At 40.4% G+C, this 61256-nt stretch overlaps 1 protein-coding gene across 10 annotated transcripts; it reads left to right on the forward strand.

The window, feature by feature from the left end:
- The first annotated feature begins 48265 nt into the window (after nt 1–48265).
- On the forward strand, nt 48266–58521 carry LOC133655905 (uncharacterized). Of its 10 annotated transcripts, XM_062056521.1 has the most exons (14): nt 48266–48517; nt 48658–48684; nt 48939–49016; nt 50249–50326; nt 50416–50490; nt 50596–50622; nt 50741–50931; nt 51134–51251; nt 51405–51496; nt 51612–51689; nt 51779–51853; nt 51953–52093; nt 52297–52367; nt 57509–58521. In XM_062056521.1, the coding sequence occupies exons 5-14, from the start codon at nt 50435–50437 to the stop codon at nt 57845–57847; spliced, it is 1188 nt and encodes a 395-aa protein (XP_061912505.1). In that variant the 5' UTR covers nt 48266–48517; nt 48658–48684; nt 48939–49016; nt 50249–50326; nt 50416–50434; the 3' UTR covers nt 57848–58521. The 10 variants fall into 10 exon arrangements, with proteins under 10 accessions (XP_061912505.1, XP_061912504.1, XP_061912506.1 ...); XM_062056520.1 differs by having other exon boundaries at nt 48266–48684; XM_062056522.1 differs by lacking the exon at nt 48939–49016 and having other exon boundaries at nt 48266–48684; nt 57509–57631; nt 58349–58521.
- Nucleotides 58522–61256: the final 2735 nt, after the last annotated feature.

Here is a 61256-nt window from a genome sequence, read left to right on the forward strand (position 1 = left end):
TATATATATATATATATATATATATATATATATATATATATATATATATATATATATATATATATATATATATATATATATATATATATATGTATATATATATATATATATATATATATATATAAATATATATATATATATATATATTTGTTTTTTTTAAACAAACAATTTTGAAAATTAGATTGCGAATCTGAATAAATAAGGATTTCTCTTTGGATGTGAATCTATTTTTTTTTTAAGCAGACCTAAGGAAAACATTTATGATGTTTCCTGGGTCAGTGTAATTTTTTGGTCATTGAATTTTTGCTTTTTGTATGTAATTTGTATTACAAAAAAATATTGGTTTATCTGAATTCATTTTTAAATAAAACATTTTAATTAAAAAACAAAAATGATTAGTTTATCAGAATTACAGTTTGAAATACAAAAAACAAAAGTTTTTTTTTTCTTGTTGAAAAGCAAAAACTATATCTAAAAAACATATTTTTCTTAATTTTATAATTTAAATGAAATCAGCAGAAACAAAAAAAAAACCCTGACCAAAAACACATTTTTGTAGGTCTCTCAAAGTTAACTGATAAACTCATGAGATTAATAACAAAACACTGTTGCATTAATCATTCATAAACGCTGGTTAATTGTGCAATTTATTTTGACTTTGGATGTTGCCTGATAGGTGGAGCAAGTACATTTTTCGTAAGTGATCAGGCAAAAGAATACTTCCGTGCAAAGATGAGTGAGGAGTCTCTGACTGGTGTGCTCTGTTACACATTGCACTTCAAAATCAAACCACGTCAGACTTTCAGCAAATAAATGACGTACAGTATATTCAAGTTAAAAAATAACAAAGAGTTTGTGTATGACATTCTGACAAAAAATGCATTTGTGTCAGAATATTGTGGTCTTTTGTTTAGGTTGGTTTGAATTACCGTATTTTTCGGACTATAAGTCACAGTTTTTTTCATAGTTTGGCCGTGGGTGCGACGTATACTACGGAGCGACTTATGTGTGAAATTATTAACACATTACCGTAAAATATTAAATAATATTATTTATCTCATTCGTGTGAGCGACGAAGCAAATGGCAGCCATCGTCACACACACTTTAGCAATAGTCACTCACACGTCAGCAATCGTCACTCACACGTCAACCAATAAGAATTTGGCGGGGGAGGGTCATGGCAGAAGTGCATTGTGGGTCATAGGATGCTAACTGCTATATGCTATACGCTACTGCCGCAGCTAATAAAATGGATCACATCAATGTTGGCGGTAACTTATAAAAACTGAGAAGGACTGAACAAAAATGGCACCGAAAATGAAATCATATACTGCAGATTACAAGCTGGACGTAGTGAAATATGCAGCAGAGAACGGCAATCGAAAAGCATAAAGAAAGGACATACCAGAGGCGACACCGAGGAAGAAGATTTCCTGGGATTTAGCGATCAGGAGTGACAGATTGTTTGGTAAAGGTATAGCATGTTCTATATGTTATAGTTATTTAAATGACTCTTACCATAATATGTTACATTAACATACCAGGCACGTTCTCAGTTGGTTATTTATGCGTCATATAACGTACACTTATTCAGCCTGTTGTTCACTATTCTTTATTTATTTTAAATTGCCTTTCAAATGTCTATTGTTGGTGTTGGATTTTATCAAATAAATTTCCCCCAAAAATGCGACTTATACTCCAGTGCGACATACATATGTTTTTTTCCTTCTTTATTGTGCATTTTCGGCCGGTGCAACGTTTACTCCGGAGCGATTTATAGTCCGAAAAATACGGTATGTAAGCAAGTAATTTAATTAATCCAAATTCAAAAGTGTGATTAATCTGATTCAAAAATGATATCATTTGACAGCACTAGTTTTAAACTGTACCGCAAATTCCGGACTATTTTTTTCCTATGCTTTGAACCCTGCGGCTTATAAAAGGGAGCGGCTAATTTATAGATTTTTCTTCGCTGACGGCAATAATTAAAAATAAATAAATAAATAGCAAAAACACTGACAGGGTGTTTTATTGTTTGTGCTATGGTGCCATCTTTTGGAGGAATTTGCTCACTTTAGGTCAGACATGGGCAAACTACGGCCCGCGGGGCCGTATACGGCCCGTTGAACGTTTTAATCTGGCTCGCGGAACTTGTCCAAATTATTGAAAATGTATATTTATTTTCTTAATTTTATTTTTTAAATTTTTTTACAAAAAACTCTCATCAATGTTAAGGCTTCTGACTCCCGTATACGTTTTCAGCGCTTGACTATCATTAAGGAGGAGCCACCCATAAAATTCTATTATTAAATTACATTTCATATTATTATCGTCGGTAAACCTTGTTCGTTTCACCATATCCCTGTAATACCGTGTTACCCCACTACATGGCGCTCATTGACCTTTTTGGCCTGTGGGATATTACTCCCTTCTTCTCTTTAGCTTTAGTCCTGTGAGCCCCTCTGTAAAAATGAGCTTATCAAAGCAAAGAAAAGTGGACAGTGAGTGCCGAGTATTTAATGCAGTGGACGACAAAATATTTTTTTACTGAAGTCCGATCAAAGGCTGTGTGTACAATGAGCCTTGCTGCCTACTCATGATATGTTACATGTTTGTAGGCCAAATCCTCTCACGTAATGGCTTTTACATGTAATTTATATTATTTCACACAAACACTCCATCCATCTGTTCCTGGCCCGGCCCCCCTGTCAAATCTTAGAACCCAATGTGGCACTCCTGGCAAAAAGTTTGCCCACCCCTGCTTTAGGTGCTGCAGGATTTTTTATTATTTTTTTCTACCGTAGTGCTCTTTTGTCTTCTAGCCGCCCATAGCGTTTCTACTCGTCTGGATTCTTCATTCATCACTCCAAGCAGCGTCCTTTGCATTAGCTAGTGTGCTAACACGTTTACGAGTGTCAGCCACTGTTTGGAAACAATTAAGTATATAAATAAATACTTACAGAATCTTACTGTGTAAATAACCGATGCCGCAACCGATGCTGCAACATATATATCTGCGGGTAATATATGGAAAAAATATTAAAAAATGTATTGGGTGTGGCTCATGTCCTGGTGCGCTCTATAGTCCAGAAAATACGGTACACACAATTTATATATATATATATATATATATATATATATATATATATATATATATATATATATATATATATATATATATATATATATATATATATATATATATATATAGATCGAATTTAAAAAGTAAAAAGTAAATAATGGGGGTATAAATGGAAACAAAACAGAAAATATTACAATAAGAATCAAAATAAAAAGCAACAATAATAATAAAAATATAACAGTAAAAATAAGAATATAACAATAGAAACTAGGCAGTAGTGACAATGTTATGAAAATGTATTGCACTGTTATTGCACTGTTAATTGCACTGTATATATAATATATATAATTCTAAAAAAACAATATTTTCTTTTTTTGAAATTCGCACTCATGAATGACCAAAACAAACGCTAACCTTCCTGGGCTCCATTTAAATGTGCGCTACAGATAATGTACTTTATATTGTACATACAGTATAATATTTCACTACAGTATAATGTATCACTACATTTGAAGTGAATTGAATTATATTTTTTATATAGCGCTTTTCCCTAGTGACTCAAAGCGCTTTACATAGTGAAACCCAATATCTAAGTTACATTTAAACCAGTGTGGGTGGCACTGGGAGCAGGTGGGTAAAGTGTCTTGCCCAAGGACACAACGGAAGTGACTGGGATGGCGGAAGCGGGAATCGAACCTGGAACCATCAAGTTGCTGGCACGGCCACTCTACCAACCGAGCTATACCGCCCCATTTATGATAAGTCAACCGAAGCTGCTTTTTCAGGCTTCTGATTGGCCAACATGCACATGACAACCGACTGATGTGTTTTTAGGTGTCCGTTTTCAGTTAAAAGCAGTCCTGTGCGGATGGATTTGTACCACTGGTATAGATATGCTCCATGGTGGAAAAATAAGTGGAATCTGATAACCTCAGATTGGAATCAGGCCTCAATCACATTGATAAAAATCACATAGAAATGAGATATACTCCATTCGTGCGAGACGCATGTCATGGAAATGCTGATCTCGCAAACGGTATCGCTGCTTTCGCCAAGAAATTTAAAAAAAACATGAAAAATCAATGACAATACGACAGCGCTGATGATTTAACAAGGAACAGGTGGGAAGACGTGATTGCGGCCGATGAGTTGATTTGTTGGGGGGGGGGTTTGGCCGGGGGGAGCGCAACATCGCGCGAAAGCGGCGAGAGGACAATGCTGACTGATGCTGGACAGGATCTGGTCAGAAAAACACAGAGTAAAGGTTTAAATAGACTACAGCTGCGTCCCAATCAGTAGACAGGACAATGCATCACAATGCTAAGTGGCTTCTTGCTAGAATTACCACCATTTTGACTGAGGGTTAGATGCTGAAATACCATTACTAAAATATTATACAATAAACTCCAATTTACAAAAATGTTTTCTATTTTTTAAGAACTGGTTCAGGTACCATTTAAGCACCGGCACAATTTTTAAAGTACAGATTTGGTACAAGTATCGGTTAAAATGTTTTGTACTTTCCGGGATATAGACACACCACATTTTGGAAAAAAAATATATTAGCTGCTCCTAACCATAAGCCGCAAATATATAGCAGTACGAAATATTTTGTAAATGTTTATTTATATACCTTTTTTGTTTCCAAACATGGCATGTAACATGGCAGTAAAACGGCTGATAAAACAAAACAGAAGTCATCGTCATGGACCCACAAGCTGTGAAAGCTAGTTCTCCAATCAGCTAAACAGACTCAAAAACTACACTGTGACGTTTTGGTGAATTCAAGAAACTAAAAAAGTACAAAAAGAATGCCATTACAAGTTATAATTAATACTTACAAAAGATGGCGCCATAGCACAAACAATAAGACACCTTTTCAGTGTCTCTGTTAGTGTAATATAATAGCGTAATACAAAACGCTTTGGCCGTTACTGAAGAAAAATCCACAAATTAGCCGCACTATTGTAGAAGCCGCAGGGTTGAAAGCGTTTCAGGGATTTTGTGCATTCAAAGTCAACATTTTCTGAACCAAATTGTTGCACGCAGAAGATTGAGAAGGAAGAGGACAAGTTTTTTGGCTCTGGCAGTTTTACGGGATAATTGGCTTCAATGCCTGTTTGAAGAGTGTGTCTGTGGCAAGCAGTCGGAGACAAGAGTGGTGAAACTTTCACGTGAGTTCTTAAAACATATTATTTTCACCTGTTTTCTGCTCCGTCTATTTTGTGGAATAAACTATGACGCCTATCACTTTTTGGTGACGTTCTGTTTAGATGAATGCGACGTGTGCTTTTTTTCATACAAAAGGCGCACCATATTATAAGGCGCATTAAAAGGGTCATTTTATGATTTTTTTCTAATTGGAAAACACTTCCTTGTGGTCTACAAAACATGTAATGGTGGTTCTTTGGTCAAAATGTTGCATTGATTATGTTTTACAGATAAACTTCAAGCCACTTTCAGACAGTCGCTTCGTGGGCGGTCTTATTTACGTGTCTCACCTTCGACAGCGTCTTCGCCCCGTCATCTTTGTTGTAGCGGTGTAGCGTACAAGGACGGGAGTGGAAGAAGTGTCAAAAGATGGAGTTAACTGTTTTAATGACATTCAGACTTTACTTAAATCAATAACGGAGCAGCATCTCCTCATCCGTGGCTCACTAGTACAACAACCGTGAAAAACCGTCTGACCGGAACTCTCTAATAACTAAAGTTACTTGGGTGAATTATGTAAAACCACAATACCGGTAGTTTTTAGCGCTTCCATAGCAAGATATAAGTTAGAACTTTACTCTATGTTATATTAGAAATGGCAACTGCCGAGGATAATTTCCCCATAACAAGAATATAGTAAAAAAGAAGAAGCTTATTGACTACGGTGTCGGCACAGGCTACAGTGGCGGAAGGGCGCACATTAGAGTGTCCGCCCTGAGATCGGTAGGTTGTGAGTTCAAACCCCGGCCGAGTCATACCAAAGACTATAAAAATGGGACCCATTACCTCCCTGCTTGGCACTCAGCATCAAGGGTTGGAATTGGGGGTTAAATCACCAAAAATGATTCCCGGGCACGGCACCGCTGCTGCCCACTGCTCCCCTCACCTCCCAGGAGGTGAACAAGGGGATGGGTCAAATGCAGAGGACAAATTTCACCACACCTAGTGTGTGTGTGACAATCATTGGTACTTTAACTTAACATTTTCAGGACTTATGCAGATCTCAAACACACATCAGCAAGTACCAGAAGGTAAGAAAAGTTGGTTTTGCATAATATTGTGAAACAAAACACCAGATAATATGTCTGCTAATGGGTGCCATTTTGCGGTCCTTATACACACACCATAGTAATACTGGTATCTCTGACTACGGTAGCCGTAATTGGCCAACAATCCATCAAGCGGTGCGGCTTCAAAGTCACACTAAAAATGTTGACAGAATTTTGAGTGCCGTGTGTAATGTTCTTTATTTTCAATGGAACATTTCAAGTTTTGGTGTTGTTTACTGGCGTCATATTGCAGTCTACACGTATCTCTTATGTCTGACTACCATCTACTGGTCACACTTACGTTAGAATAATTATGTATACGTTATCACACAACTGTTATGCTTAAAGGCCGTTGCTATAGTTATTATCAATTGTGCTGAAATTGTACTTTTCTATCTGTGCAAAGGCACAACTTGTAATCTTGCTTTGCGAGTTGCCTCGTGTCAGCAGTTTGTTTCCAGACCCTGCCTGCTGACAGCCAAGGACGGACATCGAGTACCTCAACGCAGACAAAACTGAGACAGGGCGAAATCATGAGTGTCAGCACATTGCCATTCTGAATAATCATGTATTGTGTCTACTGGGGCTGCTTGCATTACCCCTCCCTTCAGAAGCAGCCTCAGTGATGTTAACTAGGGACCTCCCGAATAAATAGAGGAGCACGTGGGACTGTACCTTAGAGCGTAGCGTGAAACTGTAACTGAGTGTACAACCCAATATGTCTCTCCTCATGAGAAAAATTGAACTCTGTCTCTGCCTGATTCCTTCTTCTTATCTTGTGTAATAGATAGTTCAGTGTTTGAACCTGACACTTATCATTACAACATGTACCAAATAAAATTGCTTCGAGGTCGGTAAGCACAACCAGAATTATTCCGTACATTGGGCGCACTGGGTTATAAGGCGCACTGTCGATTTTTGAAAAAATGAAAGGATTTTAAGTGCGCCTTATAGTCCGAAAAAGATGGTACTTTGTTGTCAAGACCTAGACAGCTGCTATTTTTACTTACACTAGGCCAGTGGTTCTCAAACTTTTTTTGTCATCCCCCACTTTGGACAAGGGGGAGTTTTCAAGCCCCACCTGCCCCCATCGCCCCAACAGAACGCTAATGCCAAGCTTAACATTTTCAAATTTATCGAACATCAAGTAACATCAAGTTTTATACATTCAAACTCAATAACATAAAATAAAATCAAGTTCAATAATAAATAAAATAACTGTGCAGCTGTGGTATAACTTGCATCAAGTTCAATATCAAATAAAATAACTTGCATCAATTCAATAATAAATAAAACAAAAGTGTTATAACTTGCATCAAGTTCAATAATAAATCAAAAAAAGTGTTATAACTTGCATCAAGTTCAATAATAAATCAAAAAAAGTGTTATAACTTGCATCAAGTTCAATAATAAATCAAATAAAAGTGTTATAACTTCCATCAAGTTCAATAATAAATCAAATAACTTGCATCAAGTTAAATAATAAATAAAACAAAAGTGTTATAACTTGCATCAAGTTATAAATATAAATGATAAATGGGTTATACTTGTATAGCGCTTTTCTACCTTCAAGGTACTCAAAGCGCTTTGACAGTATTTCCACATTTACCCATTCACACACACATTCACACACTGATGGCGGGAGCTGCCATGCAAGGCGCTAACCAGCAGCCATCAGAGGCAAAGGGTGAAGTGTCTTGCCCAAGGACACAACGGACGTGACTAGGAAGGTAGAAGGTGGGAATTGAACCCCAGTAACCAGCAACACTCCGATTGCTGGCACAGCCACTCTACCAACTTCGCCACGCCGTCCAAGTTCAATAATAAATGAAACAAAAGTGTTATAACTTGCATCAAGTTCAATAATAAATCAAAAAAAGTGTTATAACTTGCATCAAGTTCAATAATAAATCAAATAAAAGTGTTATAACTTGCATCAAGTTCAATAATAAATAAAACAAAAGTGTTATAACTTGCATCAAGTTCAATAATAAATCAAAAAAAGTGTTATAACTTGCATCAAGTTCAATAATAAATCAAATAAAAGTGTTATAACGTGCATCAAGTTCAATAATAAATCAAATAACTTGCATCAAGTTCAATAATAAATGAAAATAAAAGTGCCACTTTGCAATCTTTGCCAAAAAAAGGAGGACAGGGCAAGTGAACATGAGTTTTACAGTACTCCAGCATTAGTGGCTGCAATGAGCCTGTTTTGCACTGCACAGCTTTTCAAATCGGGTTTGCAGGCTTGACACTGCCACTGTTAAAACCTCATTGAATTCGGGGCTGAGCTGCCTTGACGCGAGTGTTTCCCGGTGAATGACACATTGTGTCCAATGCGCATTTGGCGCAACCCTCTTTATTAGAGCCTGCAGCCCGTTTCTTGACTTTGCCATGCGCGCCATCAGAGCAAAAGCCCACACAGTTTTCCCATTTAAGGTCGTGTTCTTTGAGGAAACTGTCCATTATCTTGAACAGCTCATCAGCAGTGGCTCTATTTTTTATGTATTTGCAAAACAGCAAATCCTCGCACAGTGACTCGCCATTCACAAAGCTTCCGCTTAGCCCCGCCCCCATTAGTTACTGTTGCTGTCTGTCAAACTTTCGCTCCTACCTAGAAATGTAAAGCATACAGGAAAAATAAGTAATTTACATTTATCTATATAGCGGATTTCACAGACAGAATCACAAAGTGATTTCCAGTGTGTATAGAAAATGAAAGCATAGTAAAAAAAAAAATCAAACAATATAATAATAATTTAAAAAAAAAATCAAAGTGAAATTTCCTCCCGTTCCTCGCGCCCCACCTGTCATGTCTCTATTCCCCACCAGTGGGGCGCGCCCCACACTTTGAGAAACGCTGCACTAGGCAGAAAAAATAAATAACACAGAAGTGGGCCAAAGATACGGCAAACTAAAATAAATGCATAGGTGTGGGGAACCGGAAACTGAGTTGTAGGGTGTCAGTGACAGATAGGTAATGGTAATGGACCCTTATTAGGTCATTTTGGTTCCATTTGTACATTCTCAATTTCATTAACATCAATATTATACATGTGGGCCTATAGATAGAAATGCCATTAAATGGGGGACTGTAGCTTAATGCATGTCAAACTGGGGGTTCTTGAAATTAAAATGGATGATGATAATCATTGCTAGAGCCGTAATAAATATTCTCTAATGGGGGTCCCTGGCGTATCTTTTCAAATGGGAGCTAATGAGTGTTAATTTAATAATTAATGTTGATGTTGCAAGCTACTTTTTTCGTGTAGCTTGTAACAATTCTCTGGGGATATCTTCTCCTGGAGCTTAGCTCCATTTAATTCAGAGTAACTAGTAGCTTAGCTTACAATATTTTCCAAGTAGCTTACTCATCACTGCGTAGTGCATGTTATGTTAGCATGTAGGACGGACCAACCCAGATGAGTGTAATTTGCATATATAATTTTAATTATTCTGATATCAAAGAAAAATGGGTTTGGTCGGATTTTGGATGGAAAAAAAATGTGTGAAGACTGAAGCCAAAATTGATCCTTAAAATCATGAGCATCTTACAGAGTAGAAAGACTGAGTCAGAACTTGTGGAAAAACAGAGATAGATGAGGTGACTCCGCGCTAAAAATAAAGGAGAGAGAAAGAAGGTACCTCGCAAGTATTCTATTTTTGCGTCCTCGTCTACTGATGTTTGAGGGAATGCTGAAAGAGAATGAGGAAACACAGGCGATGGTGCCTATGGAAGATGATATAAAAGAGCAGGTAAGTCCAAAAATGGATTCTTTTATATAAATGTTCTGCTTCTAATGTTAACCATATTAGTTTTGAAGTATTCATGGACCAGGGTGACAAGAACATGCACTTAAGTGATGAGAGAAGACATGAGAGATTGTAAGTGAGTGAGGAGAAGACTTTTGAGTCTTGACATGGACGTTTTAAGCCTGCATTTAGCGTACACTAGGATTGCAACAATTGTATTTATTTTACTACTAACCGTGGTTAAATACGTCACGGTTAATTTATTGCCAAGGCGTGACTTATTATTCCGTGACGTGACTTCTTCCCGGAAGTGGAAAACAGTGGTGGTCAACAAACCCAAGATGGCTGTTGTGCAGAAAGAAGCGTGCAAACTATCTGAGTATGCAAGGGGCCTAGATCTTTCTGCAAAAATCAGGTATGAGGAAAAAAATAAAACTTTGCAATGGAATAGATCCCTATACTTTATCAAAAAAATATTTTCCAAGTGATATCAAGGATAATCTGTCGGTCACGTACCCAGACATGTTAAACTATCTTGTGCTCCAGACATCATTCTACACGACAAAACAGATTAAATTAGGAAAAGCATGAATGCCTACAACTTATTTTTGTGTGGCTGGGTCAAGGAAATTGATATCAAGACTCTCCCGGGTAAATTTGCATCGTTTTTGCTCGGGTAAGGTTGCATTTCATGATTTAACGTCGCGTCTACGGCCATGTTTGTTGTTGCTTTTGCATGCGCCGTTTACCAGTATGCTTGTTTTTCACTTCTCTATCAAAATCTAACTATGGATGTTAACATTGTGTACGTGCTGAAAGCTTCATTTATGAGTGTTGCCTTTGGTAAAAGCTTAACTCTTTTAGGTTTTGCTCACACTTGATTTCTTTTATCTGGACTCGGCGTGTTGGTTCTTTACGAAACACTCGTAGCAAAAATGTGTTTAAGAAGTAAGTACAAATAATATCAAGATAATACCTAAATGGGAAACACTAAACGTTGAAAGTGTATCAAACATATCACTGTAAACTCATATATTCTTCGATTCTGCACCCTTGGACTGGAAAACGTGCTCCTTTTCTTGTCCGTCGTTTTGTAAAGTCTAGCACTCTTCCGCCCTTTTTGATTACCTCCCGAGAGACTCTGAAGAAAATTATAATTTTTTCACGGTTTGAACGGTTCCAACAGCCTAAAACAACGCAAGCCTAGGGCATTTTCCTTCGAGAGAGGCTAAATGGTGACTCGTACCCATTGAAAACAGATACTGGCTTGACCACCATGCATATTTAATGAGCTGGGCGTGACGTCATGTGAATCCAATTAATTATCCATTACGTTGAAGTAAAACATTTAGAACAGGGGTGTCGAAACTTTTTCCACTGAGGGCCGCACACGGAAAAATTAAAGCATGTGGGGGCCATTTTGATATTTTTCATTTTCAAACCATAACAAAATATATGGATTTTTTATTTATTTTACCTTTAGGGGTCCCGGGGACCATAAAGGGTCTCAGTCATTAAAATGTTAAAAATAAGTCAGATTATTATTTTTTTTAAATTATTTAACGCTTACAGTAAATCTCTATATCAACTTAAAGTTGATATAAAGTAATACAAATTAAAAAAAAATGTTTTATGGCTTTCTGTCAAAAACAACTTAGTTTTTTTTATAGTAAAACTGAAATATGCAGTATTTGGTAATTAGAGCCCTAAAATACCAATAATGCAGGACACCATTGATTTTAGTTATTTCATATTTTTGAGTAATCACAGTGAAAAGATAAATAAAAAATCACTAAATATATTTGGGATCCAAAAGGTGCCCCACTCATAAAGTGATACATTTTTATTAGGTTGTTCTTTTACTTTCAACACTTAAGTTACGAGATCAACTGTCGATTTTATGCTGGAACAATTATTTTGTTTGTTTTATGCGCTTTTGTCAAAAAAAAACTTTGAAGTTTTTATATGGCTACTACACAATATATGCAATATTTACCACATAAAACATTTTAAAGTGAAATATTTGAAGTAATTGGAGCCTTGAAAATAATTAATTATAACATGGATTTTTTGTCATTATTATTATTTTTTGAGCAATGGCAAAAAAAGAAAAATAAAGAAAGACAAAAGAAAAAAAAAACAGCCTGCATGGCAGCTTTTGTGTCAACATTGCAACTTTTTCTCATTAGATTGCACCTCATTCCACTTTTTTAATGTTCTTTTTTATTTTTACAATTGTATTTCCAGAATGTGTGGCGGGCCGGTAAACAATTAGTTGCGGGCCGCAAATGGCCCCCGTGCCGCACTTTGGACACCACTGATGTAGAAAGTACGCAATTAACCTGCTCAGTGACCTTGTGGTCAGAGTGTCCGCCCTGAGATCGGTAGGTCGTGAGTTCAAACCCCGGCTGAGTCATACCAAAGACTATAAAAATTGACCACCACTCATATTTAATGAGCCTGTCTTGAGCCGGACGTGACATCATGTGAATCCAAGCAATATGGCATCCATTACGGCAGTGGTCCCCAACCTTTTCGTAGCTGCGGACCGGTCAACGCTTGAAAATTTGTCCCACGGACCGGGGGGGGGGTTATGGTATTTTTAAATATTTTTTGTCATAAAGAAATACAATCATGTGTGCTTACGGACTGTATCCCTGCAGACTGTATTCATCTATATCAGGGGTCACCAACGCGGTGCCCGCGGGCACCAGGTAGCCCGTAAGGACCAGATGAGTAGCCCGCCGGCCTGTTCTAAAAATAGCTCAAATAGCAGCACTTACCAGTGAGCTGCCTCTATTTTTTAAATTTTATTTATTTACTAGCAAGCTGGTCTCGCTTTGCCCGACATTTTTAATTCTAAGAGAGACAAAACTCAAATAGAATTTGAAAATCCAAGAAAATATTTTAAAGACTTGGTCTTCACTTGTTTAAATAAATGCATTATTTTTTTTACTTTGCTTCTTATAACTTTCAGAAAGACAATTTTAGAGAAAAAATACAACCTTAAAAATGATTTTAGGATTTTTAAACACATATACCTTTTTACCTTTTAAATTCCTTCCTCTTCTTTCCTGACAATTTAAATCGATGTTCAAGTACATGTATTTATTTATATTTTATATTTATATTTTTAATATATTTATTTATATTTATTTATTTATTTTTTATTTATTTGTTTTATTGTAAAGAATAATAAATACATTTTTATTGAATTCTTCATTTTAGCTTCTGTTTTTTCGACGAAGAATATTTGTAAAATATTTCTTCAAAGTTATTATGATTAAAATTCAAAAAAATTATTCTGGCAAATCTAGAAAATCTGTAGAATCAAATTTAAATCTTATTTCAAAGTATTTCGAATTTCTTTTAAAATTTTTGTTCTGGAAAATCTAGAAGAAATAATGATTTGTCTTTGTTAGAAATATAGCTTGGTCCAATTTGTTAAATATTCTAACAAAGTGTAGATTGGATTTTAACCTATTTAAAACATGTCATCAAAATTCTAAAATTAATCTTAATCAGGAAAAATGACTAATGATGTTCCATAAATTCTTTTTTTAAGTTTTTCTCTTCTTTTTTTCGGTTGAATTTTGAATTTTAAAGAGTCGAAATTGAAGATAAACTATGTTTCATAATTTAATTGTAATTTTTTCCGTGTTTTCTCCTCTTTTAAACCGTTCAATTAAGTGTAAATATCATTAATTATTAATAATAACATAGAGTTAAAGGTAAATTGAGCAAATTGACTATTTCTGGCAATTTATTTAAGTGTGTATCAAACTGGTAGCCCTTCGCATTAATCAGTACCCAAGAAGTAGTTCTTGCTTTCAAAAAGGTTGGTGACCCCTGATCTATATTGATACATACTGTTATGTACTGTATATATTGTGTTTTTTATGTTGATTTAATACAAATAAAAAATAAAAAATATATTTTATTTTATTTTTTTTACATTTCTTGTGCAATTGGTTCACGGACCGGTACCGGGCCACGGACCGGTACCGGGCCGCGGCCCGGTGGTTGGGGACCACTGCATTACGGGACCCATTACCTCCCTGCTTGGCACTCAGCATCAAGGATTGGAATTGGGGGTTGAATCACCAAAATGAGTCCTGAGCATGGCCACCGCTGTTGCTCACTGCTCCCCTCACCTCCCAGGGGGTGGAACAAGGGGATGGGTCAAATGCAGAGGGTAATTTCACCACACCTAGTGTGTGTGTGATTATCAGTGGTACTTTAACTTTAACTTTAGTGCTTCTGGGAGACACACATTCTAGCTAGACAGGTTGTGTTGGCAAACACAGCTCATTAGCATTAAAACTAAAGACACACAAAATGGTCCAGTGAGCTTTAATAAAAGCACTTTCAATTGTTTGAATATAATATTGGAACTTTTTACACTGCAAAAAGTCAGTGTTCAAAAACAAGAAAAAAATAAATAAATTAGGCGTATTTTATTTGAACTAAGCAAAATGATCTGCCAATAGAACAAGAAAATTTGGCTGGTCAAAACTTTCCAAAACAAGTAAAATTAGCTAACCTCAATGAACCCAAAAATACCTTAAAATAAGTATATTCTCACTAATAACAAGTGCACTTTTCTTGATATAAAAAAGAGACCTTTTTGCTCAATATGTTGGAAAATATTCTTAAATTACGTAAATGCTAGTGCCATTATCTTGACACAATGATATGCGCTCGGCATCATGATTTTTTTTTTCATGCTTGAAGTAAGAAATGATTACTTCAAAAAAAGTAGTTTTATACTAGTGAGTGTTGATGACACAGCTTTGCATCAGTTGATATTCTCGTTTCAAGCATGTTTTACTCAATATAGGTCATAAAATCTCAGCTACAAGCTGTAATATCTTACTGAGATAATTTAGGACCAAAACCCTTAAAACAAGTAAAACACTCCAACATAAAATCTGCTTGGTGAGAAGAATAATCTTATCAGACAGAAAATAAGCAAATATAACCCTTATTTGAGATATTTAATCTTAGATTTCAGTTTTTGCATTGCAGTCCCTAAAGTTTCTTTCCAACAGTTTGTCAGTGCTAAAAGTGATTCAAAGTTATCTCTGCTCTTCATTCCATGTGAATTTCTCATTTTCAATAACCACAGAGCAAACTTCGACCTCCAAAAATAGATGTCTGATCCGGTTGTTCCATTCCCGTGTGATCATTGGAGCTAAAAGCCCACAATGGACGCTAACAACGCTGCCTGACCTGCAGAACAGAGAGTTCAACCAGAGCGACGCAACAACATTTAGGCAGGACAACATCAGCTCCAAATCCCTACAAGACTTTAGTGGGTCTCGGCCGTAGGGGTCACAGCGGTTCATTGTGGAGTCGGAGAGGAAAGGAAGAAAAACAAACAACGGAGGGCAAAGTGGCGGCTTAAACCTCATCAAACGAGCAAATACAGTTTAAAACAGTTTTATGAAGACAAGAACGAGGAAAACTCAAAAGAAAGAAGGAACTTTTACCACTGATCTTTAAACCACTGCGTTAAACAACACTGGGTGTCTACGCTTAGTTATTCTTGGCCATAATGACTTTAGCAGCGTTAAGACGCCTTTCAGTTTTCAAACAAAGATGGCGGCTCATTGCAAATGAAAAGTCCAATCAAAGACATCGCAATGAGCTATAAGTAGTCACACAAAGATGCCATCCATGGACTGCAAATCATTTATAAGGACTTCTAGGATTTTAAACAAATAGAAATGTAGAAAAACTGTAAAAACTGACTTTTAATTGAAAATACTTTTTAAAAAATTAACATGCTCGATATTGGGTTCTCTTACCGATATCCAAAGAGTACTACTGTACAGCATTTTACAATCTGAAACGTGGTAATAATTCCAGACCGCAGGCGTACTGAGCTACTCTGCGGAATTTGATGAGGTCAGCACTATTTTGCTGCTAAAGGTCACATGACCAAACATGCTGGGCATTATCCATTCATTTGGGCGAAATCCATCATTATCGGCAGAAACAAACGATATCTCATTTTTATGCCAACGTCGGTTGGCCAATATCATCGGACTGCCCGATACAAGTTTTAAAAAAGAAATCTACAGACTGCAAGGGCCCGCTTTCACCTACATTTAGTAGGTCCACTGTAGAAACAAAAAGTAATACATTTTTAGAAAACCTTACAAAAGACAAACATTTATTTCCAAAATATGTTGTATGATTTCCTACTAAATTCTCCAAATAGCCTGATTCTCCACTTCACTTAAAAAAAACAAAAACAAAAAAAAACAAGACATTTTTTTAATTAACATTTGTTAACACATAAGCATTATACAAAGAGCATAATTATAATATGTTATTTATTGTTAAGCTCTGCTTCTTCCTACCTTTTTTCAGACTTGTTAGATTGTGAACTGTAATCATGCAGTTGTACTTCCAGACACAGGAAAAAATTAAGTTTCACATTTTTTGCCTGAATTGTTTTGAGTGAAAAAATTTGGCACAATACTTTTTTGGGGTTCAGATTTTTATTTTTTTTCTTACGCATTATTTGCAGGGAAGAACGGCATCTACTGCTAACTGAAACAAGTATTTCCTGTTTTATATTCAATTTCTAACAGTTATTTTAAGATTGGACATGAAAAAAAAAACTATTTTCTTGAATTTGTTCCTGCGTGCGTCTGTCCGTCTGTTTGTTCAAAACTCAAAAAGTTATGGGTGGATTTTCATGAAACTTTCAGGAACATATGGAACAATTCATACAATTTTGGGCATGATCTGTATCATTTCTAGTCCGTTACCTTACATTTGGGCTTTTGTGTGTGTGTGTGTGTGTGTGTGTGTGTGTGTGTGTGTGTGTGTGTGTGTGTGTGTGTGTGTGTGTGTGTGTGTGTGTGTGTGTGTGTGTGTGTGTGTGTGTGTGTGTGTGTGTGTGTGTGTGTGTGTGTGTGTGTTAGCGGCCCCGTAGAGACAAACAGAGTGACAAAAAGCTTCACTCTGTTTCTTTCATTCTGCTATAAGTAGCTCAAAAAGTTAGGGGGTAATTTTCAAAAAACTTTTAGGAATTGTCTAAAATGGGATAAGGAAGAAGTTATTAAAGTTTTCGGCAGATCTGGATCATTTCTTCTATGTTACCATACGTTTAAGTAACAAGCTTCAACTTCTGTGTGTGTATGCTTGCGACCCCGCCTCCACCCACAGAGACCAAGACAGACTGTCAGAAACGGCATAAGAAAAAAGTGATTACATTGATTAAGATAACATTCAGGACCGTTTTATGATTTAGAGGTAAGGCCTGCCGCAAGTTTGTGCTCTCTGCGTGTTTTTCTAGCAATTATTTGTATCTTTATTGTTGCTTTTAGTTATATTAAAATTGTTATTTGTATTGCTACTATTATTAAAATGTCCGTACAAATGATATTTCCCTGCTTACTAGTGTTGTCCCGATACCAATATTTTAGTACTGATACCAAAATGTATTTCGATACTTTTCGATACTTTTCTAAATATAGGGGACCACAAAAAATTGCATTATTGGCTTTATTTTAACAAAAAATCTTAGGGTACATTAAACATACGTTTCTTATTGCAATCGAAGAACAATTTTGTCCTTAAATAAAAGGCAACTTGTCTTTTAGTAGCAAGTAAGCAAACAAAGGCTCCTAATTTGTCTGCTGACGTATGCAATAACATGTTATTTCTCATTCTATTTTGTCAAAATTATGAGGGACAAGATGAAAAAATGTATTATTAATTCACTTGTTCATTTACTGTTTATATCTAGTTACTTTCTCTTTTAAAATGTTCTATCTACACTTCTGTTAAAATGTAATAATCACTTATTCTTCTGTTGTTTGGATACTTTACATTAGTTTTGGATGATACCACAAATTTAGGTAACGAGCCGATACCAAGTAGTTACAGGATCATACATTGGTCATATTCAAAGTCCTCATGTGTCCAGGGACATATTTCAGGAGTTTATAAACAGAATATAATTTAAAAAAAAAAAAAAAGATTTTGTGACAATAACAAATATCGATGTAATCATAGTAGTATTGACTAGATACGCTCCAGTACTTGGTATCATTACAGTGGATGTCAGGTGTAGATCCACCCATGGCATTTGTTTACATTCAGGGTGCTAGCTTTTGTTAGCGGTTAGCTATTGTATCCTCCTACGGTGTGTAGTGAAGCATGTTTAGCTATTCCTCGTCCTGCAGGGATGATACTTGTAAGAAACTCACTTTATTTGTCACCATGGAGGCAAGGATTAGTAATTTAGAAGTAGTTAAAACACTGTCAATAGTGGATGGATGTTCGCCGCTAGCTAGCTAGCCATGACTTACCTATTCCTGAGGGAGTTTCAGTGTAATAGCTTCACCTTGATCGTTAGTTTTTAGACCAAAATGCGTCCGTTCTCCCTTTTCTGTCTACACACCCTGTCTGCATGTAAGTACTCCGTGATTGTACACTGCCGAACATGCTCCTCTGCTCATAAAACCGGCAATGTCATGACGTGACGACGCGCCGTCATGCCCGAGAACCGCTACTTTTTAAATCGAGTATAGTACCGTTTTTGATTTATTAGTACCGCGATGCTATACTAGTACAACATTATGGCATACACGAGAACACATTTTAATAAGGCAGTGTTTATGCATGCTTCTAATGACTGCAAGCTTTATGAGTTAGGTGGTTATGTGAAATAGTCAAGCAACGACTTGTTTGACACAAGTGTTAGTATATTCCAAATGAAAAAAAATAAAATAAATGTACACCTCCGGCTGGCGGCTACAAAATTATGTTTACATTTTACATTGTGGACAGCTGATAAATTGCAGGTGACACTGCTGGTGTGGGGGTATGCTCGAATGGATTTGTAGAAGAGGAGCATAGGGGGGAAAAAGGTTAATTTTCAAGAATAGAGATTAGCTTTTGCCATGAATGTCCCTTTCATTCCATGTGGCAAACATATATAAAAATGCTGTGATTATTTTTTCTTGTGCTTGTATTGGCGTGTTGGTATCCCATACAAGGCCCCAGCCAAACGCAACTGCTTCCTGTAAGTGCAACCACACCCTGGCTGCCTGGTACACACACACACACACACACACACACACACACACACACACACACACACACACACACACACACACACACACACACACACACACACATCATTTAGCAATTACAGTCTGATTTTTTTCCCCCCGTTTTTATTTTGATGGGCAATTACATTGTCAGGTGTCATTTAGCGCTCACGGGACACACTGTACAGTGCAGGCGGCTTATTCTAAATATATAATATACACACACATCCATCGACACACACACACACCACACACACACACACACACACATACACCCCCGCACACACTCACACGATACTTTTATAATTGCGTGGTCCAGTTAGTGACGATCAGTAGGAGGTTAATTACATGAACACTCATACTTTATTTTTTATGACTAAAGGCCTTTATGAGGTTTGAGTATATTCTTTGAGCCGTGTGACGTTGGAACCAAATGAGGTCCATGGCAATGTACACTTTGATGTGATGTGGTCTGAACACACAAGCTAGTGACGACTTCTCATGGCACAAACTCACTGACCCTACTTTTACTTGAACGCCTTGATAGACGCAGCAGCGTTAAATCCTTGAGTCACTCTAAAATTAGCCACGTCTGGCACGGAAAAAGTACAAAATGTACAACTACGCAATCATACCTTCCACCAAAATGGCCGACATGCTGCGTGTGTAAGTATTCATTTTACACTGAAAAGGGGTTTTGGTTTTTCTCAAAATTCTATACATTTTCGCATTACTTTGTGTACAGGAGTGAAAAAAATAAACATTTCCGCTTGGGAATTTAGGACAATAATATAAATACCGTACAGGCCAAAAGTTTGGACACACCTTCTCATTTCAACTTCTTTATTTTCATGACAATTTACATTGTAGATTGTTACTGAAGGCATCAAAACACCTGTGAATGACACCTGTGAAGTGAAAACCATTTCCTCTTGAAGCTCATCGAGAGAATGCCAAGAGTGTGCAAAGCCGTAATCAGAGCAAAGGGTGGCTATTTTGAAGAAACTAGAATATAAAACATGTTTTTATTTGTTAAGTACATAACTCCACATGTGTTCATTCATAGTTTTGATGCCTTCAGTGACAATCTACAATGCAAATAGTCATGAAAATAAAGAAAACACATTAAATGAGAAAGTGTGTCCAAACTTTTGGCCTGTACTGTATTTTCTTTAAATGATTATGTACAGTGTCTCATAAGACCAAACAATCAACATTTTCTATCAAATAATTTAAAATAACACTGTGCAATAAATAAAGCACAATATTATCTTTATTATTATGTTCATGGATCAAGATGGCCGACATGCTTCACTGACGACATTACATGGTAGAACCTCTATTTAGGAACCCCTCTATTTGCTAACTTTTCGGTTTACGAACATTTGGATCGGGCTCAATATGCCTCTGTGTGTTTAGGGGTACGCTTCATTCATTCATTCATTCATGTTGTGTTCTGCTGGTAGCCTTAGAGCACTGCCATTTTGATGACACCACTAGTGTGTGAATGTGAGTGTGAATGTTGTCTGTCTGTCTATCTGTGTTGGCCCTGCGATGAGGTGGCGACTTGTCCAGGGTGTACCCCGCCTTCTGCCCGATTGTAGCTGAGATAGGCTCCAGCGCCCCCCGCTACCCCGAAGGGAATAAGCGGTAGAAAATGGATGGATGGATGGCACTTCCTGTGCAATACAGTCCACACAGGCGCAGCCCCCTACGTCACATCCTGTTTACGTAATCCATTACTCGGTTGCCACACCGTCTGTTTCTTTTCTCGCCAGTCATCAAGTTTTGTCTAGTACAGCCCTGAGTCTTCTTGGGAATGGAGCAACATGCTTTTCACACCTGGATTTGGGGATCCTCTGCCATTTTTCCTTGTAGATCTCCAGTTCTGTAAGGTTGAATGGTGAACATTGGTTGACAGCCATTGTGTAGGTCTCTCCAGAGATGCTAGATTGGGCTTAGGTCAGGGCTCTGGCTGGGCCAGTCTAGAATGGTCACAGAGTTGTTCGGAAGCCACTCCTTTGTTATTTTAGCTGTGTGCTTAGAGTAATTGTCTTGTTGGAAGGTGAACCTTCGGCCCAGTCTGAGGTCCTGAGCACTCCGGAAGAGGTTTTCTTCCAGGATATCGCTGTGCTTGGCCGCATTGATCTTTTCTTCAATTTCTACCAGTCGTCCAGTCCTTTATGTTTTTTGTCAAACTCTATGCAGGCTTTCATATGTCTTGCACTGAGGAGAGGGCACTCTGCCATAAAGCCCCGACTCATGGAGAGCTGCAGTGATAGTTGACTTTGTGGAACTTTCTCCCTACTGCATCTCTGAAGCTCAGCCACAGGGATCTTTGGGTGCTTCTTTACCTCTCTCACCAAGGCTCTTCTCCCACGATTTCTCAAATTGACTGGACGGCCAGGTCTATGAAGCGTTGTGGTCATCCCAAACGTCTTCCATTTTAGGATAATGGAGGCCACTAGGCTCATCAGAACCTTGGTTACAAAAAATATTTGTTTATAATATATACAAACCTGGCCAAGGTTACAAAATATTTTGTAACCTTGGCCAGATCTGTGCCTTGCCACAATTCTGTGTCTGAGCTCCTTTTGCAATTCCTTCGACCTCATGATTCTCATTTGCTCTGAAATGCACTGTGAGCTGTAAAATTTTATATAGACAGGTGTGGTGTAATCCAGTCCAATCAGTTTAAGGTTTTATATAGACAGGTGTGTGCCTTGCCTAATCAAGTCCAATGAGTTTAATTAAACACAGCTGGACTCCAATGAAGGAGCATAGCCATTTCATGAAGCATCAGAAGAAATGGACAGCATGTGAGTTAAATATGCAAAGAGTCTGAATACTTATGAACATTTTTTCTTTTTTAATAATTTGCAAAATGTTTCTACATTTCTGTATCTTCCTGACCGGTACCGGGCCGCACAAGAAATTTAAAAAAAAAAAAAATATATATATATATATTTTTTTGTAATTAAATCAACATAAAAAACACAATATATACATTATATATCAATATAGACCAATACAGTCTGCAGGGATACAGTCCGTAAGCACACATGATTGTATTTCTTTATGGAAAAAAATAAAATAAAATAAAATTAAATTAAAAAAATACCCCCCCGGTCCGTGGGACAAATTTTCAAGCGTTGACCAGCTACAAAAAGTTTGGGGACCACTGATATAGGGTACATTACATGGGGGTGTGGCCATTGTTACACATCGGTGCCTTGCTTCTGTGCCGGCATGATGAGACCAGTTCGTTGCGTTTGTTTAAGGTGGACATGCTGGGGTGGTATATAATTTTAAAAAAATATTTCAGGCACAGGTTATATCTTTTAGCTGCACTGTTGTATGGTGAGCTAGATGCGAAAATTCGCCATGTGATGGCGTGATCAATTTGTCATGTCTGTGATTATGTTTTGTTTTAGTCATGTTCGGTTTTAGTTTTAGACTTTTTGTGCACTTTTATTTGTCACCATAGCAACCATTAGGTTCACCTGGTTCACATCGTCATGTCACGCACCTGTTCACGTTTAGAGTCACGCACCTGTTTTCACTGATCATGTCACTATATAAGTTTTTCTGTTTCTGTTCTTCGTCCTGGCGACATCACACTCCTGCCACTCTGTTCACCCTCATGATCCATGCTGCTCTTTTTTATGCCCCTCTTCTCATGTCAAGTAAGTTTTGTTATTGTTCATAGTTTTTTGCCTTTGTACTATAGTGTTTTATTTTCATAGCCACGTTTTGTACTTCCGCCTTTGTGCGCGCTTTTTGTTAATCCCCTTTTGAGTTAAAATATTAAACATGTCCTCACCTGCACGCCACGTATGGTCCAATTCATTTGCACCACTGGAGAACCAACCACGCCACAGACCGAGTCATGACAGATGTCGCCAGCTAAAAAGTTCTCCAGCAAGTTTGGACAAAGGAACGTGGGAGGTCCTGCGCGCCATGGAAGCCGAGACACTTCGCTATTCCCCCATGGAGCGCAAGGACCTCATGTGGGGTCCGACCGGCAAACTGGTGCCGATCAGCTCCGTTTGGCCCGGGGACGTTGGCGCGTCATCCCTGTCCCGGAAGCGCCGCTCCAGACCAAGAACGTCAGGGAAGGTGAGCGGACAGCACGCGGCGCTCCCGCAAGCTCCTCCCCCTCCGGGCGGAAATGGGCCGCAGCCTGCCCGGCTTACCCAGGATGACATCACAGACCAGGATTTTTTTTTTCTAAATTATTTTTCTTTTGATCACCCGCCTCCAACCAAGGACTCTAAAAACATGATAAGACATTACCAGGACATGTTTTTAGAAATCAGATCCTGTCAAGCCAAGCCACCCAAATTTCATGCCCCGCCCCCCAAGACTCAAGCCACGCCCATGGCACATGTTTCTTTTTTTTCACCCACTCAATCCCAGGTACAAAAAGAAAGACATTTTAGAAAATTTATAGGGGAGGATTTTACCCCCCTCCTGACCTCCCTCCACCCACCCAAGAAAACGGTTCCAGACCGCGTCTGGTATCCGCTCCTTGAGGGGGGGTGGGGCTAGGGCAGGCAACTGTTCAGGTGGGGTGGCTCAGCATCGTCACGCCAAGCCACAGCCACCAGCACGGCCGCCACCACCAGTCTTTCGACCTGCCAAGCCACAGCCTCCAGCTAGGCCACCTCCACCTGCTCCACGCCCTGCTCCAAGGCTATCAACATGCCTAGCAGCTCCACCATGCCAAGCTCCACCATGCAAAGCTCCACCATGCCCAGCTTCACGCCAAGCGCCACCAGTCGCAGCTCCGCGTCGAGCGCCACCAGTCGCAGCTCCACGCCAAGCGCCACCAGTCGCAGCTCCACGCCGCCAAGTGCCGCCAGTAGTAGCACCACGCCAAGCTCCGTTACCTGCTCCCCGACGCCAAGCTCCGTTACCTGCTCCACGACGCCAAGTGCCGCCAGTCGCAGCTCCACGATGCCAAGTGCCGCCAGTCGCAGCTCCACGACGCCAAGTGCCGCCAGTCGCAGCTTCACGACGCCAAGTGCCGCCAGTCGCAGCTTCACGACGCTAAGTGCCGCCAGTCGCAGCTTCACGACGCCAAGTGCCGCCAGTCGCAGCTCCACGACGCCAAGTGCCGCCAGTCGCAGCTCCACGACGCGACCCCTCAAGCCAAGACCAAGATCCCCCAAGTCCAAGCCAAGACCAAGATCCCCCAAGTCCAAGCCAAGACCAAGATCCCCCAAGTCCAAGCCAAGACCAAGACCCCCCAAGTCCAAGCCAAGACCAAGACCCCCCACGCCAAGACCAAGTCCAAGACCCCCCACGGCAAGACCAAGTCCAAGACCAACCATGCCAAGACCAAGTCCAAGACCAACCATGCCAAGTCCAAGACCAAGACCAACCATGCCAAGACCAACCATGGCCACGCCAAGCTTCGCCTCCCGACGTGCCACGCCAAGCTTCGCCGCCCGAGGTGCCACGCCAAGCTTCGCCACCTGCTTCATCTGCAGTTTCCACGTCTGCCACGATGACGACGCATCCACCTCGTCGGCCATGGATGTGGCCAGTCCATGGGCGTCCGCCACGCCAGGTACGCCGACCTCCTCGTCGGCCACGGATGTGGCCACTACCTGGTCGGCCGCCACGCCAAGTGCGCCCACCTCCTCGTTGGCCATGGATATGGCCATTCCCGGTGGATTCGGGGACACCTGGTCTGGCGACCCACCGCCATGTCCCCCTCCCGCCCTCCCATGACTCTCGATCCTGCCTTGTTTTGTTTGTTTTGGACATCTGGGGTCTGTCCGTAAGGGGGGGGCTCTGTCATGTCTGTGATTATGTTTTGTTTTAGTCATGTTCGGTTTTGGTTTTGGACTTTTTGTGCACTTTTATTTGTCACCATAGCAACCATAAGTTTCACCTGGTTCACATCGTCATGTCACGCACCTGTTCACGTTTAGAGTCACGCACCTGTTTTCACTGATCATGTCACTATATAAGTTTTTCTATTTCTGTTGTTCGTCCTGGCGACATCACACTCCTGCCACTCTGTTCACCCTCATGATCATAGTGTTTTATTTTCATAGCCACGTTTTGTACTTCCGCCTTTGTGCGCGCTTTTTGTTAATCCCCTTTTGAGTTAAAATATTAAACATGTTCTCACCTGCACGCCACGTATGGTCCAATTCATTTGCACCACTGGAGAACCAACCACGCCACAGACCGAGTCATGACACAATTTTATTGTCTTAAAGACAGTAAAATTGTCTTTACACAATAAAGTACCCAGAAGAGCATATATATATATATATATATATATATATATATATATATATATATATATATATATATATATATATATATATATATATATATATATATATATATATATATATATATATATATATATATACATACAATAGGTTGATTGGCAACATTAAATTGTCCCTAGTGTGTGAATGTGAGTGTGAATGTTGTCTATCTGTGTTGGCCTTGTGATGAGGTGGCCACTTGTCCAGGGTGTACCCCACCTTCCGCCTGAATGCAGCTGAGATAGGCTCCGGCACCCTCGCGATCCGAAAAGTACATATATATATGTATATATATATACATTTTTGTAAAAACATTATAACGTCATCAAAGTGCGCGTTTACTTTCGTAGTGGCTACAAACCAATTGTTAATGTTTACATTGTTTCTTATGTGGAAAAATGCCTCACTATACCAACTTTTCGATTTACGAACCATGTTTAAGAACCAATTAAGTTCATAAATCTAAGTTCCACTGTAGCTGCCATAATTTTTTCAAAGTGGTCATGACTAGAATATTTATTGATTTAAGTTTTTTTAGGAACCCTCCAAAATGTGTCTTCTACTAATCATGTTTACATTTAGTATAAAATCATACAAAACATGAGACGAAAAATTTAGGAAAATAAGTTTAAAAAATGGTTTGCTACACATTCCACAAAGACGGTCGACATCAAAACATCATATTGCCTTACTTGTGTTCATTCTTGAGTAAATGGGCGAGTTACTTTGAAAGATTTTAAATACAATACTCATTAAATACACATTTTAAAAAGTGTATTTCAAAAAGTGCATTACTTTTTGTAGAAAATTAAACACAATTATTTATAGAGCAAATATGTTCTGAAAAGTATTTTTTATTTATATTTTTCTGGAGCAATTATGATGCCCGTGTGGGAGGGAAAATGTTTTATTTATCTTTTTAAATACTACGCCTGTACATTGAATTTCATACAAAGTGTAATTACAGGATATAAAACAGAAGTTCTTGTTGTTGTGTTCTTAATTAAATTGAACATAAATGTATTATCACAGAGATGAGAGGATTAATAAAATGTTAAAATGAGAGGATGTGTTTCTTTCTCTCAGTGTGTGTGTGCGTGCGTGTGTGTGTGCGTGTGTGTGTGTGTGTGTGTGTGTGTGTGTGTGTGTGTGTGTGTGTGTGTGTGTGTGTGTGTGTGTGTGTGTGTGTGTGTGTGTGTGTGTGTGTGTGTGTGTGTGTGTGTGTGTGTGTGTGCGTGCGTGTGTGTGTGTTCTATGCATTCAGGTGTACAGTATAAGAAAAAAACTTAGCCATGTACAAAATTGGCTTCGCCGGCTCGCTACCCGTGTGTTCGCCTAACGGTTACTATCGCTCGCATCACCTTGAACGCCGAGATTCGCCGGCCTTGCCAACTTTCCCGCGGTTCCACAGATTGAGCTCCATTTCAGCAGGCAGTCATCAGAGAGTGGGCAGGAATTTTAAACTTGCCAATTTATGAATCTAATTTGCTGCGCGTCTACACTTTCCATTGTGAGTATGAGAAATATACATGTGTACTGAATTGTCCGCGCTCATCATCATCATCATCATACCAAACACGCCTGAGTCACGCTTAAACTCTTCATACAATATGATTATTGTTTCCTGCAGGAGTCGTTTGGTCTGAAGCTGCAGCCACCACCATTGTTTGCTATTTACTGGATGTACCGATCTCATAAGCTGCTCTTGTCACACATCACTACACTCCAAGGAGAAGTAATAACATTTTCCGATATAATTGACTCTATTCCTAAATGTTTTGTTTTATTCCTATTGCAATCCATCGTCAACTCCTAAGTGACACAACTCTGTCAAACGTTGCTTGTCAAATGTACCTATGTGGGCCATTAGAGAAGATCTGCCATTTATCCTCCTCTATATTTTTTTACAGATGTCAGTGCTTTCACACATCCTGCCAAAATTGTCTTATCAGAAACAGCAAAGCCGGCATTCATCCCTGTTTCACTTTTTTAAGCAAAAATCAGCGCTTAGTTTTGCACAGAACATTTTCATTTCAAAGCAGTAACAGAAGATACTTTTAGCATTTTAGACATAACTAAGGCTGTCATTGACAAATGATTTTTCTATTCGAATCATATTTATTTGGATAGCAAAAGCACACCTAATGGGGATCGCCACAAATAAATACAATCATTTTCCACCTCAAAAGGGTAAACAAATACACATGGTAAAGATTGGATAGTTTATTAGAGGCCTCTCAAACGTGAGGCTTGCGGGTTTTTGTATTTTGTGGCCCTCTACTTAAAGGGGAACTGCATTTTTTTTTGGAATAGTGCCTATCTTTTACAATCATTATGAAAGAAGTGACGACGGATGTATTTTTTAATGCATTCCAACTCGTGAATAACGTAACTATGGGAGGTCCTCTGTTCTGCCCATAAAACCCAATAAATAACCATCCAAAAACCGCCAACAATACTCAATTTGCACTTTGTGACTTAAATATTTACCAAGTATTAGTGAGATTTTTATTATAAGAATTAACAAACTATTCATAGCGGCACCGTGATCACGAGCTTATTTGCCATTGTTGACATGATCGACTGATCAGCTGCTTCCTTGTTTCCTTGCTCTCACCTGGATATTAGGAGGATGAGGACGTAATCTGACAAGTTGGTACACTTCGACAGCCAATTTAGACCCGGGAATGACGAGAACGACCCCTCTTTTCTTTGCAAGGATTATGAGTCATTCTTCATCCAAACGGGGCTAAAACAAGATTCTATCAGTCTGCATCCTAATGACAGCCGACATTGTACAGTTAGTGACGTTTTATCATGTTTGTTGGCTCCCATGTAGTCTGCAGTGAGTAATAATCAGTGATGTTGTTTAAAAAAAAAGCGAATGTCATGATGCATTTTTGAAAGTAATGCGCTACATGCTTAAAATGATCAAACTAGGTAAATATTAAATGTGCCTGTTACTACATTACATATATACTTATAGCATGTATATAAAATCTTAATGGAGGTGCTGGGATTTTCTTTAGGGGCTTAATAGGCAGAATAGAGCAAGTCCCATAGGCTCCATTGTAAGCATTCTTTTGATCGCATTTAATCAGTGTTGTGCCGTCAGGGCCAGCAAGGCCGTCTCTGCTGGCCTAACATAACCAGAAATCATGATCATAATTAAACATTAAATTATTTTTTCATTTACTCTTCCTAAATTTCTAAAAGTATTTATATTCTCTTCATGTCATATTATGCTTCTTCCAGCGCTGTTGTTTTTAGTTTTAGTTTGTATCCAATCAGAATTTAGCTAGCTTATGTAGCCATGCTGTACCAAATCTGCCAGAGGCCTTCAGAATCAACAATGCGGGTGTCTATGAACTGTAAGTGAACGGGCACATACAGTTGATAGACAGGTGCGATAGCCAATCAGATGACTAGTTGTTGTCAGTAAGGCCTTCTAGATGGCCTCACGTTGAACGTGACATTTATGCATCCTGTGGTTGGATACTTATCGGGCCGTTAGCGGATGAATTTGGGAACACAGAGTTGAGAGACAGTTGCGATAGCCAATCAGATCACAAGTTGTTGACAGTAGTCTATCTAAGTAGCCTGTGATTGGATACTCACTTGTCATTCCAAATGTTATGATCTGCTGCCCGGATCATATTTCTGTTTACGTTTTCTAGTCATTTGTGTTTTTCTGCTAGTCTTGGACTCCTTTTTAGTATCTGTTTATGCACCTGAGTTTGTTACCATAGTAACTGATTATTTTCACCTGCCGCGGGTGTTCCCGACGTGCACCTGTTTTTCATTACTGTCTTCATTATATAAGCCTGCCTTTTCATTCAGTCTGTGTTGCATCGTAGTTTGTGTTCACACTACAGTTGACGACTTCTGTTCCTGTGCTGTAACCTTGTAGCTTCCACGCTAAAGGCTCTGGTAACCTGCTAGCTTCCACGCTAAAGGCTCTGTTTAGTGTTTTACTTTAGCTCCCACGCTAGCTCTTTCAGTTTTGTACTTTTAGTGCTATGAGCACGTGTTTATTTGTTACTGTCTGATTTATGCTTTGATAAATCATTGCTTACCTGCAAGCTGTGTCCGAAGCCCGATCTGCATCCCTGGGAGAACGAACACCCGCACCCGGTCGTCACACCAAAGTGTGTATCCATTCACAAGTTTCAATTTTGCAGAAAGCGGGAAGTGTTGTGCCATAGACAGACCAGGATAGCAGAGAAGGAGAACAAAACGTTGATTAGGTGGCAGATGTGTATATTTGCAAGGCCATTTTCAAGAAGGATATTTAAAGAGAAACTACATCTTGTGAGACCATGTTGGCCAACCCCGGAAGCCAGCTCAGCTGTTCTGGCGATGAAATGCTCACCCTTTCCACTCGAATAAGCCGACGACGAGGGGTACCACTGGCTTATACAGCGCCGAATAGGTCCTTGTGAGTTCAAATATTTTATTTTTTTACATTTAATATGTTTTTTGCAATTTTAATTTTGACAGTACCACATAAGATATGTTTTAATTGCTGATGCATTTTATTGATTTTTAAATGCACTAGAAAATAACCGGTTTTGTACACTGTTGATGTGATTCAAAGTACAGTAGGGCGTAAATGGGTTCCTGTATAGTATTTCTCCAGCAATGGTCATGTGGTGACATCAATTATGGTATTTTTGTTACGGCTCAAGCACCTGCCACCACACAGTCTGCAGTGCGCTCCTCTGTGCGCATCTCGGGACACGCCGACGAGCGTGCCACTCCGGCTGTGGCCACGCCTCCACACGGTTGCACACAATCAACAATCCACACACCTGTTGCTGAGGAGCTCCACGCCAGCGGACCCTGCGTTCAGTGCCAGAACGTAGCTACTTGTCTTGTACACTCCTCTTGGTTGCCTGGATTCGAACTGTGTGTGTCGTCTCCCCCGGATTCCCTCCTGTCTTCTTGCTGCCTTCCCGGATCTCAACCTCTCGCCTGGATACGGACTCTGACACTCGCCCTTGCCCTTGACCTCTCGCTTGTCCACGGACCTCCGTACCTGCCTTGCCCCTTCTGGGCTTCCTCAACACGCACCTTCAACAACTACCGGTAACACAGCTAAACTCAACACATAGTCACACTATACATATTTGGGTTACTTGCACATGTCATTCATTTACTGTAATAAACACGCCCAAGGCTATGCTACGCTTCTGTCTCAGTGCCGTCTCCTTCTCCAACGCACATAACAATTTTGAGAGGTCATCTTTGAAGTCGGACATCACTGAAGGCCTAGGTTGGAAACGCACGGCCCGCAACTGCATTTAATTACTATTTAAAATGCATAAAAAAATGTAAAAAACATCCATCATCATGTCCCTCATAATGATTCTGAACGATAAGCAAAATTCCTCAAAAAAGTGCTGTTCGCTTTTAACTTCATGGTTTGGACTAATTGTGGCCAACCCTGGGCAGCTGACAATATATTATGGCAATCTTGAATCTTTTAGGTTGTTAGTGGACTAAGACTCCTCCGAATCGAATTGTCAAATGGTCGACTATTCCGAGACACTGCTTTACGGAACCCATCACACGATCGGATAATTTGTTACAAGATGACAACTACTAGTACTCTTAATCCCTGTCCCAACGTTCCTCTATTTCCTTCACTCAGACACCATTGGTGGTAGAATGTTGGTGTCGTTGCAGCATGTCAAAAAATGGCAGGAAATGTGAAAATGTGAAAGAAGCCCAGTAAAGGGAAGACATTTTGGGATTTTCCGATAGAAACACAGAAATATACATACCAATTTGAACCGAGACATATTACAGTAAAACTTGAGTTCATTTGTCATTGAGTTAGGCTGCATGCATTATGTTTTTTGGCACATTTCTGCTATAAAACCAGTGTCCTCAGCAGTAGTGTTGGGTATCGTTTACACTTTAATCAATACATTTAAAACGCGGCCTCTGGTTTTCAGGAGGATATACAGTAACTGTGAATGTGTCCGACTTTGACATTCTCCTCTTCTTTTCAATAACAGAACAGCCCAAAGAGAGAACAGACATTAAAAGCCCTCTATCCTCATTAGCACCAGATAAATGCGCACATATAGTCAAAAAAGCGGAGATCATTATTTCCACGAGTGATTACTGTTCTCTGGAATCACCCCGTCATGTAAGCTGGCAGATTTGGTCTGTCAGAGAACAGCTTTGACTCAGCGTGATAATTGGACTTCCTCCCTCTTGCCATATCAAAGCAGAGCAGAGTTGCAAACGACGAGCCGGATGGCACTCGTGCCGCTCCACGCCGATTTCAAGCCCTTCAAAGTAATTCCCATGACATTCCGTAAGCATGTTGCTCTGATTAAACTTGTTTGTTTTTATAAATGAGGCCGCCGGGCCGATAGTACGCCATCAAACGAGCCGTGACTGATTAGTTGCACAATAGACTTCAAGTTAAGCACATCCAATTGTCATCCATGAGTGCAAACACATCTGGAAAACTGCACAAGAAAAACAACGCAAAAAAGGCAACTACAGTAAGTGCATTGAGTTATCCCACGTTTGACTGACTGGAGGAAAATACAATATTTTTTTACTAACAGCAACGTCAGAAACACAAATACTGTTGGACTGACCTGGGCCTTGAATGGAATTGTGTTCTTCATTGCAAAAACATGGTGGGCAGTCGAGAGAAAAACTTGATACACATTGGAAATACTGGAAATGAACTGAAGGTGTGAGGTATAATAACGTGTCTCGTAGGAATGGGTACCTTTCATATTTAAATCGATTTGCTAACAAGTCACACTACCTGGGAATCAATACAGGTACTCAACAGTACATATGTTCAGTACTTTTGAGTATATTCATGTGTTAATAACCTTTTTTTTTTTTAATGTAATATTTAACAGTGACCGATTATGATAACTGTGCTGTCCAGCTGTTATATCTTTTCTTACAGTTCTGACTCTCATTTGCAAGTATTAATAGTGGACTTTGCAACAGTTGCAATTCCAAGACGTTACATGGCAGTAGTGACTAGACCAGGCATGGGCAAATTACGGCCCACGGGCCATGTGCAGGGGCGGATTAAGAAATTTTGGCCCCCTGGGCCTGACATGGTCTTGGCCCCTCAACCCCCCGCGCGTGTGGGCGCACACACACGCACGCACTATGCAAGAAATACTGTATACTGTGAACAGACATGCACACTGTACTGTACAGAAGAGTGCACATACTGCACACACACTATTAGGTATACCACACAGACACTGACAAGCACAGGTTTCACACAGACACAGGGGGAGGGGATAAATGGCCTAAAAATAAACATTTTTGAAAATGATTACGCCCACTTCAGTGATGGTGCATTGGGTCATTTGAGAGATATTATGTATTGGAAGTTGGTAGCTATCATGAAATAAACCCCCCAACCCACCCAAAAAACTAAATCGGACATGATTTTTGCCCCCTTTTCCTCCCTTCTATCATTAAAAATAAAATAATATCTTAGGAAAACACATTGGCATAACGGCAGCTGTGCAGCAAATTGAGGCTCAAAGTCTGTATCTATTTGTGGTTAAGCTTGAGGAGAAGGAGAAAGGTAAAATGATAACATGCATCGGAGAGCACCACAAAGAAAGGTGTAGGCCAGTTCATGGTACAAGGGCTGCATGCAGGTCAAGATAGCCCATTTCCAAGAATGCTATAGTGGCTGGACAGGCACTGGACATGTCCTGAACTCAGTGTCAGACGTGGCTGCCGAATACTTGGATGAAGTGAAGCAGCTGACAGATCTCATGCTGCCCCATCTGAAGACTGTCCTGGCCAGGCAGAGGATGGATGAGGAGACCTTCCCAATGGACCCTGTCAGTGAACAGGCTAGTAACATTGATGGCACCCCTGTGCACAACATTGGGATGGAGAGACAATGTGGCAAGGTGGACTACAAACTGAAGAAGTTGGGCACACTGAACGCAGTCAATAGGTCAATAATTTTACAGAAGAGCCAGGAGCTTCAGAGGTTTCAAGGCAGCAGCACAAGCAAAAAGGGAGGTTGAACTCAACTGGAGTAAATTCATGAAGGCAAAATTCGAGAGTAGGGCAGATGAGAAACAAGAGATGGCTCAAAGAAAGGAGAGTAAGAGACTAGACATGCTGGACACACTGAAATCTTTTGATGGCCCCTTCACGATAGTGGGGAAGTTGAAAAGTTCCTTGTGGATGAAAGTCTGCACAAGAATGCAAAGCTGCAGAGAATGAAGCTTGAGGTTCAGTTTGCCAGAGAAAGCACCAAGCTTCTGCCTAAAGTCAATCCTATCTTCACAATCCAGGTGACACTTCCCAGAAATGGCAAAAGTGCAATTCTCCAAGTCATAATGGATACTTAGAATTTTATGGTGGTGGTAAGTATTCATGAAAACAGGTAGCCTAACATTAGTGAATGGGTGAATTCTGGAAATAACCTAAAAATCTTACACAGTGCACCTTTAAGCAAGGGGTTTCTTTCGTGCTTTCAATTTTGCAAAATCATCCACCACATCATTGAAGTCCAACTCTCTTGTCAGCTCACTCTCAATTGCCATTAGAGATAACGCATTTAATCTTTTCTGAGTCATTCTTGTGCGCAGCTCATTTTTTACTCTTGACAAAAGAGAGAATGAGCGTTCTCCCTCACAGTTACTGACCGGTAGAGTGAGAAAAATCTGTAGCGCAATGTATGTATTAGGAAACGTAGGCTGTAGTCCAAAATGTATTATTGTTTTGAGCAGTCCTGAAGGGGTCCTCTCCTCATCAGTGTTGTTGAGCTGTATAAAAGATTTGAACTGTATAAGCTCCTGTCCAAGACTTTCATTGAGGTCAGATGGGTATGATTCAGTGAGAATCTTGGCCTTGTGAAGGACTGAAGCATTGGACTCTGTATCCAAAGAGAAAAGGACACTGAACAAATTGTTCAGATGTTTGTAGGCCTCCAGACGGTGATTAAGGCTTGAACTCAGTTGATCAATAGAGGCAATAAATGTCTCTATTTGAAACAGTTGCCTTCCCTCAAGCACAACATCTGGGGATGCTGATTCATCAGCAAACTTTTTACGTTTCCTCGTCCGTTCAGCCCTGTAAGATGGGGTGCCACCCAATATGTTTAAGGCTTTCTGCTCAAAATGATCAAATAGATCTCTTTGGGAGAGAACAAAGGTGCGCAGAGATTCCAGCAATCTAACTGCTGTACCAAGGTCCATGTCTGCTTTTTGAAGTTGCAGACTTGTGGCCTGAAATCTGGACAGAACAGTGTCCCAAAAGCCTGCCATGAAGGCCATCTCAAGTGAATCCAGCTTCCGCACTAGACTGTCAGCTTCAGTTCGTGTGTCTCGTTTCTCTGTGTCATCAGTGGAAATAACCTGTAGTGCTGCTTTTATTTTACTGTAGTTCTGCCACAGTGCTTTGGTAGATTCTGCACGGCAACTCCAACGCGTGTTGGATAAAGCTTTAAGTGTGAGATCTATGTTGGAATTGCCAAATACCCTGTCCCATCGGTGTGTGGATGCAGTTGTGAAGTTGTAAATAGACTGAATCAAGTCAAAATACTTAGAGACTTCATTTCCACATCTGTCAATGCTGTTGACTCCCACCAAATTCAAAGAGTGAGCTGCACATGGAATATAGTGTATTAATGGGTTGCTTTTCTTTAAGTGAGCCTGCAACCCATTATACCTCCCTGACATGTTGCTGGCATTATCATAAGCCTGCCCCCTGCAATTTGACAGCTCTAACCCTAGATTTTCCAACACAGACATGACACAGTTAGCCAAACTTTCACCTGTATGGCTAGTAATGGGCTCAAAACCCACAAAGCGTTCAACAACACTGCCCTCTTTGCTAACAAAACGGAATATGAATGTCAATTGGTCCACATGAGATAAATCTGGGGTTGAATCCACAATGATAGAGTAGTATTTGCTTGCTTGCAGTTCATCTGCTATAGCCTGTTTGGTTTTTGCACCCATCAATTCAATGAATTCCTCACAAATGGTGGAGGACAGATATGAGGTATTACCTCGACCCATCTGCCCAAACTTTCTGATGTGATCCTTTAGAAAGGGATCAAATTCAGCCAGGACCTCCAGAATACCAAGGTAGTTCCCATTGAGAGGAGACCCTAACGATTCATTTTTACCCCTAAATGCAAGGCCCCTTTCTGCAAGGAATTTAATGACTGCAACAACTCTTTGTAACACCTGCCTCCAATAGCTGCTCTCTGCCTGAAACTGTTTGAACAGGTCTGCATCAACTGTGGCACCTTTGGCGCGGTTCAAGACTGCTTGCATGCAGGTTATGTGCTCAGCACTTCGCTCATGTTCACCAAATCTTTCTGAGTGTTTCCAATCACAATAGCCTGTCACAAAAGAATGCGTTTTTGGGGAAAACAGTTTGCATGCAAAGCAGTAAACATTACCAGTAGAGGGAGAGTACATCAGCCACTCTCTTTGTACTCGTTGTCCATTGGGCAAGTGTGAAGTAAAATGTTCATTGTTTAGGCATCGGGTTTTGCCTCCTAGCCCACTGTTCCTCACAGAAGCTGGATAATGGCTGTGACGGTTGTGAAATGATTTTGCACCTCTTTGAATAAGAACTTCCTTCATTGACTCAGTGAGGGTCTCAGCCCATTTAGCGGGATCACTAGGTAGAGTTGTCACTGTAGATGGTGTTGAAGAAAGATTCAGCTCATTTTCTATGCTGTCCAGAGGTGCAGTGACCTCACATTCATCCGAGCAACTGGCTACTGCTGAATTGGTTGAATCATAAGCATCAGAAGCATTTGGTTCAGTGTCTACACTTGTAGTGGTCTCAGGATCTTGGGAGCTACATGCTAGCTCAGGTGCATTGCTAACCTTAGCTGAATTTGCAGTAGCATTTATAGAATTGCTTTCAGCAGATGTCTTTGTACTGAAGAAGCTGGAGATATTTGGAACACTCTCAAGTAAAACTGACTCCTTTTTTTTCTTTTCTTGCTGAATTTTTTTTCTAGCTCCTCCACTTAAACGTTTATGATCCATATTTCCCTTCTTTCTTTGCACATTGGCTCTTTGCCTATCACAACAGATAAACCAACTATGTGTGTGTGTGTGTGTGTGTGTGTGTGTGTGTGTGTGTGTGTGTGTGTGTGTGTGTGTGTGTGTGTGTGTGTGTGTGTGTGTGTGTGAGTTTGTTTGTGTGTTTATGATCGGTGCTGCTTCCTTCAAGTGTGTGAGGTGATTTAGAAAACTAGCAACCCAGCATCAACACTCCAAAGCAGAGAATAACAGCTTACTAGCATAGACAATTGAGAGCAGAGAATCAACTGATTCGTCTGATAGACAGCAGGAGAGCAGAGTGGTCAGTGATGATCGAATCAAGAAAATGTCTAAATGGCAAGGGAACAGACTGATTTGTACTGAGGAGAAAGAGAGAGAGAGCCAATTACAGTGAAATATATTCCAAAAGAGCCAAGTGACTAGCTGAAGGCAGGGACAAATGCCTTGGAGTGACCAACAAGAGTGCAAAGTACCAAATGGCAAAATGTGGAAAGACCAACAGGCAGATCTGCTTTTACCTCTTATCTTCACAACCAAAAAGTTGCTAAATGATGTTTTCAGTCGCTAGCCAGGTATGGCCAAAAGACGCGAAATCTAGCGGCAAAGTCGGTCAATCACACTGACAGTGAAACAAATATTTTGAAAAGATAATAATTGTACACCTTTGTGCACTTTAGTCTTCTATCTAAATATTTTCACAAAGGACACCAAGGCAGCTTGCTAGCTATGATGGGAGCAACAATGTCTGATAGACAGCAGGAGAGCAGAGTGGTCAGTGATGATCCAATCAAGAAAATGTCTAAATGGCAAGGGAACAGACTGATTTGTACTGAGGAGAAAGAGAGAGCCAAGTACAGTTAAATACATTCCAGAGCCAAGTGACTAACTGAAGGCAAAGACAACAGCCAGATACCTTAGCAGAGACCAACAAGAATTCAAAGTACCTAATAGCAAGATGGCGAGACCAACACAATAAATTGTATTAGGATTTAATTTATTAACGTTAATCTTAACAGCCAAAAAGTTGCTGAATAATGTTTGTAGTCGCTAGCCAGGTATGCCCAAAACAAGAGTCGCTAAACCTAGCAGCAAAGTTGCTTAATTGCAACACACTCTAGGATTCAGGGGAATTAAGGATAATAAAGATATTAATTGTACAACTTTTTGTACTTTTTTTCTAGTTTTTTGAGTCGCCAGCCATGTATGGCCAAAAGTCGCTAATTGAATGCCAACGTTGCTTAATCGCCAACACACTGGGACTCACTGAAGGACTGACTGAATAAAAAAGATAATTAAGATAATTGTGTACTTTTCTCTTCTGATATTTTCTCTAAGGACCCCAAGCTATCTGCAAGCAGCAATAATGTCTGACAGACAGGAGAGCAGAGTGGTCAGTGATGAATGGCAAGGGAACAGGCTGATTTGTACTGAGGAGAAAGAGAGAGAGAGAGCCAATTACAGTGAAATATATTCCAAAAGAGCCAAGTGACTAGCTGAAGGCAGGGACAAATGCCTTGGAGTGACCAAGAAGAGTGCAAAGTACCAAATGGCAAAATGTGGGAAGACCAACAGGAAGATCTGCTTTTACCACTTATCTTCACAACCAAAAAGTCGCTAAATGATGTTTTTAGTCGCTAGCCAGGTATGGCCAAAAGACGCGAAATCTAGCGGCAAAGTCGGTCAATCACACAGTGAAACAAATAATTTTAAAAAGATAGTAATCGTACAATGTCTTGTACTTTTGTCTTCTTTCTTAATATTTCTCATAGGACACCAAAATGTCGCTATCTGCAGGCAGCTTGCTAGCTATGATGGCAGCAACAATGTACCTTAGAGTGACTGACCAACAAGAGCTCAAAGTACCTAATGGCAAAATGTGGAGAGACAGACACAATAAATTGCATTAAGATGAAGAGAACTGTTGTTATTATTAATCTTAACATCAACCAGAAAGTCGCTAAATGTCACCAGCCAGGTATGGCCAAAAGTCGCTTAATTGGCCACACACAGTAACAGAGAAACTAACAAAAAAAAGATCATAAAGATAATAGTTGTACAACTGTGTGTACTTTTGTCTTCTTTCTAAATATTTTCCCAAAGGACACCAAAATGTTGCTATCTGCAGGCGGGAGCGTGCCTATGTTCCCCGGGTCCTATGTTCCCCGGGTCCTATGTTCCCCGGTTGTTCCTGGGTCTTTGTATGCGACCGGGGAACTTAGGACCCTTTTTCTAAAAAAGGGTCCTATGTTCCCTGCATTGTATCTGGCGAAATTGCGAAATTGTGCCCTGACCAAAACCATCCCTAAACCTAACCTGTCACAGGGCGTTGTGGAGCACTTTTTTTTGGCGAAATTGTGCCCTGACCAAAACTATCCCTAAACCTAACCTGTCACAGGGCGTTGTGGAGCACTTTTTTGGCGAAATTGTGCCCTGACCAAAACCATCCCTAAACCTAACCTGTCACAGGGCGTGCGGCAGCAGATAGAGCAACTCAAACGCGAACTTCCTTCCTTCGACAACTTAAACGCGTCTCTGTCATGCGTGTCTGCGTGCGTCTTACTTAGTCGCGCATTGGAAGCAGCGGGGAACATAGAACCCTTTTCTGGAAAAAGTGTTGTACGTTCCCCGCAGCGGGGAACATAGAACCCTTTTTTTTAAAAAGGGTCCTTAGTTCCCCGGTAGAGGGGAACATAGGACCCGGGTAACATAGGGACGGGGAACATAGGGATGACCCGCTGCAGGCAGCTTGCTAGCTATGATGGCAGCAACGATGTCTGCCAGACAGGAGAGAGTGGTCAGTGACGATCGAATCGAGAAAATGACAAAATGGGTCAAAGACCAAAAAGTTATTAACTGACAGCAGTGACAAATGTCAGACTGTAAACTTTCTCGAAAGAAAAGGACAAAATGGGAAGATGCTGATAATAACAGCAAAATGGAAAATATAAGAATTTCCAAGTAATGCTCAACTCAAGTGTGTGTGTGTGTGTGTGTGTGTGTGTGCGCGCGTTAAACTTCTTGTTGAATGATTTCAAATTATCTCTGAGTCTGAACTGAGGGAAAGGAAACCAAATTTTGAGCAGTCTCTCACGAGTTCAAAATACCAAATGAGGAGATTCTAAAAGAACAGACCGGTTTATGAAAGACTTGATGGGGGAGGGGCACAGCTAAGAATACTTGAGTGAGATTCTGTGATCCAAATTCGAGATAGAGCTTTTTGATAATGATAATTTGTCAGAGTAAGGTTGTGTAATCAAAATTTGAGAATGAGCTTTGTCAATCAATCAAGAATATTTGCATTAAGTTCTGTGATCAAAATTCAGAAACAACCTTTAATAATTGATAAAGAATATGTGAGTGAGGTTGTGTGATCCATCCAATTTGAGAATTAGCTTTGATAATAATGATTGAGAGCCTCTGGCCCTCTGTGGATCATGGCCGCGGGGCCAATTTTGCCTGGCCCCTTGGGGCCTCTGTGGGTCGTGGCCGCGGGGCCAAGTTGGCCTGGCCCCTTGGGGCCTCTGACCCTCTATGGATCGGGGCCAAGTTGGCCTGACCCCTCGGGGCCTCTGGCCCTCTATGGATCATGGCCGCGGGGCCAAGTTGGCCTGACCCCTTAGGACCTCAGGCCCTCTGTGGGTCGCGGCCGCGGGGCCAAGTTGACCTGGCCCCTTGGGGCCTCTTACCCTCTATGGATCGTGGCCGCGGGGCCAAGTTGACCTGGCCCCTTGGGGCCTCTGACCGTCTATGGATCGTGGCCGCGGGGCCAAGTTGACCTGGCCCCCTGGGGCCTCTGACCCTCTATGGATCGTGGCCGCGGGGCCAAGTTGGCCTGGCCCCTTGGGGCCTCTGACCGTCTATGGATCATGGCCGCGGGGCCATGTTGGCCTGGCCCCTTGGGGCCTCTGGCCCTCTGTGGGTCGCGGCCGCGGGGCCAAGTTGACCTGGCCCCTTGGGGCCTCTTACCCTCTATGGATCATGGCCGCGGGGCCAAGTTGGCCTGGCCCCTTGGGGCTTAAGATTATTATTTTTGCAAAAGTAGTTTTGCTTGGGTCGCGGCCGCGGGGCCAAGTTGGCCTGGCCCCTTGGGGCCTCTGGCCCCCTGGGCCTGGGCCCGGTAGGCCCGGTCATTAATCCACCTATGGCCATGTGGGGCTCGTTTTTCTTTTCAACCTGTCCCGCCGGACGTCTCTAAATTGATTTTTTAAACCTTTACCATCGAAACCGAAGCCGCCAATACGATGTGCAGTGCATTTTCTTAATTACTGTAAGTCTTAAACTATAGAGTATTCCATTGGTTGGAATCTGCACTTTTGAGTGATATAAGGGCAGTGATGGGCAAGCTACTTGGAAGATGTAGCAAGCTAAGCTTTAAATTACTCTCGATTAAATGTAGCTAAGCTACAAGGTAAGCTATCCCTGGAGAATTGTAGCAAGCTACACTACAAGCCACAAAGCAAAAGTACCTTGCTATCTGTCATTTAGCTGGAGACACCCGACAACTACCTCTAGTGATATTATTTGGATTATTATTATTATATGGATCAGAGGGTGTTGTTTGTCCTTTGCTTTAATCTCGAGACAGTCGCCTGGGAAGTAAAGAAGAGAGACGTTCTAAGTTCTTAATATTCAGTGTTTCACCGTTCATAGTTAATACTATAAATCCCACATTATTTATGTTCGTGTATGTTAGCCAAAAGGCTACAAAATTCCATTCAGTTTTTCGAGGTAGTCTCTCGTAATATTTATAGCATTCTATCAGTCCTATTGAAAGTGTTTGTATTGTGTCTATCTTTTATCCTTTTCTACAGCATTTTAGGAATTTTTTTCATGAAAGCTGAACAACTGACATATGTTTAAGGTGTTTCTTAAAAAAGGGAACAAGCACACATACAGCAGAATGAGTGACACTTTTTACAGATAAAATATTGTGTCAAAAACATTAGACACAGACAAACTCACAGTGTCATGTTAAAAATAATTTATATATTTATATACACACACACGCACTCTCACACACACACACACACACACACACTGGCCCCAATATTTTTTTTTACTGACCAATGAAAACATTGCCCAAGTCTGGCATAGACTATTGTGGGTTGCCTAGCTAGTAAGTAGTCTTTGTCATAAGGTGAATGTTCTATATGAAAGTATCATTGTAGCAAAATTATTTGCAAACGCTATCTCAATCTGTGCGTGTGTAATCCAATTCCCATGTCTGCGTATTCATTTGTGTGTCTTTATCTCAATCTGTGTGTGTGTGTGTAATAAGACCTGTGTGCGTGTGTTTTATTTTGTGTGTTGTATTATGATTTGTCTGTGAGTTTTGATCTGGGTGTGTAAAATAATGGGTGTCCAACCATATTTAGAATTGTGTGAAGTAAGAACCCGCGATAGGCTGTCTACTTACACGTGACTTTTGCGACACTTCTGCCTTGTGAGATTTGTGTGTGCATATCCAGATATGTGTGCTTGTAATACAATCTGTGTGTGCTTGTTCAGATGTGTGTGCGTGTAATACAATCAGTTTGAGTATGTGTATTTCCATCTGTGTAAAGAAGGATTGGCTGTCTTTTGGCCATGGAAGATCTGTATGTGTGTGCAGCGATCAGAACGTGTAAAAAGATTTGTCTGTGACATCACCTTTCCTTTGCTTATACTCACCACAAAATGGCATGTCCCGGAGCACAGAGTCCATTAGACGTTGGAACGTCTGCGCCGCCCCCGTAAGGCCAAACAGCATACGTAAGAACTCAAAGAGCCCGAAGGGTGTGATGACAGCCGTTTTTGGGACATCTCGCGGGTGGACCGGTACCTGGTGGTAGCCTCGCACTAAGTCAATTTTGGAATAGATGGTAGCGCCCGCCAAGTGGGAAGAGAAATCTTGGATGTGCGGTATGGGGTACCGGTCGGGGGTCGTGGCGTTGTTTAGGCGACGGAAGTCACCGCAAGGGCGCCAACCCCCGCCGGCCTTAGTAACCATATGTAGCGGAGAAGCCCACGGGCTGTCCGAACGGCGGACAATGCCGAGGCGTTCCATCATCGAAAACTCCTCCCTGGCTATTGCGAGCTTGGACGAGTCGAGGCGTCGGGCCCGGGCGTCGGGCCCGGGCGTCGGGCCCGGGCGTAAACCGGGCGGCCCACAGTGGCGATGTGATGTTCCACACCGTGCTTGGCCACCGCCGAGGAAAAGGTGGGCGTGGTGAGCCCAGGGAAACCGGCGAGCAGGCATTGGTATGGATCCCCGGTGGCGAGTGTGTTAGCGAGGCACAACGCCCCAGCCCCCCCACGCGTGCAGGGGTATGACGCAAAAGAGACGGCATCAATCAAGCGACAGTTCTTAATATCCATATATTCTTTTTTTTATTTTTTATTTTTTTTATTTTTTTATTTATTTATTTTTTCTTTTCTTAGTTTCTTTTCCTAATAAAGTTGTTTTAATCCCCCCCCCCCCCCCACACACACACACACACATGTAAAGCGACTTTGGGTATTTAGAAAAGCGCTATATAAATCCCAGGTATTATTATTATTATATCCACCAGCAGGTTGAACGCGCAGAGGAAATCCGCACCCAGCAGCGGGGTGGATACAGCAGCCATCACAAAATCCCAACCAAACCGTCGGCCCCCAAAACTAACATCCACGCGCCTGACACCGTACGTCCGAATGGAGGTGCCGTTGGCGGCGTCCATCTGAGGGCCGTGGCTGCCGGTCATCGTGTCCACAGCTTGTGTTGGTAGTATACTGCGTTGCCAGAGTCCACCAGCAGCCGCCGGCCCGACAAGGAGTCCCTGATGAACAACAGCTTGCAGTCACGGCCGGCGCCCATAGCCACTAACGAGCGCCGGCCCTGGCGTTTCCCTGAATCCTGTAACTGCAGGGTTTGCGACACTGCTTCGCCTTGGCCCCGAACCTGGCATGGTAAAAACAGAGCCCGTCTTCAGGTTGGCGGCGAGCCGTCACCGCAGCCGCGGTGTCCACATAGTCATCCATAGGAGGTGGCGGGACGGCCTGGTGGGGCAGCAGGGCATGCACAAACTGTTGCCGGTTGGCCAGGAAAACCCTGTCCGCCTCAGCGGCCAAAGCACGGTAGTCCTTGGAGGCGGCGAGTGGAGAACTGGCTATCGGTGTGCGTACCGGTGCGGGGAGCTGCCTCAGGAAAATGTGTGTAAACAGAAACGCCGGGTCAGCTGATCCCAGCACAGACAGCATTTTTTCCATCAGTTCAGACGGTTTCCCGTCACCGAGGCCATGTAGGGACAGTAAACGGTCCGCTTTTTCCAGCTCCGACAGCTCAAATAACTTCAGGAGGAAAGCCTTTAAAGCATCGTACTTGCCAGCAGGCGGTGGAGCCTCCAACAGTGTCATCGCTCGCGCCGTCGTTGATGCGTCCAACGCCGCCACTACATGGAAGTACTTCGTAGCATCCTGCGTTATTCCCCTTAGCTGGAACTGGGCTTCCACGTGTTGAAACCACGGCCGTGGGTTATGCTGCCAGAAATCGGGTAACTTCACAGTAGCGGCGTAGATTCCCGCGTTAGCCATGTTGTTAGCAGCAGCTACTCCACCTGCGGGTACCGCGTTAGCCATGTTGTTGTTAGCAGCAGCTACTCCGTCTGCGGGTACCGCGTCAACAAAATTGTCAGCGCCTTCATTGTCTGACATGCTCGTATTCGTAGTTCGTATTCTCGGGGTCACCAATGTGGAGTTAGTAAACAACGAGACAGGAGACGTGAGCGTAGTCGAGGAAGTTTACTAGCTCCAACCTAGCATGTCATACATTTGACAACAACAACGACCTCTGAACCGGAAGCGGAAGAACCTAACTCCCCCTCCGCTTCTTCTCTTAAAGCTACAGTGTCCTCTTAGGTGAATGTCTCTCATTATATGGTTTGGGTCACCACAATATGCTAATACTTGAACGCAAACAGTCGCATAAAGCGAACGATAATCCCGCGCTGACTGGAGGGCGAGAAGAGAGGCTTTTGTGCACACTCAGCTCTCCAAGCAAAGAGAAAGGTAACCAAGGGAGGAAAAAAAGTGCTGCCAACAAAACTAAAACAAGACATGACCTGTCATGACATTTTCCATTTCTGATACAAAGTAGTGTATAGTTCAAAATTTGGGCCTGATGTACTAAACGTTTGCGTGTACTGAAACACGTACAAACCTAATAGCACACGCAAAGCTGATCTAATAAACATGTGCAAAGTGGACTGAGTCTGTTAAGTGAGCAGAAAAAGGCGTTCAATCCATTTTGCGTCTCTGTCTTCATTAATATGCAAAAATTTCATCAAAAAGCGGGCAATAGCAGAAAACTTGAAAACGGTGAGTAAAACCTAATCCATGCATCATTTTGACTAAAGAACCAGCATTGTATGTTATGTAGACTGCAAAGAAGTGCTATAATTGTAGAAAAAAAATCATAATTTGACCCCTTTAAAACACATGCAAACTTGATAGCACACACAAAGCTGACCTGCTAAATATATATATATATATATATATATATATATATATATATATATATATATATATATATATATATATATATATATATATATATATATATATATATATATATATATATATATATATATATATATATATATATATAAATAATGGACAAACAAACATGTTCATAACAATATGCAATATGTTCAATATTTACCTTATTTTGGTCATTCTACGCATTGCCGGAACTGATTTCCTCACCGCATTTATTTCTGTTCCCATAGCAGCGCACGTCTGACTTCTGGCAACAAATGTGTGTCCCTACTTCCGTAAACAAACGCAGGTGTGTTTTAATCATGGCAGACTTGGTAATAGACAACAAAGACAACTATTTTTGGACTAATGGGGATTCCAACCTTATCTTTTTGAAGCTGAGTATACAGAGGGTGAGACGTTGGAGCAGACGGAAGCCGAGAGAGTGAAGTCAGCGTGACTCAAAGCTGCAAAATGTGGAACTTGAAGCCATGCTATTTCGACATAAATGAAGTGCTTACCCAAAATAAACCGGAAAAAAACATCCCTGGCCAGCTGGACCAAAGAGACTGCTGTTCATCGCGTGAGTCACATTAAAGGCCTACTGAAACCCACTACTACCGACCACGCAGTCTGATAGTTTATATATCAATGATGAAATCTTAACATTGCAACACATGCCAATACGGCCGGGTTAACTTATAAAGTGCAATTTTAAATTTCCAGCGACACTTCCGGTTGAAAACGTCGAGATATGATGACGTATGCGCGTGACGTCACGGAGAGAACGGAAGTATTCGGACCCCATTGGATCCAATACAAAAAAGCTCTGTTTTCTTCCCAAAATTTCACAGTATTCTGGACATCTGTGTTGGTGAATATTTTGCTATTTGTTTAATGAACAATGGAGACTGCAAAGAAGAAAGCTGTAGGTGTGATCGGTGTATTAGCGACGGACTACAACAACACAACCAGGAGGACTTTGAGATGGATAGCAGACGTGCTAGCCGCCGACCTCACCTTGACTTCCTCCGTCTCCGGGCCGCCGACCGCATCGGTGATCGGGTGAAGTCCTTTGTCGCTCCGTCGATCGCTGGAACGCAGGTGAGCACCGGTGTTGATGAGCAGATGAGGGCTGGCTGGCGTAGGTGGAGAGCTAATGTTTTTAGCATAGCTCTGTGAGGTCCCGTTGCTAAGTTAGCTTCAATGGCGTCGTTAGCAACACCATTGTTAAGCTACGACAGGCTGGAAAGCATTAACCGTGTAGTTACAGGTCCATGGTTTAATAGTATTGTTGATCTTCTGTCTATCCTTCCAGTCAGGGGTTTATTTATTTTGTTACTATCTGCATTTGAGCCCGATGCTATCACGTTAGCTCCGTAGCTAAAGTGTTTCGCCGATGTATTGTCGTGGGGATAAAAGTCACTGTGAATGTCTATTTCGCGTTCTCGACTCTCATTTTCAAGAGGATATAGTATCCGAGGTGGTTTAAAATACAAATCCGTGATCCACAATAGAAAAAGGAGAAAGTGTGGAATCCAATGAGCCCTTGTACCTAAGTTACGGTCAGAGCGAAAAAAAAGATACGTCCTGCACTGCACGCTAGTCCTTCACTCTCAGGTTCCTCATCCACAAATCTTTCATCCTCGCTCAAATTAATGGGGTAATCGTCACTTTCTCGGTCCGGATCTCTCTCACTGCATTGTAAACAATTGGAAAATGTGAGCAGCCCTTCCTCCTGTGACTTCACGCTACTTCCGGTACAGGCAAGGCTTTTTTTTTTATCAGCGACCAAAAGTTGCGAACTTTATCGTCGTTGTTCTCTACTAAATCCTTTCAGCAAAAATATGGCAATATCGCGAAATGATCAAATATGACACATAGAATGGATCTGTTATCCCCGTTTGAATAAAAAAAAAATCATTTCAGTAGGCCTTTAATATTGATCATGATATATGCAGCATGTCATGCGTATTATTACAAATACATACGCTGTCAAGCGAGCTGTGCACAAACAAAACATGAAATATATGCTAATATTTTACAGATACTGTAATATGATTGTTCATGTTTCACAGTAAGTACAGATTTTGTGTCTTATTGCATTGTGTTGTGCATTACAAACTCAAACGTGATTTGGGTGCTGACGCAGAAGTTAGCTTATCTTTTGCCGTAGATCGATTTTACAGCTAATGTGTTAATCCGCTGGAAAAAGAGTTCCTCAGTGTTCGCTCTTACAATAACAACGTTTCTACAGCTTGATTATTGCACAGGTTACAGAATGTAAATGAAGTATTATTGACGGTTTTTGAATGTATTTTTAAAGTTATTTAGAGGCAGAATTGATTGCTCCCATTGGCTGCATTGCTAGCCACCTAGAACAAGCCACATTTTTACATGTTGGACTGCAAAAAAACCTAACTTTTGTCTTCTTGTCTCTCATAAGGATTGTGAACAATAAGGAAAATTCCAAAAAAAAGTGCAGTTTCCCTTTAAACAAGGCTAGCACATGGGGATTTTATAAAATGTATTGTATCAGAGCCCCTTATTGCGATACTTTTATTGGTTGAATAGGAGATGTATTTTACTGCCCCATAGTGTGCTTGTACTGTTGATTGTTTGTGTTTTTTATTGTATTTATGCTTTTGGGTATGTTATCTCATTCTGCTTTGACGATGAGTTACCGTCTGCACGACCATTTTATTGCTGGGTGCCAATAAAGAAAACTTGAAAAACTTCTTGCAATATGCATTTTCTTGCGTCAGCAGCACACACTTGCAGTTAGTGCCAGCCTCTTCCATGAGCGCACCTTCAGCCAACACAAAAAAAAAAGAAAAGTGGTTTCCATTGTAATGCACCGAAGGACTGCTTCTAAAAAGCTCAGAAAAAGTTGTTCATAGACGTGCTGCATGTTTAAAAACTTAGCAAAACGCCACAGGAAGGAACCCACACAGCAGAAGACTGCTATACGGATCCGCCTTCAAGTCGCCCAACCCGCGTTACTGTCACATTCGTTTTGGCTCCGCCTAGAGGATACAGCTCCGCCTCTGAAAATTGTACGGTCAGACAGCTGATCCTGAGCGGACTCGTGTCTGATTCGCATACGCGGACGCAACAAACTAAACCGGCGCGCGCCGCCTAGAGTTATAGGCTCCGCCTACGCGCGCTGAGCCGACCAATGTCTGCACCCGCAGACGTGGACGCGCCTACTAGCGTGTACGCGCATGAGCCAATATCTCTGGACTTTCTTTGCTGGAACACGAACGTAAGTATAGATTTATTGATTTATTGCTACATTCGCAGTAAAGATCAGCCTTTGTGTTTCCATCATCATTTATGTATGATTGTAATGACGTTGTTTGATATTAGGACTAGCAGTAAAACTTTATATTCTGTAAAAAAAGGCTATTTTATTTCCAGCGCCGCCTCCCAGAATGCTTTGCATGGGGACGTGCGTCTGACGTCACGTATCCAGAAATTTCAAAATGGCTGCACGCGGTAGGTGAGGCCCGAGCGAAGAAAAGTGGAAAAGAGTGTTATTCGTCAAAAAACCCACACAACGACGGTCATTTTTTCGCCGTGCTATTGTAAAATTGTCTTTTATCTGTGTTTTGTGTTCCGGGGGACCCCGACTCCAGAATGTGAAAGTTTCCCGCGTGAAGCCGGTGAGTAAAAAGTTCAATACAGTTAACTTAGGCCATCTTTTGTTAGACGCTGTGAATGTGTGTAGGTTACATGCTACGATATTCCACATATTTCTAACTGCTTGAAACGAAAGCGTATTACTTTATTGTCAGTGTTGTTTAGGCCCAGGTCACTAACGTTACTGCGTTAGTCAACAACGTAACGTTAACGGAGTGGAAACAGCCGTTCTTTGCCATTAATATGAGTGTGTATTATTTCTTTCTTTGTTCTTTAGTGGAGCTCGAGATCCTGTTTACTGTGGACTAGCTGTGTGTGACGCCATGTTGTTTTTGTTTCCATTACAAAAAAAAAGGCATGTCTATGTGTTTTTTGGCATAGTTAATTGTAGAAAAAAATATAAAATGAGGTGATGTGAGTGGGAAAAATTGCTGCACATATTAAGGATCCTTTTTCTTGATCTATATTTTTGTTATTTGCTGATGTATATATTTTATATGCTGTTTTTTATTTAATTAATTTATTAGAGACTATTTTATGCTTTATTTACCTTTTTTTATTATTATTATTTTATTTACTATTATTATTATTATTCCCACATGTAAGCATAAATAATTGATCATATTAGTACATTGTTTGATTGCTTTGCTTAATGCATTCCATAATTTAATTCCACATACTGATATACTGAATGTCTTAAGTGTTGTACGTGCGTACAAATGTTTTAAATTACATTTCTCTCTAAGATTATTTTTCTCCTCTTTTTTTGAGAAGAATTGTTGTATATTCTTGGGTAGCAGGTTATAGTTTGCTTTGTTTATAATTTTAGCTGTTTGCAAATTCACTATGTCGTGGAATTTCAGTATCTTTGATTCAATAAATAAAGGATTTGTGTGTTCTCTATATCCAACATTATATATTATTCTAACTGATCTTTTTTGTAACACTGTTAATGAATGAAGTGTACTTTTGTAATTATTTCCCCATATTTCTACACAATAACTCAGATATGTAACACTAGTGAACAGTAGAGAATATGAAGTGATTTTTTGTCTAGAACATGTTTTGCTTTATTCATTATTGACGTGTTTCTTGCTACTTTATGTTGTATATTTTTTACTTGAGATTTCCAGTTCAATTTATCATCAATCATTATACCTAGAAATGTGGTTTCATTTACTCTTTCAATTTCTATTCCGTCTATTTGTATTTGTGTTTGACTTTCTTTTCTACTGTTACCAAATAGCATTATTTTAGTTTTACTGAGATTCAAATATAGTCTGTTTTTGTCAAAACATCTTTTTAATTTGTTAATTTCTTCTGTTATTATTTGTATTATCTTCTGTGTGTTCTCTTCTGAACAAAACGCTGTTGTATCATCCGCAAATAATACTAACTTTAAATATTTTGTAACTTTACAAATGTAATTTATCTAGACATTGAATAATTTAGGTCCTATATTGATCCCTGAGGTACACCACAGGATATATTTAGCGTTGTAGACGAAACCACCACATTAATATTAAAGATATGGTTAACATTCTTAGTGCTAAAGATATTCCCCTCTCCTTGTATCCCTTCTCCCAGCTCCACCGTCTCGCCGAGTGCCAGCAAGAGTCATGAGTACTTGTCAACTCGACTCCTCAACTGGAGATAACTTTCTAGGTAAAGACTGGTCTCCAAAATAATATCTCAGCATCCAGTAACCATGGTTAACAGATCACAACCATTTAATACCAATTTATCTCCCTTAGCACCTCACCATGGGGAAGGATGTATTCATATGCCTTCACCAGCACATGCATTAAACATGCAGAGAGTTACACAAGGTAGGGACTGATCTCTGTATACACTACACCCATAATTTCAAACCCTACTTTACGATTGAGCTGAAGTTCTGACTATTATGACCTGTACTTTTACCTTTCTTATAGTTCTTACCACCTTGGGGCACCATTCAGGTAAAATCTCAGCTCATCTTACTTGCTTATTTGTATACACTAACACCTGTGCATGCTTTTGTCCACGTTGTTCCTTTGACGATGAATAAATACCCCTTTTCTTTCTTTCTACATTAAGGGTGCCTTTTCATCTGATTAAATTTATAATGAACAGGGACATTGCGGTTGTCCCAAGTGGATGGTATGATGATAGGATGGTTTTCTGGCCCAGCTATAAAAACACCGACAGAATTGAAAGGGCCGCTTTAAATGAGGTGCAGCATGAGCCAAACTGGCCAAGATTTGACGTTTCTGTTGTCCGAACTTGTGGTATGCAAATTCATAATCTTCTTGTTTAAAAATAACGTCATAGTTGCTTCTCTTTATGCTTGGAATAACCTATTGTGTCTATGTTCTGAACAGGTCTCTTGTAAGAGAGAGACCTGATTTATCATCATCAATAATAATAATATTCTGTTCAGCTCTACAGCTAATTTGAAACTCATGTTCATTTTAACATATTCAATTTTAGACAACTACAAAGACGCATTAAAAATAATGCAACAATATGGAAAGGGCTGCAACACCTCAGACCTGCAATCTGAGGCAGAGAACGAGGAGCTGCCAGAAAAAAGGAACAGGAAGCCAGTGTAAGTGTGTTCCGTCTTGTTTTTGTCATGTTTCTACAGTAATAGGAAGGTTATTTCCGGTAGCATTCAAAAATAGACCAGAGATGCTTGTACTATATGTATATTTTGCAATTTTGGTATTGCAATAATCCTAATGATATGGTTACCCAACAGCCATCGTCTCGGGGACTCAGATGATAGCGAAGAAGACCCGGGAAATAGTGACCTCACATCTCTGGGGTTGGCAAGCCAATTGCACAGGCAGAGTAAGGAATAATCTCTTAACATTGAAAACAACAAAACCACCACATTAATATTAAAGATATGGTTAACATTCTTAGTGCTAAAGATATTCCCCTCTCCTTGTATCCCTTCTCCCAGCTCCACCGTCTCACCGAGTGCCAGCAAGAGTCATGAGTACTTGTCAACTCGACTCCTCAACTGGAGATAACTTTCTAGGTAAAGACTGATCTCCAAAATAATATCTCAGCATCCAGTAACCATGGTTAACAGATCTCAACCATTTAATACCAATGTATCTCCCTTAGCACCTCACCATGGGGAAGGACGCATTCATATGCCTTCACCAGCACCTGCATTAAACATGCAGAGAGTTACACAAGGTAGGGACTGATCTCTGAAATATTAGTGTATAGATAGGCCCCTTGGGTATTACCAGTCATGGTTAACTGATGGCTCTCTCACAATGCCCACCTCACTAGGAACGGCAGTCCCTCCTCGACTCCCTCCACCCCCCTCACCAGCAGCCCTCAACATGTGGCAGACAGAGGAGCCTGGATCCAGCCTGGCCTACAGGCCAACATGGCGAGGGGAAAGAATGGCCGACAACATTTCCTGCTCTGGTGAGCAATAACTGACAAATACCGGATGGTCATTCTGTGCCACAAATTTTGGAAAAAATTCAAATTCACAAGCAATCACATATTTTCTTCAAACTTTGTCAATAACTTTTGTCATTAACTAAGGTCAATGGCTAATGTCAGGATTATGAGTAATGAGGATAAACACTGAAACATGTTAATTTTATACTGCTGTTTGTCAACAGCGCCTGAGGTAATCCAGATCCTTAGCCTGCTGGAAACTATTAAGCACAACCAAGACCAGCTGATTGCGAAGGTAAACTTCTTAAGCCTTGAATAGGTCAATAATTCATAATGACATTGATCTTGATTCATTATTATTTTTTAAAGAAAGAAACAGCCTACATGGCAGCTTTGTGTGATTAGAGTAAACATTGCTACATTTTCTTGTTACATTTCACCTGTTTGCTCTTTAAATACCACTTTTAATGTTTTTTATTTATTTCGATCATATTTTTTTAAAATGTGCCCTGGGGCCGTTAAAAAATGACCTGCAGGCCGCAAATGGCCCCCGGGCCACACTTTGGACACCCCTGGCCTACACGAATACAAACATAGAATGATAGTACAAATATAATAAGAAAACAATGTCAACCTCCCAAAGTTGAGTTATGGATATTTATTTATGCCCCCCACCCCCAACCCCCCGCCGCCATCATCCAACAGAGCCAAACAAGTACTCTGATCAAGGAACCAAATAACGATATTGTTTAAACATTTTGGATGTCTTGCACACCTATACCCTGATCACAATTTTTTTTTTTTGAATTGAAGTATTTATTTCAAACCTGCACAGTACAACAAAACAGTTTTGTTTTTTTTGTTTTTTTACATTTTGGCAGAGACATTTATGCAAGGCTTGAAAAGGGGTTGGATGAAGCAGATGCTTATAATATCCCAACCCCTCTCACTCATTCCACATTTAACATAAACAATATAATACAAGAACAATACTATACAAACAAAAACAAGAAAAGCTCCTGTACACTAACAATTCAATAGTACTACTGTTACTTTGATACAAGACAAGACGAGACAAAACAAACACACACACACACACACACACACACACACACACACACACACACACACACACACACACACACACACACATACATAGGCCCAAACACTCTCTGACCATACACCTCTCTCCCATCGCTCTGTGCTGAGGGCATCACTCTCTTTCCTCCTCGTACTTCTTCAGTACTTCTTTTTTAAACAGTCTTTTAAATTGAATCATGTTAGAACACGTTTTTAACTCTTCCCCTAAGTTGTTCCACAGACTGAATCCACGCACTGAAATGCACATAGACTTTAAAGTTGTTCTAAATGTAGGCAAATATAATTTGTTGTTTCCTCTTAGTCTGTACCTATGGTGAGCATCTCTATCCTGGAATAGGTTCTGTATATTGGATGGTAGAGAGTTTTGGGATGCCCTAAACATAATTTGAGCAGTTTTAAATTTGATGACATCGTGCAGTTTAAGTTGCTTTAACTCCATGAATAGTGGATTTCAATGATGTCTGTAGTGAACATTGGACACAATCCTAATGGCCTTTTTCTGCAGAGTGACTAAAGGCTGTAGATGGGATTTATAACAATTTCCCCAGACTTCAACACAATAATTTAAATACGACATATTAAATGAATGGTACAATAACAGCAGAGCATTGGTGTTCAATAAATGACATGATCTCCTCATCATTCCAACACATTTAGCAACCTTTGTCCTCAAGTAACTTATATGAGGCTTCCATGATATATTTTCATCTATTACCACTCCTAAGAATGAATTTTGTTGAACATAATCTATTGGTGTATCATCAATAACAATCCTGATGGGTATATTACTTTTTCGATTGCTAAAGAGCATGATTTTGGTCTTCTTTACATTCAGAGACAATTTGTTGGTATTAAACCAAGTTTTTAACTTTATCATCTCCTCAGTTACAGAGGCCAGAAGTTGCTTCATGTCGTCACCTGCACATGTAATGGTTGTATCGTCAGCAAAGAGGATGAACTCCAGCAGTGTTGATACTTTACATATTTCATTGATATACATTATAAATAGTGTGGGTCCTAGTATGGACCCCTGGGGGACTCCACAGGTTATGTTCATGAGTGTAGATTGGTATTGGTCGATCTGAACAATCTGCTGTCTCTCATTCAAGTAGCTCTTCAGCCAATTCCCTGCCACTCCCCTTATGCCATAGTTTTCCAGTTTATTTACCAAAATCTGGTGGTCAATGGTATCGAAAGCCTTTTGCAGGTCAATAAAAATTCCTATAACAAATGTATTCTTCTCAATACCATTAGTAATGTTTTCTATTAAATCACTTAAAGCTAATGAAGTTTACCTATTTTGACGGAACCCATATTGACAATCAGATAATAATGTGTGCTTTTCAATGAAGCCACAAAGTCTATTATCAAATAATTTTTCCAATATTTTTGACAACTGTGGCAGAAGGGAGACGGGCCGGTAATTTGTGAAGAGGTGTTTGTCTCCAGATTTGAAGATGGGGATGACTTTTGAGAGTTTCATTTGTGAAGGAAATTGTCCAAGTTGAAAACATAAATTGCAGATGTATGTGAATGGTTTGATGATTTCTTCCGCTACATTCCGGACAGTCCTCATGTCGAGGTCATAAATGTCACGTGATGTTTTGTTCTTGCTCTTCTGAATAACCTCCAATACTTCCTTTTCGACAGTCGGAGTAAGGAACATCGAGTAAGGATTTTTTTCAATAAATTCCGTGGGCTGTTCATCATTTATTGGGATTTTTTTTGCCAGCTCAGGCCCAATATTAACAAAAAACATATTAAAACCATTAGTAATCATCTTCTTGTCACTTATGATTTGGTCGTTCTCAACAAAAAGCTCTGGATAACAAGGACTGTTTGAACCATGCCCAATAATTGTATTTAATACCTTCCAAATTCCCTTTATATCATTTTTCTTTTGGATTGATAGTTTGGTGGTGTATTCTTTTCTGCTTGCTCTTAATATGCTAGTTAATTTATTTTTATATGTTTTGTACTTTTGTTCTGTTTCTATGGTTTGATGCCTACAAAAAGTCCTATATAAATATTTTTTCTTTTTGCAAGCGTTTGCAAGCCCTTTGGTTATCCATGGAGTTTTTGTGGAGTTAGTTATAGTGCATTTTTTGATGGGGCAGTGTGTATCATAAAGTGAGAAAAAAATGTCATGAAATAAATTATAAGCTGCATTTATATCTGACGTTTGAAAAACAGAATCCCAGTTTTGTTTCGCTAAATCATTCTTAAGTGCTGTTAATGATCGTTCTGTTGTGGTTCTTTGATAATAGTCACTATTTACAGGTTTGGATGTTTTGCAGTTAATATTGTACACCATGAACACTGGTAAATGATCACTGACGTCACTCACTAACAAGCCTCCAGTTACAGTCTGTTCTACAATGTTACAAAATATGTTGTCAATAAGTGTGGTGCTGTGTGTTGTGATTCTTGTGGGTCGTGTGATCAATGGGAATAAGCCCATGGAGAACATGGTGTCAATAAATTCTGCTGTGTGTTTGTGTTTATTAGGATTCAAAAGGTTGATATTAAAGTCACCACATACTATATATTTTTTGTTTGTCTTAAATAATTTTTCCATCCATTCATTAAATATTTTCAAGTGGGATCCTGGTGTCCTATAAACGCAGCTTACAATAATGTGTTTCCTATTTGAAAATGATAATTCCACAGTGACGCATTCGAAGAGTTCCTCAACAGCTAAACACATATCATTGACAATACTACAGCTGATATTTTTGTCCACATACAGAGCCACACCTCCTCCTCTCTTATTTTTACGGTTGGTACAAAACATTTCATACCCATTTAATTCAAACTCATTACTTGTATTCTCATTCATCCATGTCTCTGAAACACCTATAATATTAAATGGAGATTTGAATTGATTCAAATAGTCCTGGATATCATCAAAATGAGAGTATAGACTCCTGCTATTAAAATGTACTAGAGATATGTTATTATCTTGCATAAATGTTTTATCAAATGTGACGTCAGTATAATATAAACAATCATTGTTGGTGTTTTGAGGAGCATTTCTATCTGGATCCATTTCGCTCATAAATCTTTGTGATTTGTAGTTGATGTGGTCTGAGAAACTGATCGATTCCAAATTGTGGGAGTTTATCATGTCTTCATTCTCCTCTATTTCAGAGGAAAATTCACTATCAAAACTATGCATACAGAGTTATTTCAGAGTCATGAAAAGAAGAAGAGGGGGTGTGATCATGGTCAGATAAATAATTCCTCTGTTCATGAAACATAAACAAGAGAAGAGGGCATATGGTCAAGGACTGTGGGCCACAGACACACAACACAAACATGCACACAACAACTGGACCATTCAAGTAAACACATAAACAACCTCTCATCCACACACACAAAAACATACACTCACACACAGCAGGCAATAAAATAAACATGGAAAAACAAAAAAACAAAAAGCTCCCCCCAAGAGCTTCTAAATATCCAATCGCAAAAGTAAAAAACTAAAGAAGTAATATTAACAACAACAAAAAAAAAAAAAATATATATATATATATATATATACACATACACATACACATACATATATATATATATATATATATATATATATATATATATATATATATATATATATATATATATATATATATATATATATATATACATATATACATACATATATATCATATATGTATGAGGCGTGGTAAGTATCACATATTTAATATGGAACAACTTCAAAATGCAAAGAAATTGTTTCCTAAATAATTCCCATTCATCACACCATTTTCGTAATTAGGTTCGGATAACAAACAGAAAAAGCAAACAATAAAACTCTTATATATCTTCTATGAATACAAAATAATATTGTGGTTTAGTAAAAAAAAGAAAAAACAGAAAAAGAAAAACAGTCACGTGGCAACATGACGCGTCAACGACTCAGGAAGTAAACAGATCCATGCCTGTCTCCAGCACAGAAGCACAACGATGAAAAAGTCTCACTGAAGAAAATCAAACAAAAATAGTCTTACCAAGTGTCGTATGTCCATGTCTCTGTGTGGGTACCCCCAAGTTCAGTGGAGTTTACGAGGCTGCAGAGATGAACTTTTCGGCCTCTGCTGAATTGTCAAAAAAGTGTTGTTGGGAGCCTTTGGATAGTTTGATTGTTGCTGGATAGATGAGAAAGGCTTCAAAGCCAGCTTTTCGAGCGCTGTACATAGTGGAATAGCAGGCTCGTCTCAGCTTGGCCGTCGCGTCACTGTAATCCGGGGCAAAACGAACGGAGTTCCCAGAGAGCTGAAGAGGAACTTTCCTAGCCTCCTTCAAGATGCGGTCCCTATCCGTGTACCGCAGACACTTCACAATCATCGCCCTGGGACGGGGAGATTGGCGCGGGGGGCCGATGCGATGAGCCCGCATGAGCTCCGGAGGATTTGCAGCCAAGGCAGGGGACCACTTGGGGATGTTGGCGGACAGGTAAGACAGCGCGTTATTTCCTTCTTCGCCTTCTTTAATATTGATTATTCTGATGTTATCCCTCCTGCTTCTGTCCTCGAGATCTATCATTTTTTTCTCAATCTTCGTGAGCTTGCTGGTGAAATTGAGCATAGCGTCCTCATTGCTCTGGACACGTGTTTCAATGGAAGACACTTCATTGCGGACAGATTCTATGTCGGCAGCGTGCTTGGATAAAGTATCGTGAATTGAGCCAAGTTGATCCTCCAATCGCTGAAATCGCTTTTGGGATCTATCCTCAGCCTCATTAAAAAATTTCCTGAGTAAAGTCTCAAGATAGGACTCAGTGACGACAGGTGTTTGAGACGAGGACGATCCTGACTCCATTGTTGCCTTTTTCATCAAACTTTTATGACGGATGTGCAAAAAATAAGGAAATCGTTGTTCATAAAAGAAAAAGTTATGGCAGAAATCCAAGTAGCTTACAGTTTTTTAGAGCATGAACAGGGGAGCTTCAGTTTCAGACGTGCTCTACTCCGCCATCAACATGCTGCCGCTGGGTCATAGTTTACGCATCTTATTTTAACCACCTCCAGTAACTTTAAGTCATGTTTTTTTTTTCAAATGTAATCTCCTTAATACTTATCACATATTTTGTATTGTGTAAGCATACTTGGCTTTGGATGCTTCCTACCATAAACATAAACGTATCTGTCTTGTAATCTTGTTTGATTACAGGTGCTGTGAGTAAAAATGTGTTGACAAGGTCAGCCACGGACGCCGAGGTCACCAAACACGCCATCAGGTGGTTCAACTTGGCGGGGGATCGGGCAACGAGGAGACGAGTCCCGCTTCCACCTCCTCAGGAGGAATAGAGATGTATATGTATAAATAAACAACCTTTTATTGGACTTCTTGTCATTCACCAGTTATTCATTTTCTGATATGTTAGCTGTGCATGGAGCAGCGTTTCCTTGAAGTTGTAGCCTAATAGATTAAATATGTATATTTACTTTTTAAATATATATTATATATATTTACTTTATAGAGTGAATTGACCATTTTCTGTTTCTTCCTATTGACAATATTGTTAGTTTAAAAATACAAGGCAATGCATATGTAAGCCTATATTGCTGTATCAATCAATCAATCAATGTTTATTTATATAGCCCTAAATCACAAGTGTCTCAAAGGGCTGTACAAGCCACAACGACATCCTCGGTACAGAGCCCACATACGGGCAAGGAAAACTCACCCCAGTGGGACGTCAATGTTATTGACTATGAGAAACCCTAGGAGAGACCGAAAGCAATGGATGTCGAGTGGGTCTGACATAATATTGTGAAAGTCCAACACATCAGCGAAAGTCCAGTCCATAGTGGGGCCAGCAGGAACCATCCCGAGCGGAGACGGGTCTGTAGTAGGGCTTAGTGAATTTTGTAGTTTCCTATTTTATCCTACAGCAAGAACAGAAGGGATTTTGAAAATAAGATAAAGGGGTCCAAAACGGCCAGATGAGCCAGGGTTTTTATGAGTCCGTTGCTGGTCCGCGGCGGGAGGTTAGGCTTTGATCATGGGTGCGGAGCGGATGTAGCGCGCCGTCACGGCGCACCCGCCGCGGAAATAAGGCTTTGATCATGGGTGCGGAGCGCATTCAGCGCGCCGCCACGGTGGATCCGCTACCTGCCGCCGTGGCGGATACGTTCCTGAGTGCAAATGGACGCCGATGCGGGTCCGTTTCGCGGTTCCGTTCTGGAAAGCGCGATACCTGCGCGGGGGATCCGCCGCGGAGTGTTTTTGCTGTGTGGGAACATGATAACAGGAATTTGTCGTAAAGGATCCAAATAGAGTGTCTTCAAGGTGAAAACTGCGCAGATGCACCACTTTTCAATTGCACACAGTCTTAGGCCCCTTCTACGGTTATCCAGGGTAAATCCCACCTAACCTTATCCTTATTCACACACACACACAATGGTCGTTTAAGACCCCCTCCCCCCTCCGTCCGCTGGCGCAATGCGACCTAATACGCATAGTCACCTCCAGTGTTGCTTTGTGTGCAAGTTCTTAAATTAAATGTAATTTATCTGAACAATATCCCGTGTTGTGGTATTTCAATTATCTGTTTTCCAGTGTGCTGTGGGGCCCTATTGTAGTGAATCACATCTGAGCCATCATACATTAATCAAATCTTTAATGGACACATAAAAGTAAACAATGTGATAAAGAACATTCTACAACAAGCAATCTAGGGATCTAGATATCTGGTCAGGACACTCCTCACTCTTTTGCCTTCACCTTCATTGTCCATTCCTTTTTGGTGACTTTATAAACTCTGGACCTAGACGTTGAGTCTGCGACGTACATGGCGGACAATAACTGATACAGTTTACTTTGCCAGTCCAAATGCATTCAATGTTTTCCGTAGTTAGTCTTCACTCGACGGCCAGGTAATACAAAGCACACGCTACCTTTTTTATCACATCCACAGGAGCCCGCATTCTCGTTGTCTCTCCTTCGACAAATGGACAACGTTTTTTTTGTAAGTAGAATCACAGCGGACCTGATTCTCTTGCCGTCTGAGTTGTGTTGTATCCGAAATAGCTGCAATTGCGCGTTTCATTCACTTAAGGTATTCATGTATGATTTCCACAAGCGTCTGTACATGTAGAAGAATGAGAAACACGGGCATGTCTGGATGACTCGCCTCCATCTTTCCAGTGGTTAGCTCCGGTTGTTACGAGGCTGGCTGTGGCGCGTGCTTTCTGACGTCACTTCCTGTGTGGGCGCGGTCTTTCTGACTTCACTTCCTCTCCGAACTCAGTTTGTAAACGATCAATTAGTCCATACAAAGCTAAGAGCCGGAGATTCAAGAAATACACGGCGCACTTAACCGTGTAAAAAATTGTCTGTGGAGGGTTACCTTAAACGATGGTTTAGTATGGCTGAAATGGGGCTTAGGCTAAATAATTATTTGTTTAAGGGGTATCCGGCTTAGTATAGACATAGCTTAGTAGCTCCAACGCAACACGCCCACAAATAGTACACGCTGATTGTTAGCACAAGCTGTTTAGCACATGATATTTGGATCTTAGTAGATCAGGCCCTAAGTATTGTATTTATTAGACATTAGCTGTTTGACTGTATCATGCATTTTAGTTGTAGTTTTCATTACCATATTTGGAGGTGTTGGATGTAAAATCATTATTGCTAATTGGTAGCATGTCTATGGCAAATCCAATGTAAATTAGCATTGAGCTAGAGCATTTTGAGAAAGTGGATCCTTACTTTACGTTTGAGCGTTTTCTCTCAGGCATACTTGCTTTGTTGGCATGGAAAATTGCAACATTTCCTAGAGGCAGTTTGGCTGAGCCCAAGCTCAGTTCTGTGTTTGAGCTGAATGTGACGTCAACAAAGGTATTGAAATATGGCACCGTTTGATTTTACGTGAATCGATACCCTATAGTATCGATGGAGTTCAAAAGAACAGAAATCGGTATCTATCCTTTGTGTCACGTGATGACATAACTCACTTTCCGCGACTTTAGAGGCGTGTTTTTTCCTAAAAACAGCAATTGTACGACTTGAGGTGCTTTCAGAGTCCCACGGCACTTTTAGTACTATTTCCTCCAGAATTCCAGTGTTTCTT

The sequence above is a fragment of the Entelurus aequoreus genome, linkage group LG08 (genome assembly GCF_033978785.1).
Source record: "Entelurus aequoreus isolate RoL-2023_Sb linkage group LG08, RoL_Eaeq_v1.1, whole genome shotgun sequence".
In the NCBI taxonomy this organism is placed as follows: Eukaryota; Metazoa; Chordata; class Actinopteri; order Syngnathiformes; family Syngnathidae; genus Entelurus; species Entelurus aequoreus.

Coding starts and splice junctions, on each gene's coding strand:
- LOC133655905 (XM_062056520.1), top strand. CDS start 50,435: ATGTATTCATATGCCTTCACCAGCACATGCATTAAACATGCAGAGAGT. Junction 50,623..50,740: donor CACCTTGGGGCACCATTCAG/GTAAAATCTCAG, acceptor TTCTACATTAAG/GGTGCCTTTTCATCTGATTA. Junction 50,932..51,133: donor TTCTGTTGTCCGAACTTGTG/GTATGCAAATTC, acceptor ATTCAATTTTAG/ACAACTACAAAGACGCATTA.